This window comes from Haemaphysalis longicornis, unplaced genomic scaffold, assembly GCF_048455015.1.
Source record: "Haemaphysalis longicornis isolate Haplotype H1 unplaced genomic scaffold, Haemaphysalis longicornis Haplotype H1 scaffold_13, whole genome shotgun sequence".
In the NCBI taxonomy this organism is placed as follows: domain Eukaryota; kingdom Metazoa; phylum Arthropoda; class Arachnida; order Ixodida; family Ixodidae; genus Haemaphysalis; species Haemaphysalis longicornis.
Window position 1 is genome coordinate 29,586,624 of NW_027526233.1, and position 72,089 is coordinate 29,658,712.

Here is a 72,089-nt window from a genome sequence, read left to right on the forward strand (position 1 = left end):
AAGCCAGATCCGTCTCTAGGCATATTGAGGCCCAATATCCGAAAGTGGGCGACACTAGTGACAGGGTAGGTATTTATAAATAATTCTGGCTCTGGTATTGTTTGTGCCGTCTTGCGTGTAGATCTCTTGCTGAGCGTAAGTAAATCAGACTTTTGGGGGGCGCACTCCGGTCCGCTGCATTGAAGATATTGTTGGGTGGTGTCATTTGCCATTTGATGTGCCTCTTCCTCATGTCCGATTCATCCAGTGGGTGTCCATAGCGTGAGGTCGTCCGCATAGGAAGCCTTTCGGAGATGCGTAATATCTTGGAGCAGGTGTGGGAGGCCCTTAATGGCAAGGTTGAAGATTAGGGGCGAAAACCCAGCCTTCAGGAGTTACTTTGGGAATTGCTGAACAATTGTCACATCACGGATGGCCGATGAAGAAGGTGGGGGTTCGGTTCGTAAGAAATGCCACGACGTAGTTGTAAAGTCTGGGCCCGTAGTTGGTAGTAGATAGCCCTTGTAGGATGGCTTGGTGTGTGACATTGTAGAATACCCCTTTTATATCAAGTTCGACAATGAAATATTTGTGATTGTTTGAGAGTTTCAATAGTATGTCTTCTTTAAGCTGTAGCAGGATGTCTTGGGTAGAGAGATGGGGCCGAAATCCATACATGGTGGTTGGAAAGCAGGTATTGTCCTCTATGTAATGGGCGAGACGATTGTGAACCAAATGCTCGAGAAGTTACACGCATGTTTCTCGAAGTACGCTCATCATGCATACTGCGTGAAACTGATTCGCTTAGACCCGTTGGTACAGCCAGAAGCTATCGTGCGCCCCAAGAGTTGTACTTTTTCTTATAAAGAAGCCCGTCGTAAAAGAAGTAGCAGCGAAGAGCCGCTCCAGAGAATGAGCAGCAGCGAAAAGGGCTGAATTCTCGGATCGTTTTGCAGCTCCGTTTGGAATGTCTTAGGGTCGGGAACGTCGGGTCTACAGCTGCTAAACATTCGTCAAAATTGTCTGCCTCACAGTCACTTTGCGCGTCAGGAAGACTGGAAAGGGAATCAGTATCCGCGTGCCGACGGCTACTTTTGTAAGTTATGACAAAATCTTTCTCTTGAAGTCTAATCGCCCATTTTACGACTCCACGGTTCGGGTCAGGGAGGCCATGCAGCCGGCAGAGCGAGTAGTCGTCGGTGCCTATTTGAAAATGGTAGACATATATGGAGGAGCAAAATTTTTGCTGCAGAAAGGACAGCCAAGCATTCTTGCTCGGTTACTGTGTAATTACGGCCCCTCTTGCTTAAAGAGCGGCTGGCGTAAGCGATGACGGGCTTTGCATCGTCGTGCCTCTGTATTAGTACGGCACCAATTCCAATGTGGCTAGCGTATGCATGTATTTCGATGGAACCTCAGGGATCATAGTGGCGAAAAATGGGTCCCGACGTCAAAAGACGTTTCAACTGAAAGAACGCGGCCTCGCTTTGGAGCGTCCATGTAGAGGGGACGTTGTTGTGCAATACGCCAGTCACAGGAAACGCCAGTTCAGACAAATTAGGAACAAATCGGTGGATGAAAGTCCCACGAAAATACGTAGGTATCGCACAGATTGGATTTGCGTAAAGCTCCTGATACCTTCAATTTTGAGAGGGTCCGGTCTGACGCCATCCTTGTCGACAAGGAGTCCCGGAACTAGCGTCTGACGTCCTCCGAAATTGCATTGCTTTGATATAGGCCCAATGCCAGCGCTTTGTAGTCCTTGGAGAGCGTCCGGTATGCGTGTATTATGCTCATCAAATGTTCGCCCAAATATCTCAACGTCATCCAGATAAAAAGGACAAATTTCCCACTTTACGCCTCGCAGAATCGTGTGCATGAATCGTAAAAATGTCGCTGGAGCGTTGCAGAGGCCGAAAGGCATGACGTTCAATACGAACAAACCATCCGAAATAACAAATTCGGTTTTTTCTGGATGCTTTGGGTCCACCGGTATCCGCCAAAAACCGTTTTGAGGAGGCGTGTTTAAGAGCCAAGGTCCGGAGTAAGAAGTGAAGACACCGAAGCGCTCGTGCTGGGGCGGAAAGAAAAAAAAAGCACGCCGGGAAGGAGGAGAAAGAAGAGGAAGAGCAGGTGGAACGGAGGTAGCAAGTTGAAGACAGGAGGAACGCGGCTCTCGGCGAGTTCTCTGCTGGACTCGAACGCCCAGGAGGCTCAGAGCCGAGCCACATTTCCCTCCTGGCCTTGTGGACTGACAACGCCGTCTCTGTGGTGGCCTCACACCAGCCTTCTTCCGGTAACTGCGAGCGCACGGGCAACAGCGCCGTGTCATCATTTGAAAGTGAAGAAGAAGACGGTGGTGGCACGAACGAGCAGGAAGAACGAGGTTCGGGGAGCGACCTGCCGGGCGCTAACGTTCGGGGGAACTCCGCTTCGAGCCGCACCTTCCCCGTTGACTACCAGGCAACTTTCAACCGAAGCCGACGTGTCTTCCACAGGCCGGAGCACCGACCTCAACAAGACCACCGTAGCAGCGCACCGAGTCCTGCGCACCGGGCCAGCTCACCGACAAAGACGAACACCTGAGCGCGAACAATTTGAAGTGGGACTTCTCACAGGGGACTTTGTTATCATAGGGCTTTTGTCATTGGATTAGCTGGATGTTCATTTGTGCACGTTATTTTGTAATTTGTCCGTCAATATAATTTGGTCCTTGTCCGTAGTCAAACCGTATCTACTCGTGTCCGCCCGGTAAATTTTATCCTCCTCATTTACAAACACAACCTGCGTCACAACCGTAATTTATGTTCACGGTCGAGAATTATGATCCTAACTGGAGGCATTCACCACATCGTCGATTCTAGATAGCGGATGGACGTATTTTTTGTAATTTCGTTCAAACGCCGGTTGTCGATTGAAGTTGTTCAAATATCTCGTAACACAATCTACAATACATATTATACGTCATACACAGCGGTAGAAATATTCGGCGATAGAAATATTCGGGGAAGTTCAGAGTGCGAATGGGTAAAAAAAAGGTTATGTGTTAAACTACGAATAGGAGGGCGAAAAAAAAAGGGGGTGTGTTACGTTTACATTGTATAGCCTTTACATTGTATAGCCTTGTGTTTTATTAGGAATCACAAGATGCATTTCTGTACTAGTTTACAATTGAGTCTCCTAAAACGCGCTTGTTGAGTTTTAAATTAGTTGGCATAATGACAAATTGGCTGTAAATAAGTTGTTCCGCAATTTCTAAGTACTTTATTTGGTCTCTTTTACAGAAAATATGACTTAAATAAAACTGAAACTACAAATAGCGATTGGTCAAGTTGCTTCGCTAGAGTTAAGTGTGTAACAAATTATTTGTGCTAAATTAATTTTCTCTACAACGGCAGCGCGTTGGTGCAGCTGGTGCAGACAAGCCGCACAGTGTTTGGAACACCGCCAAGGCCAGGGTAGTGCGAACCTAGGCATTTCGAAGTGGGCCTCAGAGCGGGAAACCTTCTAGTGTGAATATTTTACAGCGCTAAAATTGCTGCATACGCCAAACCAATTTACTACAAATACGCATCAAAGTTATGAAGTCGAAGTCAGTTTTTTACATGCTGTGTTACCTTCGTGATGACCGCATGATGATACCCGCGGACACTGACCTGTTTGTTCTTTTTACAGTGCGTCGCGCTTCAAACACCTTGCCTTTAAAGGAAATGTTACTCTTTCTTGGCAGCTTGGCAACCATGGCAGCTAAGCGTCACGGAATGCCTTCTCGCTGGTCTTTCTCCAGCCACGAATTCTCGTTAACATCAATTTATTTATTTATTTATAATGTTTTGTTTAGTGTTTATTTATTTATTTATTTATTTATTTATTTATTTATTTATTTATTTATTTATTTTACACATACTGCAGACAATGATTAGGTTTAAGCAGGAGAAGGGGGCACAACAGGTCGATCGATTCAGTCGACTGTTTGGGGAGGAGTGGAGGGCTCCGGAGTAATTTTTCCCACTTGACGATCTACAACGCGTTCTTGCACTTAGCACCACAATGGGGGCCCAAAATGTAAGACGGAAGGGAAAATACAAGAGATTGAAACATACAAGGCACTTACACAGTGGGTAATTCATCCCACTCTGCTATCGTACGAGGGAAAAGGAATAAATCAAGAGGTCAGTAGCATGAAAATATGGGGCGGAAGCATTTTGTTTGTGGTGTCTAGTATTTCTTCTTTACAACGGGTAGAAAAGTGAAGATGGGTCTGTCGACAGTTCACCTTTTCTGAGCGAATAAAGAAGTTCAAGGCGAAAGCACTTTCTCCTTGATTTTAGGCCTTGAGATATTGGGAGTCAGCATTACGATGAGGAAGTGCGGGTGCGTGAGCGTTTAGAATAAATAAATGTACACCTTTCCTTTGAATGCTTTCAAGTTGACGGATGCCGTGATGAGTAGAGGGTCGCAAATTACACAAGGCCCCAAACAATTGCAGCTTTGGCAGAACATACGTAAAGTAGCCGAGAAGTTGCACGCTTTCGGGGGAACTTCCCCGTTTGTGTCTCCAGAAGCATAGTTTACCGAATGCGGAGAAGCAGATATTGTAAATGTGTAAATGCCACGAGAGATTACTGGTTTATATCACGCCGAGGTATTCACCACCGCGCACGTGATTCTACGGTCATGTTCCTACTGGCTGTTTACATTTCTACGGAAATTTCGTGTTATGTGAAGATACAGTGTTTCTCGGGGTTTAATACTATTTCCCACGTGTTGCACTATTCAAGTATCAGAGTAATATTGGTATTTATTTTAGACTGAACAGCGTAGTATCAAATACCTCGAAACAACACTGCTTCATTCGCGAATCACCTAAATTATATCCCAGGTGTAATTACTCTTACAATATCTTTAATGTACAAAATAAATACCAATGGTTGCAGCACAAAACCAAGATAGTCGGATCCTACCTTATCCTTTCTGACCAGTTTACTGTTTGCTAAATATTTCGACACACATGTGATCCAAATGTCGAGGAGGCCAAAATAGTGCATCTGTACAGTTTGTTTGTCATGTCGTATTTTCGCGAAGGCTTTACTAAAGGCCCGGAATATTGCATCGATTTTGACCGGTATGGTGCAGAGCGTGTGAAACAAATGAAATACTGCAACTAACTTTGGGACGGCAGGAATCCCTGTCCGAAAGCCGGTTAGAAACTTGCAGGAATGCTACGGCTGCAAAAGTATTCAAGACTGCGAGTAGGAAAATTGTGTTCATCAAACTTGCAGCAATAATATGTCAGTGATATCAGAGGGTACTTTTGAAAAGACAAGCGGTAAAGCTTTTTTACAATGAGTACAACCAGAGCTATCTTCCACAGGGACGGAAGTTTCCCATAAAATGAAAAGGTACGAAATAATACGACAACAAATCTTGCCAAAATTTTGGCAACAAGGAAATCAGTTTGGAACGCTACCGGGGCCACAGGATTATTCATAGTACGGTGTACAGTCATAGTCAACACACCCCAGTAAGAATAATTGTTAACGTCAGTAGGGCGATACACTGCGGAAGTGAGCGCATATTAGCAAGAAGCAGAGAAGACACTTTGGAAATACCGTTTCAAATGCGGACCTAAAACTTCACAACCATCTGCTTCTATTTTCGTCAACGGATTCGTTTTGTTAGTAGCGTATATACAAAATTTCTTAGGATAGTTTTAGCAAAACCATGCAAAAATGTTTTAAAATGTCTTGGAACAGTGAACTTAACGAAGCAAGCTGCGTTTGGTTTTTTCGATAACATGTTATTCCGCATGCCTTTTATTCAAGGGCTGAATTCTTCGCTTACTGTGGAATATCTTACGTGTTATTCGGGGCGTGTTCTTATAGATTCTCTTTCGCTTGGTTGGAACAGAATTTTGTATGCAGTATTGGTACATTTTTTTAAACCGCTCCCGCAAACTGTTGTGTCCAACTCAGCGAGGCATGATTCCAATCAATCAATCAATCAATCAATCAATCAATCAATCAATCAATCAATCAATCAATCAATCAATCAATCAATCAATCAATCAATCAATCAATCAATCAATCAATCAATCAATTAATCAATCAATCACATTATTCCAGTTTTTTACAGGCAAAAAAACTGAGCATGGCAAGACAAAAGCAGTCATTAACGACTGCTCGACGAGCCTCACCACCCCTACATGTCAGCATACGCAACAACACTGTGCAATTTCAAGAAAAAAATTGTCATTCTTTACAGGATACAAAAACAGCATGATTAATTGCAGACACTCGAAACATCTGAATCATTGTGCACATCTGAATCATCTGTTCGTACAAGCATACCACGAAATACAAGAAGTAAAAACGGATACACTGGCTAAAAGAAGCAGTTAAAGAGTTTGTAAACTTTAAAAGCAAGAAACAAGACGCTTCAGTTTCGCTACCGACGCTTTGTTCACCGACCAGCTTCCGACTTCACAAAATGTAGGGCACTTTCTAAGGAAGCAATGCCAGTCAATTTTATACAAAAATGTATTCGCACCTTATGCTGCAAAGGTATTGCGAAGTGCAGTAAATGACATGCGGGTCACGTCTTCATACATTGGAGTGTTGAGATAGGTTGGAAGAATGTGCGCTAGCATACTGTAGCCATAATTTGTTCTACACCCTGGTAAGACAAATTTACTTTTTTTTGCGAGTCGTGTACGGATTGTGATAATGTGCGAGCGTTACGAAACTCGAAAAGAAGGGGTCATTCCGGCTGACGGCTTTCTTATAGAAGAAATCCAATTTATATTCGAACATGCGGTCAATTTTTTACCGTGGTTTTCCCCTATACTAAGAAACAGTAACTCACATGGGCATAACAAAAGGCATAATAGAGATCCAATTTAGTTTTTGGAGGTAGAAGACCTTTGTTGCGCCAAATTATCCCATTAAACCTTGAAAGTACGACACAGATTTTGGTTACGTGGGCGTTCCACGCCATAGTATTAGTAAAAACTACGCCAAGTGACGTAAAATTGTCAACATATTCAATGCCAGTATTCTCTTAAAAAAGACAAGGCGGGTTCAGAACATGTTTTGCGTTTGGCTGAAATATTACAGCCTTAGTTTTTCCCGTATTTATTTTTAAAAAATTAAGGAAAGACCATTCTGTTAATGATGTCAATACCCTATTGGCCGCACTTGTTCAACAATATCACGGGAAGAGAGGAATATGCTGGTGTCGTCCGCATAAATTACATACTTCACGGCCAAACTAGCGTTGCAAATATTGTCACGAAGACAAGCATGATGCAGTTATCTTGAATGAAAAACACGTTTATTGGAGCGAACTTGTGCTCCCCTAACAACTCAAAAGAATACAGAGGCAGCGAAGCAGCGGTCAACAAAGTGACTTGCACAGGCGAGTGTAGTCGAATCGAATGCCGAGACGTCTGCTGTGCAGGCTTTTTATCTTTCGGCGCGAGTGTTGCTGGAACCGTCGATTGACATCCAGAACATTGTAGATCACAGACGATTATTCTGGGCTAGCGACGTTAAGGCGAAACAGTTTGCTTATCTAAATGTGATAGCCCGTGCGGCTTAAAAGTAAAGAATGGAAGACGCGCTTTGCTTGGAACGCGATAACACAGCCGGGCGTGGCCCGGCAGTAAAACCAAAAAATAAATAAGCAAACACATACATGGTTCGCAGCATTACCCCCCTCTAAGAGTGCATCGACCCGATGCTAAAATAAAAGACAGACCAAACAAACAACAACAACAACAAAAGAAGTCCCTCATCTTGCATAGTAAGGTTTCAAGCGAACCACGTGGACGACTTCGGGCCGCGTGCCTCGTCGTGATATTCCAGAATCACCATCGGGGATCACCTCCTAGGTAAGTGTGCCGACACGTCGTAGAATTTGGTAGGGTCCGAAATATCGTCGCAGAAGCTTCTCACTGAGTCCCCGTCGTCGGATGGGAGTGCAAACCCAAACACGGTCTCCTGGGTGGTACTCGGCGTCTCGGCATCGGAGGTTATAGCGCCCGGGATCCACGAGCTGCTGGCGCGTTGTACGAACTCTAGCCAGCTGGCGGGCCTCCTCCGCACGCTGAAGGTATCCTTGGACGTTGGTGTTGAGGTCGTCGTCTTCTATGTGCGGAAGCATGGCGTCGAGCATCGTAGTTGGCCTTCTACCGTAGACAAGCTCGAACGGCGTCAGCTGCGTCGTCTCCTGGATAGCCGTGTTGTACGCAAACGAGACATACGGGAGCACTTCGTCCCAAGTCTTATGTTCAACATCAACGTACATTGACAGCATATCTGCGATTGTCTTGTTCAGGCGTTCTGTTAGTCCGTTCGTTTGGGGGTGGTACGCCGTCGTTCTTCTGTGATCCGTGTTGCTGTAGCGTAATACTCCTTGCATCAGCTCCGCAGTAAAGGCCGTTCCGCGGTCCCTGATTACGACTTCCGGGGCTCCATGTCGCACCCCAACTTGGCTTATAAAGAACTTCGCCACTTCTTGTGCAGTACCCCTCGGAAGAGCGGCGGTCTCTGCGTAGCGCGTCATGTAGTCTGTCGCTACGACAATCCAATTGTTATTTGATTGTGATGTAGGGAACGGGCCTAGACGGTCCATTCCAATCTGCTGAAAGGGCCTCGACGGGACGGCGATCAGTTGAAGAAAACCGGCGGGTCTTGTCGGCGGCGTTTTTCGTCGCTGGCAGTCACGGCAACTCCGAACGTACTGGGTGACGTCGAATTTAAGGCGGGGCCAGGAGTACTTCGCCTTGATTTTTGCAATGGTGCGAGCTGTGCCGAGATGTCCGGAAGACGGGTCGTCGTGGCACGCTTCCAAAATTTCTTCACGGAGCTCTGCACGGATGACAAGTAGGTAATGCGTTCTCGATCCGGGGCTTAAATTCTTCTTCACGAGGACGGAGTTTTTGAGTCTGAATGCTGGCAAGTTCCCCTTGAACGCCCTAGGCACGGCGACATTTCGTCTTCCGAGGTAGTCGATCATGACGCGCATGTCGGGGTCGGCACGCCGCTGGGCGGCTAGGTCGCTCTCCGTAACTATTCCGAAGAACGCGCTGTCTTCATCGGAGTCTAGGGGTGGTGGGTCGACGGGGGCGCGGGACAGGTAGTCGGCGTCGGAATGTTTCCTGCCGGATTTGTAGACGATTGTAACGTCGAACTCTTGCAGGCGCAAGCTCCACCGCCCAAGACGGCCAGAGGGGTCCTTCAAATTGGCGAGCGAACACAGCGCATGGTGGTCTGTGACAACCTTGAATGGTCTACCATATACGTATGGGCCAAATTTTGAAATGGCCCATATAATTGCGAGGCACTCTTTTTCAGAGGCTGAGAAATTTTTCTCCTCCTTCGACAGACCACGGCTGGCAAAGGCGATTACTTTTTCGCTACCGCTTCGCTGGCGAGAACGGCACCCAAGCCTATATCGCTGGCGTCGGTGTGCATTTCTGTTTCGGCGTTTTCGTCGAAATGAGCGAGCACGGGAGGGCTTTGCAGGCGTTTTTGAAGCTCGCAGAATGCCTTTTCTTGGTCGTTTTCCCAAAAAAGGCGTGCTATCTTTCGTCAACCATGTGAGCGGATCTGCAATGCGGGCGATGTTTGCGACGAAGCGCCGGTAGTATGCGCACAGTCCGAGAAATCTTCGCACGCCTTTCTTGTCTTTCGGTCTTGGGAAGTTCGCAATGGCCGAAGTTTTTGCCGGGTCAGGTAGGACTCCCGCGGCGTTGACGACGTGACCCAAGAACTTCAGCTCCTCATACGCGAAACGACACTTTTCAGGCTTCAGCGTTAACCCCGTTGTACGAATGGCCTCGAGTACAGACTCCAACCTTGCAAGGTGTTTGTCGAAATTCCGGGCCAATGTCACAACGTCGTCGAGGTATACGAGACAAGTGTGCCATTTCAGGCCAGCTAGAACAGTGTCCATGACTCTTTGAAACGTTGCTGGCGCCGTGCACAGCCCAAAAGGCATCACATTGAACTCGTATAGGCCATCCGGGGTTATAAACGCAGTCTTCTCTCGATCTATCTAGTCCACTTCAATTTGCCTGTAGCCGGTCTCCAAATCCATCGATGAGAAGTACTTGGCATGGCAGAGGTGGTCAAGGGCGTCACCGATTCGTGGCAGGGGATACACGTCCTTTTTGGTGATTTTGTTTAGTCGCCGGTAGTCAACGCAGAACCTTAATGTGCCGTCTTTTTTTTTTACGAGTACGACCGGCGCAACCCAGGGGCTTTTCGATGGCTGTATAATGTCGTCGCTGAGCATGTCGTCGACTTGAGTCCGGATGGCTTCCCGTTCGTGGGAAGAGACGCGGTATGGTGATTGTCGGATAGGTCGGGCTCCATCTTCAGTTATGATACGGTGCTTCGCTAGGGGTGTCTGACGTAATTTTGAACTCGACGAAAAACACTCGCTGTAGCGACACAGCAAAGCCAATAATTTGTTCCGTTGTTCTTGCAGTAACACCGGATTCACGTCGAAGGGCTGCGGAAGCTCTTGAAGGTGTCATCGGGTGTGCGTTCAAAGTCGGCAACCGCGATCACGTCACTTGCTTCTTGCATTTCTTCTAGGAACGCAATTGCAGCTCCCTGGTTTAAATGCTGGTACTCTTCGGTGAAATTAGTGATCAAAACGTGAGATTGGCGTTGCTTAACGTGCGCAATACCTCTTGCGACGGAGACACCGCGGTCGAGAAGCAACCTTCGATCACTCTCTACGATAGCGTCGATGTCAGAAGCAGCATCCTCACAGTAGACGGCGATCATCAAGCTTGCGTGGGGTGGAAGGGTGATGTGATCGTCGGCGATCCTGACAGCAGGACGGTGATCGGGGTTCGCTTGCGGCGTCGTGGAGTGATCGTAGGAAAAAGTTATCGACTTGGTCTGCATATCAATTATTGCGCCGTTGTCCGTCAAAAAGTCCATTCCGAGAATCACGTCGCGGGAGCAGTTAGGCAAAATAACGAATTCAGCAGGGTACGTGGTGCTGCCTATGGTGACGCGTGATGTGCACGTTCCACTTGGCGTTAGGAGATGGCATCCTGCTGTGCGTATATGCGGACCGTCCCATGTTGTCGTAACTTTCTTCAGCTTCGACGCGAATGAGCCGCTCATTATTGAGTAGTCGGCTCCCGTGCCGATGAGGGCTACTACGTCAAAGCCGTCGATGGACAACTGGACGTCGGACGCCGCTTTCCTCGAGTTTCTGGTGCGTCGGGGCGTTGTATCTCGGCTTGTGCGTGTTGACGGTCGGGCACCATGCGTCGTAATTCTCGTCATCTTCTCAGCGGCAGGCTCTCTCGTTTCGGGTACGCGTCGCGTCGTGTCGCCGTCGGGTTCGAGAGTCAAATCCGGGTTAGATCGAGTCGTTGGGCTGCAGGTAGGGTGTTCGGTGCGGCCATGCGTCGTTGGAGGGTTTCCGTTTTTTCGCCGTTCTGCAACTTCACCTCCAGAAGTTGCTGCTTTTAGTTTCTCCCGCGTGGGCTGGGGGACCTTCCACGTGAGTAGTCAGCGTTGTTATGGCGGTTTGGCGACTGGTACCGGTAGGGCGGTGGCGAACGGTTGAAGCGGGCAGGTCCTCGGTTCGTGTTGGACAGGTATTCGTCGATCTCAGTAGGGCGCTGGTCGGGTCGGGGGCGTGGTGCGTCGACGGAGAATCCTCGCAGACCGAGCCTCTTGTAAGGGCAGCGATGGTAGTTGTGGTCGGCCTCTCCGCAGTGGTAGCACAGCGGGCGATTATGGGGCGCTCTCCACACGTCGGTCTTCCTTGGCGTCTGGTATTGCTCTACAGGTCGTCGGGCGGGCGGCATTGGATGGCGGTATGGCTGGGCCTCTTGACGACGGGTTAGAGCAAGGCGGGGTCGACGAACCGCCGTGGAGTAGGTCATCGCCTGTGGCTCGCGGGGTGCCTCGGATGGCATAGAAGTGCCCAAAGCGTGTTGGACCTCTTCGCGGATGACGTCAGTCAGGGAAGCCACTTGAGGTTGCGGCGTCGTCGGAAAAAGCTTCTGAAGCTCCTTCCTGACCACTGCTCGGATGGTCTCACGCAGTGTTTCGGAGCTTGTAGCCAGGGCACAGATCGTCTCTGAAACCAGCACGTTGACCGGGCGATCGTACTGCCTCGTTCGAACTTCCAGCGTCTTCTCCATCGCGGCCGCCTCAGACGAAAATTCGGCCACCGTCTTGGGAGGATTCCGGACAAGGCAAGCAAAAAGCTCCTACTTTACACCTCGCATGAGAAACCTTAGTTTCTTTTCTTCTGTCATCTCCGGATCCGCACGTCGAAACAACCTCTTCATCTCCTCAACAAAGATCACTACCCCTTCGTTGGGGTGCTGCGTTCGAGTTTCAAGTAAAAGCGCAGCGCGTTCTTTTCTGACCACGGTAGTGAAGGTCTTAGTGAACTCGCTTTTGAACTGAGCCCAGTTAGTCAATGAGCTCTCGTGGTTCTCGAACCAAGTGCGAGCCGAATCTTCCAAGTAAAAGAGAACGTGTCGGAACGTTTCTGCGTCGTCCCAGCTGTTGAATTTCCGGACGCGATCCAGTTTCTCCAGCCATTCTTCTGGGTCTTCTGCGGGAGCTCCTCGGAATGATGGCGGTTCCCGTGGCTGCTGCAGAACACAGGAGGATTGGCTTGGTTGAGCATGGTGCTGGTTGCGACGTCTTTCTTCTTCGTTTTCTCCGGTAGTAGACCGAACTCGGGTGGTAAATCTTGCAGGCGGAGGCTGGCTCTTGTTGGACTGGCTTGGCGGCTTCCCGAGGTTGTAGTGGGCATGAAGGGCGCGTACCCAGCACCTCCACCAGATGTCACGAAGACAAGGACGATGCAGTTGTCTTGAATGAGAAACACGTTTATTACCCGCCGCGGTGGCTCAGTGGCTAAGGCGTTGCGCTGCTGAGCACGAGGTCGCGGGTTCGATTCCCGGCAGGGGCGGCCGCTTTTCTGATGGAGGCGAAAAGCAAAAACGCCCGTGTGTACGAGATTTCGGCGCACGATAAAGATCCCCAGGTGGTCAAAATTAATCCGGAGCCCTCCACTACGGCGCGCCTCATCGCCTGCGTTGCGTCGGCGCGTTAAACCCCACAATCAAAACACGTTTATTGGAGCGAACTTGTGCTACCCTAACAACTCAAAAGAATACAGAGGCGCCGAAGCAGCGGTCAACAAAGTCACTTGCACAGGCGAGTGTCGTCGAATCGAATGCCGAGGCGTCTGCTCTGCAGGATTTTTATCTTTCGGTGCGAGTGTTTCTGGAACCGTCGATTGACATCCAGAATATTGTAGATCACAGACAATTATTCTGGGCTAGCGACGTTAGGGCGAAACAGTTTGCTTATCAGAATGTGATAGCCCGTGCGGCATAAAAATAAAGAATGGAAGACGCGCTTTGCTTGGAACGCGATAAAACAGTCGGGCGTGGCACGGCAGTAAAAACAAAGAATAAATAAGCAAACACATACATGGTTCGCGGCAATATCATTAATATACACATTAAAAAGAAGGAGTCCTAGAAGGCTGCCCTGGGGTACACGATTTCTAATCTTCAGGCTTTCATAGGGACAGTGGTTTATTACAACGTATTGGGAGCGAGAACTGAGGTAGGATGTAATAAGTTTGAGGTCGTGCCCATGAACACCATAGTGCTCCGGTTTTAAGAGGATCTCATGATTGAAAGAGTCGAATACTTTACTGAAATCGACGAAAATGTCCAAGGTAAGAAACCGCGATTCAATATTTTCAGATCGTACTCCTTTTGGTCAAGCAATGCGTGCTCAGTAGACCTGTTTCTGTTATCATCATCTGTTCATCGATATTATTTTTTCGTAGATCTGGTGTAGCAAGCTAGGCTCCTTGGCCAGGCAAACCTCATCCGTATCATTAAACACTATTCTCTCTCTCTCTTACCGCCTGATACATATTCAGCTTAAATTCTAGTAAAAATCTGAGCGACATATTTTGAGGTCTCTAACACTTTCACGTATATTCCCTCTAAGCCTTTCCAACAAGGATCAACCGTCAGCGTGCGTTATGAAATGTTTGTTCCGTTTACACAGCCGGGATGTTTTTTCTTCTTTCGTGAGCCATACGGCGCTGTGTGCACTGCTTCCGTTGCTTATATTCTTGAGGGCACCCATGGCGCCCGGGTTCGGTTGCAGCAAATAAATCTTCCAAGTTCCCTCCGACAGCGCCATATTGGCAATAATGCTTTGTTGCGGCTTTTCTCAAAACAGATTGAGAATTTAAATACGGATTTTGAAGGCAAGTTGCACTTGTTGTGAACACAGAAGCGGACAATGGAAAAAGCATAGACTTTCAGGAGAAGGCGGCGCTAACAGTTAGAGCGTCGTCTTCTCATTAAAGTGTACACTTTTCTACGTGTCCGTCTCTGTGCTCACAACAAGCGCAACTTGCCTTCAAAAGCAGGTTACACCAACTAGCCAAACATCAAGCATTGGTGAAATCAGCCATAAACAAGGCTGCAGTCTGCGTACTGTCACTGTAAAAGGTATCCTGTTAAAGCCCATTTCTGCGCCCTTGTTCGTACATAGTGATATTACAAAACAGCGACTGGAAGGGTCCGCAACGACTTTATGTCGCTGTGATGGAGTATCTACCCCGGAAAAAACACTAAAAGAGGAACTGGGAATAGACGTTTAAAAATCACTCATATCTACAAAAAGGGAACTTGGGCCAATATGGCGGGCTTCCAACGAGATATCCATGCTCTTTTTTTAGCAAGCCGAAAACTGGCCTGACGACGGAGGAATCCTCTTGCTTACGTATCCCGCGGGCTTCAAAAATCTGACTTGCGCACATTTCTTTCTACTTTTTATGGACACCTGTCTCCTTAAGTTCGGGCGTGCACTTGCACTTCGCGCAATACAGGGCAAGATTGCTGCCGCCTTCTTTCTTCAACCTGTTTGCCCGTTCACGCAGCCTGTCATTGAAACAACGCCATGTTTGACCTGTATAGCACTTTTTACACGGCATCAGATTTTCATAGAGAACGCATATCTGGCATTAAACGAAAGGCTTTTCGTGTTTCTTTGAACAAGGCCTCATGGTGTTCCCTTCCCCGTACACTCTGCTGTAGAGCCCGCTGAATTTTTGGGGGGCACTGATACAACTGGGCCTCCGGCTCAACCTGCAACTTTTTTTCTCTTGGTGAGCAACACCACCAACAAGGGATGACTGCTCGCTTCCATTTTGCCCTTCCTTTGCGTTCTTACACAGGGTTGCGGAACCGTATTCCCTTCAGCAGTGTCTCACAGAACCTAAAGAGCATAGTTGGGTGGAATCCTCCCTTGTCAGCCTTTGAGCCTGAGCGTTAAAGCTATCAGCCACATTAGGCTGGAAAGACCGACGTATAGCGTTACTGTGAGCCAAAGTTGAAATATCCCCTCAACTGATTTTGCAACGGTTAGGCGTGAATTAATAAAGAATACTCTTGGAGGAGGATAAATGTTTACTGCGTACGTGTTACGGACGTAGCGTTAACTATAGGTTGAAAAACCTTTGGCACTGATCCCATGGCTCTTCAGAAGTCAGCGTGGAGTACACATGACTTGATATAAACACTCTCAGAAAGCACTGGACGCGCCCTGGCTGTCTGCAGCTGTGGAGCAGGCGCAGATTACCAAAACTATTGCCTGTGTACCGAGCGACGCGTACGGCATGACTTTAGGGAAGTTCGCTGCGACTTCCATGTCTTATCGGACCAGCAACAGTTCGCTCTGCACCTGCGCGAGGCAAAAGCCAATGCACAGTTCCCTATTCCGAACCTAGTAATCTCCTTGAAAAATCATTACGACGAGTCGAGGTAAATCTCGATAGTGTGAATACTTGAGGCTCTAAAATTTCTTAAACACCTGTGCTTCAATTACGGGGAAAACGCCATACTTTAAATAAAGCCGTTATTTTTATCTAACGAGTCATTGACGGATGTTCAGTTGTTGCTACGTCCACACTGATACTCAATGCGGATTCAACAACTCAGAAGGATCGGTACCACTAATATGGCAACTGTTGAGTTTGATACTGGAAGCGTTTGGCTGCACATTTTGTTGTAGTACCCAGATGATATGTTCCTATTTGAGATTGCGTTAACGGGTTAAAGAACGCATCACCAGAATACGGCATAATATAACGAATTCGGACCTAGTTTGTTCTTGTACGACGGAAAGAAAAGGAACTTTGCAGTTTTAGATGTTCCGGTGAAATCCCATTACATTCGCTGTTTGCTTAATTTTCAAGGAAAGGGGTATGTTATCATATATTTAGCGGTGTTTTGTTTAACTGCCAATACGGTTGAAAAATGTTTGTTACATTTGCTTATTATGTTGAAGATGACGGTATAATGCAAAGAGTTTGCATTTGATTTAAAAACAACACTATTCCAGCCGTGTTTTTCCATTTCGTTAGTGACATGTTTCAGCGATTCTACGGTAATGTTCCGAAAACCAGCTGGAAGATGAGTTTTGTGTTTAAATACATAAATGAGAGTATAGGAAGGCGATCACCGGTATCTGTCGTGAGACAACCGCTGTTCAAAGTGGGCTTATCAGCAGGCACGACGAACAAATCGATTAAACACACTAAAAAGCGGTGTAATGGGTGTTGGTTTAGGAAAGCGGTCGGCTCTGCGAAGTATAATAGTTCATTCCTTTGTGGGATATAATATTGTGAGACGAGCATTCGCGCTTCATTTTAATTGCATCCCGTGTAATTTGAACTCTCCGCAATTCGATTACCTTCCATTCCTCGGAATAACCAAACCTAGCCTATTTCCACTATTGGAATGCATGGACAGCTAAATTACCTTGAATTGATTTCTGAAATTACGAATTTGTTATGCTGTATCGACGTATGCTCCCGATGCCCCATCGACCTACCGCGGTGCGCAAAGTGAAGCTGACGTTATGATACGTGTTGAGAAGCGTACAAATTTGCAAAACGCGTCACCGGGCACAGACAATGAGGGGGAGCGGGTTGGCAGCTTGTTGACCTATCTCATGTAGAACAACCATCCTCATATACTGCACTTAGGTGCAGTATCCAGGTACTCATTGTAGTATTTACATTCTTAGTAGCCTTTCGTGGCTCACACTCGCGGCACTCGAGAAAAAACAGCAACTGCGTCGCTTCCGGCTTCTACTGTTCTTCAGCACAGCCTGTCGCACTCAATCTTGCTATCTGCCTCGCCTACCACCATATCAACGCAGCTGTAGCTCACAGGCATGTCGCGGGTATACCTTACTCAAATCTACATGTGCTCAAAATTCTGAGCTTGATTCTAGTACATTTAGTGCCCTAAGCAATGATGATATTCTACAAACGTGAGGGACGGCAGGGCATTGCTTGCAAAACCGCGTTAGCAGCATTGATTCACCATGCGAAAGTCAGCACCACTTCCACAAATCTATCCGTTCAATACACGACAGTATTAATTCCCACCCTCCGTTTTCGGCATGAGTATCTCGGTCGATGGTATGCTGCGGAAAAGGTAAACCCGGTGCCCTTAGTGGACACTTTCAGACCTGACTGCAGTGCACGGCTTTTATTACAGATAACAAAAAGATTGTATAACCAAAGTTTGCTCAGATGTTCGAATGGTAACATTGCCGAGGGTATTTCTGATGACCCTGAAGCGCTTAAATCGATCTTAGAAAGATCGAATATGCGTTATAACGTCCAGAGTGACAGAGCCATATCGTGGCGGAAGCCTTGGCTAAATAAGTATGGTTAGGCAATCTATGCACACCCAAAAGCAACCTATGCGGCTTGACCCTATGTAAATATTGAAATTAGGCTTTCCTACTTGAAGAGGGGCGGTGACCCAGAGTTCAATCTGACGTCTGCATGCTTCAGTGATTAAATTCGTCTATCCATAGGTAGGTGAAATGGTGCAATACCCGCGAGCATGAAGATAGAAGTTTATAATGCCTAATAGGCTCGAAATGAGGAGATCTAAGTTTTTATTCTTTGGTGTACAGTGGCCCCAGACTGAAATAACAAAGCAGTTATGATTGTGGTGCTGACGGACCTACTCGCGTTTATTTGAAGTTGGAGCTGCAGTTGAAAGCCCAAAATGCAACGCAGCCACTCCTACACGCATTCGGTGTTTTGTATGCTAAGCGGGTTCCTTGAACGGTCTTCACGCTGCCAAGATAGAATTATTAACACATGGTTTGAATGTTGGCAAGCGTGTTATTTTCTCTTCGAAATTCCAGTTATTTTTTGCTCAGAACTGCGCGCAGAGGCAGGTGCGCTGAATAAACGGCGAAATTACCCGTCCATGATTGGTATGAGCACAGGAGCGTAATTTCCCCACAACTAAAATTTGAAAACAAAATAAACAGGTTCTGAATGCCTTTTGAAACAGAATTCACATTTCCCTAGCTCGTGCTCCTGGATGAAACATGAATTACAAAATTTTGACGGAAAATGAAATCGACGGGCAAAAAAGACAAAATCTGAAGTCGGCGAACGAAGATGGAGCAGCGTTGTAGAAGGATACCAAGAAATAGGAGAAGCCAGAATGGTTGATCAACAATTTAAAAGCCCCTTCTGGTGATCGTGCAAGTCGGCGTGCGATTGCCCGTCGGGAGAACCAGAAGTCGGGAAATTGTATGCGATCGAGATGTGGGAGTGCGCCTCGCCTCACGTTTCTCTTGCTGTTTTGTTGTTGTTGCATAACCACTGTGCTGTATTTTCAACCTTCAGAGAAATGGCGGCGCATGCAGTGACTTTGTTATGAAGTTAAAAAGATAAAACTGTTGAGAACAACACAGAATTTTTTTTGAATGGAGCCTTAAGAGAAACCGTGCCCGTCGCATGCTGCTATGACCCTGTTTCTGTCGTCCTTGCACACTACATGGTCTGTGCTTCCTTTTCCTGCGCTTAGTGCCTTGCGCCCACCCTTGCTTATCCTCTGGCTCAAAATGCAAGTATTGGTTCTGTGTATATGTTGACAGGCAAAGCACAGCTTCTCGATGCTAAACAAATCATTGAGAAAACTTGGGCTTCTGAGCAGCAGTCCATGTTTCTTCTTTTTAAAAGATTGACTGCGTCGCCAGCCTTGTACACACATTGCTATATTTTACTACAACTAACGAAAACAGCCACTCCGTGGATTACTCGTCACGCTGACAAGAGAAGAGAGGAAGCGCTCGACCGCGCAAACACGGACGCATGATTCGAGGTGTCTTGTACTCCCACACAATGCCTGAACATCGATGCAACCGTGAAAGGTCCCTCAATGTCGAAACGAGAAAAAAAGTGCGGCCCAATCCAAGCTGTGGGGATGTTTGGGAAGCGAAGTTTTTTACACCACCTAACACGGGTGAATACGGACCGCTTGCGTTAATCACACGTTACCTGTGCCCGTAACACGTTCTTTATAATTTCACTTCAGAACGACGTTCAGAACTTTCTTAATATCAGTGGGGTACACACTCAGATGTTAATTTTTCCCCGAGTAATATATTTTGTCAACGTCAAATCAATGCACGTTTTACGGCATTGTAGTCGGTGCTTTGGCACCGGTATTGCAAACGGGTCAAAATTCTTCGAGGACGAAATGGACGAAGCACTGGCGCGCACGCAGCCATGAGACGTGTCATTGCTGGAGCGCAAAGTAGCGCGAGATGTCGCGTGACGCCAGAATGTGAAATTCAGCGAGAAGGCAGAGGCTAAATCAGCAGCTGTGCTCGGTGTGTACACCGTGTTTCTCCCCCGTCGTAGCGTGCGCTCCTGGCTAAACTTGTAGGACAACGGGCTCTCGCTCCATTTCGATAATCGGTCCAGGTTCTATTCCTGATGGTGCAGTAATTTATTTTATTTGTCCGCCGGAGTTTGCTGTTCACACCAACAGTTGGTTGCGACAGAACTCTTGACTGGGGAAGGTACAAAGCTTCGCTTTAAAACGACATAACAACCTCTCTGTGCACGAAGAACAAAAGGGAACGCGAAGCACTCCCGGATTTAAAACCAAATTAAAAAATGGGTTAAAGTTTCTGTCGAAAACTCAGTTAAAATGAAAAGTCCATATTCTCAGTCGTAATGTAAGCAGAAATGAAATCAAAACGAAACGACAACTCAACAGAACCACACTGGAATATTCGGAGCTGCCTTTGCTGAACATTGCTTCAGGCGTGACCCGGGTGGCCATCATCTTTGCCCGAGTCCTGCACCACGCATGCAAAGGTGTGTCGGCTATGCGACGCCGGCAAGTGCTCCTGCACGCCGCGCACGCAGTGGTCGCATTTGCTTACTATCTCGCACCGCATCCCTGGCAATTGTTTTGAGCGCTTTTTAAGTGCGGCGAAAAGGCAAACGAGCGAGCAAGCAAAGGGTAATGTATCGCAGTGGGACACGTTCCTTCTCTCCAGATAACTGAACTGCGCACACCTGTGTATCTTTCACGACCACTGATAGATGGCTCCACGAGAAAACTGCGCACATCCTCGCCTTTCCTACGACCACTGCCAGGTGGTAGGACCAGTTGCTGGATGGTGCGTTCTGGGGTTGTGTAAAGCTTGCTTTCGTGCAGTGCGTTTTCGCGCACGGACATAATCACCGACAACTTGAAATCTTCTCTTTATATTCGAATGATATCGCAGGCGGAACGTTTTGTTTAAGGCACTTATCGACAGAAGGCAATGTTGCCGCAAAGCTAGAAACTCACAGGACAGACAATAATACGTCCGCGCTGCGTCCCTCGAACGTTTAGTAACCAATATTTCCCGTCACTCTTTACAGATGGACTATGATACTTGAATTAATTCTGTAGAGGTACCATCGATGGCTTAAGCATTGCAAGAGGAGAGGGGTGTTTGGGATAAATAAAAGAGGGAACAGAGCGGCAAGACATAACACAAAATACGTGTGCTTGTAGAACCAGAAACCAGAAATACAAACACTTATGGTTTTTCCCAAAAATACGCGAGAAAATATTTGTGGTTAAAATGACGTGCTAAAAAACTAGCAGCCTACAAGAAAGAGCAAGAAACATTACACAATAACAAACTGGAAATGTACAAATTATACACTCGGAGTATATTATTCAACGTGAAAAATCAACTACAGCTTCAACAAATATTTCACTACAATAGTTTCACTATGTAAAAAAGGCGAGTAATGGTCGGCGACTGAAATTCGAATATAGTATTGATCCAATATCTGTGGAAGATAGTTTATTTTGGTGCGAGTGAGCGGGAGGATAGAGAAAAACTGCCCGCAAATCTTCCTAGTCCGCTGCAAGGCAGATTAGCGAGGGAGATTCGAAAGGCAGATCTATCCTTGCCCATATCTCTGGACTGCGGAACAATAAATGACTGCGCCTTCCATGATTTCAGCAAAGCCTTTGATAAAGTAGCTCATTCCTTGCTCTTACACAAACGCAGCCTATTAAACAGTGACTCATATGTGCTTGCTTGGATTCGTGGCATTCTTACTCACCGTTCTCAATTTGTATGAGCCAATAGTTTCCATTCTTCTACTTCACCCCTACTTTCCGGTGTCCCACAAGGGTCTGTCCTGGGGCCTATACTGTTCCTAATTTATATTTACGACTTACCTAACAGTATCTCATCAAAAATGTGCGTATTCGCGGATGATTGTGTAATTTAGCTCCAAATACACAATTATGATGATGTCGCTATTCTCGAAGATGATCTAACCAAAGTATATAGCTAATGTAAATTATGGCAAATGGAATTAAATGTCTCTAAGTGTAAGTCTATGCGCATATCTTGTAATACCGCCGCTTGTCCAAGTGATCTCCTTGACGCAACCACCCTCGATTCCGTCCCTTCCGACAAGCACCTTGGTGTCCACATATCTAACAACCTATCTTCGAAACATCACATCACGTCTGTTACATATAAGGCAAACAGAGTCTTGGGATTCCACTGTGGATTTAAAAAAAGCTGCTTTATACTACGTACGTTCGTCCATATCTGAAATATGCGTCATCTATATGGGACTCTGGCAATAGCACCCTATTTTGCGAACTCGAGAGGATCCAAAATCGGGCCGTAAAGTTTATATTAGAGAGTTTTAGCTGACCTTTTTTGACGTGCGCTATGCTCCCGACGTGCCGCTCAGGACAACCGGAGCGTCAGAAGCCGAATGGCTTTTAGCTAAGCGATAACCGTATCTCCCTCGACGGGGAATGATTCCCATGACTGGTCGTTTCTCGCGCGCGTGTAAACCGAAACTTAATCATAAAGGAAACATAAGAATTTGTATTTGGTCGCCCAAACAAAGCAAAATACCGTGTTTCTTGGCCTCAATAACCTTTTTTTGTATATTGTAGTCACTGACATGGTATAATTTTTCTAAATATCAATAAGCGACCAGATAAACTTTGGAATAGACAAGCCAAGGCTGTCTTTCTCGGCGCTGCATAGAAGCAGCCCCGCGCTTCGGTCCACGTTTTTCGCTTCCGTTCTAAAGATATTTGAGGTGTGTGGCACCATTGCCTATTTGGAACCACTTTCGCGGATTCGTCGCTCATGTTACAACTGAAGAAACGAAGTTCGCCGTAGCGCGCTCGCATCGCAGGGGCAGCCATGTTGATACGGTGGCGTAAGCTGCCGCGACGGTCCGCAAAGAGGCCCCGGTTAGCGGAGCGGGGCCCCGCTCTGGTATCGCCGGTAGCGCACTAGCGTGCCACGCATGCGCAATGGCACTCCCGCTTGCTATCGGAGCGGAGCGAACCGTTAGAAACGGTCAGCTAAAACTCTCTCTGATTATCGCGGAGCCGCTAGCCTTACAAACATGAAATCGTTTCTTGTCATTCCACTCCTCGCTACTCGCGGTAAGATGTCGCGCCTGGTACTTTCCCACAAAATTTATCACAAGAACTCCCTTCTGCGTTCACTTTTGATGACCCCACCATATTATGTTTGAAATCGTACTAACCATGCGCAGAAAGCTGCGGTACCTCGCCGCCGGACGTCACCATATTTTTATTCATTCTCGCCCACGAAGCAAAAATATATAAGAGGCGAAATGGCCCATTGCGGCATGCGCGGACGAGGGACCAAATAATGTCACAATCGAAACCAAGGTGGACTGAAAAGCTTCGTAGCTGCGACGGCGAAGGAGAGGGTAGCGGCACCTGTTAGACGAAGTGGTAGCGGCCGCACTTATTCCGCGGCTGAGCAGCGAAATGCCGATTGCGGCAGCCACACAGTTTCTTCACCCGCGGGAGATGCCACTAGCTTAACGTATGACGAGCGCTTGTAAAATTACCTGGCCGCACAAGAAGCCTAGTGTCGCCTCCTATCACATTCTTGCTCCTCTCCTATCACATTCTTGCTCCGTGTTCTTGCGTAACACGTGTCAGGGATGGAATTACCTCCGGCAGTCACTTTTTGCCGATCCTTGCAGTTTTAAAAGAGCGCTTGATAATCTATTTTTAGTGAGAGTGTAACAGGCTGACTTTTGCTACTTGCTTTTTATTGAATTATGATACTGTGAACAGTTTTGTTTTGATGTTAGTTGCCTCTTGTTTGAAAATGTTGCGGTGCCTCATTTGTGTGTTTTTGTATCTTGTACTTTGTTCGTCAGTTCCCGCTGCCCACTGCAATGCTGTAAAGCCCTGAGGCAACAATAAATGAAATAAAATGACAGTGTCGTGGGAAGGCGATGGTGTTGTGGCGACAATTCTACGGAAATGCCTCCCCCCTCTCCCTCAACCACCTCTCACGTTCTTCCGCTCCCGTTCGCTCCTCTCCCGATAAACACGGCGCAGGTGTGCTGAAGTAAATTCAATGTTCCGACATTACATTGTTGGCGAACCATCTATTGTGACCTTCCTATGAATCGACCTGAGGATGTCGCCACAACTAGTAGGCTGAGGCAGGAGCTCATGTTGAATTTTTGAGTTGAAATACCCTGCACAGTGCCATGACCAAAGACGAACCACGGCGGCTGTCGCCCGCTTTTTCGAACGCTCTAAACGCGGCTTTGTATATAATGTAGGTAGATCGCTCAGCATTCTTCAACATGGTTCGTCTCATCTGTTTTGCCGTAATGCAAGATTGTTTTCAAAGCAAACCTTTATTCGATATGGCAAACATCTAGCACATACATCATTTCCACGAAACGAAAGACGGCCCAGTACGGTGTATATATTGATATTACGCCACACATATGCCTTATATTTATTTTTTGCCCACAATGTTGGCAAGTGTGAAAGACGGCACCTTATTCGGTGGTTAAAATATTATTTACCAACGTAAACCTCTCGTCTGAGGATTTTTTTTTACCTTTCGGCTGGGTGGCTGCCTTGAGGGCCACAGAGACGGGCAGATAAAAGTTGGTGTTTAAAATCTCGTAAAGACTACCAAATAACAAAAATTGACTTTGTTGAAAAATATTTCCAACTTTGTAAGCATGGTCGACACGTCAAGAGCGATAATTTCACCGGTTCAACACACCGCAATCAATTGTGACAATTTCATTCCTAATAATAACGTAACACATGGAGAATGTCATCAAAAATAGGAAACCCTATTCAGATATTTCGTATTTACCTCTAAAGTGAATAATTACCGATTTGGCGAACTACTTAAAAGGGATTCCCATAGATAATTTTTCATTGGAAATTATGTAATATAATTTTGTAATTTAAATTAAGTAATGGAAAGTAATTGGAAGTTTCTCCTATTTAAACTTGCTAGGCTGGTGTTTAATGCGCGATCCTGCGTAACGATCCTGCAATACTATGATGAGTGCGTATGTTTCCTACGCTGCACTTATACAGACAATACACCGAACGCTTACTCCTGTAAATTTGTTATTACTGTCCTCAATAATATCAGACCACTTGCCGAATACATATATTCAGACTACCTCATACTGAGTGGTCAAAGTTACGGAAGCAGTTATGACACGATGAAGGAAATACATCCAGTGGCGAATAAAATCTGTAACAATACAGGATATCGAAAAAGAAAAAAACTTCTCTTGTATAAAAATGGCTACAAAATTTTGGATACCCCCGGTGCCTGAGCAGATACTACCTGTTCATTTTATGTTTTGCACTTTTGCGAAAACCACATTTTCTTGACCTACGATGCCAAGCAAATCGAAAAAAACTTTGCCAGGGTAGTGCGGACTTGTTGGTTGATTCAGTATCGGTGTGTGCTCCGCAGGCTTCTCTGTGCGGTAGTGGTTTAGCCTTATTTAAACGTAAATAAATGCTAAAGATGTAAGCGGTTGAAAAAAGCATTAGAAAAGCAGTTGTTCAGGTTCTTTCAACCAGGGTAACGTTGGTAAAAAACATAGCTTCCTCAGGGCAATTTCGTCAGGGTAAATGAGGGAAGGGCTATCGGAAAGCAATGATTTCCCGTAGAATCACTCCTATATTTTGAGAGAGGAAGGTCTGCTGTCACGTTTGTGATGCAGCATGAAATATTTATATTATTTTTACAGTAAACGGAAAAAGAAAACTCCCACCTCCCCTCGCGGGAACCCCTGTGTAGATGCGACGCATAGGCGGAGCGGCGAAGGGAACGCGTTTTATAGCGCGCATAACGTTGAGGGGACTGCGTAAGCTGGTCCCAGTCGATGACGACGTTGGCGTACTTGTAAAGCGGCGTGGACTCTAGGTGTTTGAGCCAAGCGTGGATGTTGCTTCGCCGGAGAACGGCACACCGGTTATAAGCGCAGCGCGCCCGAAGGAGAGGAAACCGCGGAAGAGAGAGTACTGCACATGCGCCGGCCCCAGCGCGTCTGCCGCGGCTATGACGCAACGTGCCGCGGCTATGACGCAACACAATCCAACACAATCCACTTTAATCCAATCCAATCCAAATCCAATCCAACCGAATCCAATCCAAGCCAAGCCAAGCCAAGCCAATCCAAGCCAATCCAATCCAATCAAATCCAATCAAATCAAATCAAATCCAATCCAATGCCCCTCGCGAGAGAGTGTTCGTTATCGGAGAGGAGAGGGGGTGAGCGGCGGAGAGCGGCGGAGAGCGCAGCTCGCGCGGCGAGGAGAATGGCAGAGGGGTGGACAACGCCGACAACAACGACGACGACGCCGGAGGGACAAGGCGAGTGAATCAGATGCTCTGCATCTAAAATTCATCAAGCACTTAGGTCTTTTAAGTGATTTGAAGGCGAATGCCAGCGATCAAAGAACGCATCTTCACTTCTGCATCGTGTTTCCGCTTCCGCCCCCTTACCTGTCATGGGCCACGCATATTTATAATTGTTATTTAATCCCAGCACGGTAGAGGGTTACTGCAGTAGCCACCAAACTTTGCTGCGGCTCTTGGAGACCCGCGATCAAATCCAATTGGCACCCATAGAAGCTTCTATGTATATTTTATTTACTTTTTTTACAGCAGGCGTATTTTATTTCATTCGGGTAGTCGCTAGCAACTAGGGTCACATTTCGTTTTTCGTGAGACATCTAAGGCTTGCGCCTTAACATGTATGGCAACTTTTTTTTACATCTGTGTAGAATTGTCTTTTTTGAATTTTTCACATTTTTATAAAAAAAACACACACAAGAAAATGTAGTTTTTTTACGCGCCTTAAAAGTTTATATAAAACTGCATCTCTCTCTCTCTCTCTCTCTCTCTCTCTCTCTCTCTCTCTCTCTCTCTGCCGCTGCAATTTCTGAAGAACTCATTACTTTTTCTTTCTATTGAGGAAACCACCACGTAAATACTGTTTTAATTTAATATTCACTTCTGGGTATACCGAATTTACGCGGTCGGAATAATCGTATATTTGTTATTGACGTGACTTGCACGAAAACTCTACGCTGAAAGTTGCTCGCTTTGAAAGTTTGAGCTCCCTGTGACACGGATCCTGAATCAACATAGAGAAAAATGCATACCGTTTTAACGTGATTGCGTCTAGCGTGTAAACAGCGCGAATCTACCCTGAGAGTCATCTAAAATATTTGTGGATTTCACATACCGGCTACACAAAGAGAAGTGTAATATTTTGCATTGCCAAGCGAAGTGGATGATAGGCGAAATAGCATCTAATCACACAAATTGAGTGGTCAGGGGTGGACAACGCCGACAACAACGACGACGACGCCGGAGGGACAAGGCGAGTGAATCAGATGCTCTGCATCTAAAATTCATCAAGCACTTAGGTCTTTTAAGTGATTTGAAGGCGAATGCCAGCGATCAAAGAACGCATCTTCACTTCTGCATCGTGTTTCCGCTTCCGCCCCCTTACCTGTCATGGGCCACGCATATTTATAATTGTTATTTAATCCCAGCACGGTAGAGGGTTACTGCAGTAGCCACCAAACTTTGCTGCGGCTCTTGGAGACCCGCGATCAAATCCAATTGGCACCCATAGAAGCTTCTATGTATATTTTATTTACTTTTTTTACAGCAGGCGTATTTTATTTCATTCGGGTAGTCGCTAGCAACTAGGGTCACATTTCGTTTTTCGTGAGACATCTAAGGCTTGCGCCTTAACATGTATGGCAACTTTTTTTTACATCTGTGTAGAATTGTCTTTTTTGAATTTTTCACATTTTTATAAAAAAAACACACACAAGAAAATGTAGTTTTTTTACGCGCCTTAAAAGTTTATATAAAACTGCATCTCTCTCTCTCTCTCTCTCTCTCTCTCTCTCTCTCTCTCTCTCTCTGCCGCTGCAATTTCTGAAGAACTCATTACTTTTTCTTTCTATTGAGGAAACCACCACGTAAATACTGTTTTAATTTAATATTCACTTCTGGGTATACCGAATTTACGCGGTCGGAATAATCGTATATTTGTTATTGACGTGACTTGCACGAAAACTCTACGCTGAAAGTTGCTCGCTTTGAAAGTTTGAGCTCCCTGTGACACGGATCCTGAATCAACATAGAGAAAAATGCATACCGTTTTAACGTGATTGCGTCTAGCGTGTAAACAGCGCGAATCTACCCTGAGAGTCATCTAAAATATTTGTGGATTTCACATACCGGCTACACAAAGAGAAGTGTAATATTTTGCATTGCCAAGCGAAGTGGATGATAGGCGAAATAGCATCTAATCACACAAATTGAGTGGTCATGCAGTAATGTGCAATGATTGGTTCTTCAATGCCCGAAATGGACCAGATACATAATGAAAGGGGGTGCTAATTTATATGACGACCACCCGGTTCAAGAGTCCGCCAATTCTGACAGAAGCCTATGGCTGTCATTCTACGGGACAGGATTTGGGCTCGATTGCCATGAGACTAAGCCCCAGTGTTCCCTGCCGAGCGATGAAAAAAAGGAAGAAAAAAAAACTTAAAGCACTACTTACCTCGTAAAGAAAAAGCGCCGAATGTCTTAAATAAAACTTGTATACGCAGGGGTGCGATCGATATTATCTTTGTGGGCTATTTCTGTAACGGCGCTCGGAAATTCGGAGCTGAGTTTTGCCCTCTCAAACAAAAATGTGTCGTTTTTGTTTGGTGCTGAGCAATTTGCTAGAGCAAAAAGAGCAATAAATGTTGCTTTCTTTCATTAAAGAAATTAGTTTTTAGGCTTTAGCAAGCAATTAAAATGCCGTTGTAAAAAGCTGCTTTTCAAAATAGGGAGAGAGGATGAAAAATACACGCGCGGATGAAATATCAATGAGACGGTTTTAGCCCACAGGCAAAGAATTAATAGAAGCCTCGAAATCATTGGGCGCCGTCTCAAACGACCAATGCCGCTTGTTAAATTTCGGTTTTCTCGCAACTACATCGACAAACAACGAGTAAGTCCAAGGCACGACACCGTTTCGCTTGACGCTGAAGCATCCATGCCTTGAGACGTACACGATTCCAGGCGGGACAACGCAGCTCAATTTACTGAGTGTCGAAGCTACTACAGCAAGAAACGGAAGCGTTTAGGCGGTCACGTCCTTCGATTGTCAATAGAATTGCGGACACTGGGATTTTTGTTTTTGCCTTTTCTGTTTGTGCTTGTCTGCAGGAGTCGCGCCTAACACAGAAAGCCAGCGTCATATATTGTAGTGTGCGACCGAGAAGATTGGACAATTTTCCGTGGCAGCCGTGCAAGAAATATAGCTCGCGGACAATAAGCTGCGGATGTCGTTCGCCACACTCCGAGTGACCTTTGGACGATGCTTCGGGTGCTGTGACTGGACAGCTGGTTGCTCTCCATTCTGGCGAAGTCTCTTATCCCGAGTGTTTATTTGGCCAGCTTGAATGAATGCCTCCTGTTTTCTCTCTTAATGCGCATTCTATTCATAACAACCTCTGTTGCCCCCTTCACTATTTTATATTTACCCCTAGGCAACCCTATGTACTTTATTTAGGCGGGTGGAAATACATTCACCACATTGTAATACTGCGATGTACAAAACGATATTTTTAAGGGCAGTGATCTTGGAATACCAACTACGCAAGTTTTGTCGTTTAATTTCGATGGTTAAGATAATAGGTAACAAAGGGGGTGTAGAAAATCCGAAACAGTTTTGGCAATCTGCTTTAACTACGCAACAAATATATAGATTCTTACTACTGGCATGCGAAAAGTTCTTTTGGCTTCGGTATAATCGAGTACAGTACAAAGTTTACGCTAAAAACATGCCAAGTTGGTTTTTGTTGACAGGCTCATGGACTGCTTGAATTTACCTGCGCCTCTGTGTATTTGCCATTGTGGCCACCAGTATCTAAGCAAACAATTGTTAGTCCCTACAGGGGGCTTCAAACGGAAACCCTAAGGTGGTTATTTCCACACTTTGGCTATTTGCCGCTGACACGACGATGCCACTGTTGAAGTGCAGTAGTTAACTTTAACCTTGATTCTCGTGGACTTTTATTCTCAAAACGAACAAACCACTCTTTTTATTTGTTTTATTGCACACTACTGAAGCAAGAAATTTGTAATTCACACACTTAGTGAATACAGTGAAGCTGCGTGTGTGCTTAGAACATATATTATGCAATTAAGAACAGAAATGAATAACGGCATAAGGTAAAACGCGTCGAAACTCCAGGAAGATCGTTTCGTGTCCTAAGTGTTACACCGATAATTCTTCGTTCTATTGCCCTCTAAGCCGACATAAGTTGGCTGTCAAATTGATCATTGAGACGCCCGTTTCGGCAACATATGTCGTTACCACACATTAATTTCCGAACTCGCAGCTGAAAGTTATTTATGACTGCCATGCCCGGATTGTTTTGCCCGCAAGGTTCCACACCTCTCCGAAAACGGACCGTGCGCTAAAACCCACGGCCATGTCCAAAGCCAATGCCAGCCCTACGATCCCAAATCAAATATTGTACAGCCTGCATACGATTGTCGCTAAGCCGAGGTATCTTGATGTTGTCTGTTTGTTTGGAGTTCTGTTCCCGCCGCCGGGGCTCTTCCTCCGAAGTGTTTTGTGCGAAAGCGGTTCGGACGCGGCGGTGCTTTGGCCCCCCTTTTTTTTTTTAAGAAGCGCATGCGAAGTTTGCCTCTGCGTGCTGACCGACCGAGAGACACAGAGAGAAACCGAGAGTCGCGGCTGTTGGGTTAAGCGAACCATCGCCTCGGCTTCTGTTACCGCGCGCCCTGGCGTCTCCGACCCCCCGTTGCGCGCCTACGCGGGCCGCTATGTTCTCCGACCCTCGGTCTCGTTCAAACGGCCGCCTGTCTTTTCTCCTTTTCGAGTTTGTATACCTTTACTTTATTCTTACCAGTAATTCTTTTGCCAGAAACGGGCGCCTTCGAGCTTGAACTTTGTGTCTTCTGTGTGTGATTTTTTACTTTTCACTTTGGCGGGGACATGTCTGTTTGGAGCTAAGAAGCGTCTCCCTGATTGGCTGCGGGTGTGCCTTAGACTTGCTCCCAGGCGTCCGCACACGCCAGGATGCGCTTTTTCCCCCAATACGTCCCCCACCGGACCACTTGAAGTAAATATAGCGCGGCGCCTCCGGCGATTGAGGGCGAGCACACCAGGAGAGCCACTTGCTGCCGATCGTCGGGGCCAGACGCCGGGAGCCCTTCGCCCGCCAGCCATGTCCCGCTAAGTACCCTCGACCTATTGACTGTCTTTCTCATCTATGTAATAAGTGTAATTGTTTCAAGTTCGTAAGTGCTAAATGTCACCAATGTTATCAGTAAAGTAAACAAGTTAACCTTAAAAAAATAATTTCCCCGAGGGGAAGAATGTGAAAGTGCGAATGCACGAGTTGAATTTTCGCGGTTCGGTAATGTTCGCGAAAGAGAGATCACACACACACACACAACTACAAAGAAAGAAAGATGCATTTATTCACAGACACCTATTTGTGTTGTCGTTGTACTTGATTGCCAGAGCGGATCTCAGCTTTGAAATTTCGTGTCAGTACTCCTTTAAGCAGGTGCATTAGCCCTTCTCACGCCCGATTCTTGGCCAATCCCCCACGTGGGTATGTGCCATGTCAGCGGCCAGGCAGCGCGCGCCCATCTCCCCCCGTTGCCAAGGAAGACGAGGAGATTCCTGGCCAATCCCCCACGTGGGTATGTGCTATGTCAGCGGCCAGGCTGCGCGCGCCCATCTCCACGTGCGCGGACATCGCCGGTGGACGCAGGTTCAGGGTCGCTTAAGAAACGCATTGCACTTAAAACTTCTTCGACGCCTCGACTTCTTCATTCCCATCGGCATGCTACCGTAGCGGCAGTATGTGACCAAAATAAGTCGTTAGACGATGATAGCTAAACGCATTAGACGCTATTTTAATAACGCGAGGCCTCCACGTTAGACTGACTAAGGGAAGCATTTTTTCAGGGCGAAGCCTTTTGGCTCCCGTGGAGTGTGTCGCCGCCATTATCATCGGCGAACAATTGCAAGTCCGAAGAGTGCAAGATAGCAGAATATGAGGCTGTCGAGAAAAAATTCCCGCGCCTTCCCGCGAGGGGAACACGAGTAAATGCAGAGCATTGGGGGTCGTTAACGCCGCGTAAAGTCGCGTTAGGGTGGGTTGTAGTTGCGTTGGTGTTGGTTTGGGGTAGAGAGAGGAGAGTATAGTCGCGTTAGGGTGGAGCGAGCGTCAACCAAGGAAGGAAGGAGCAACGCAGTGACTGAAGCACGAGCGACCGCTAGCCGGTTAATATTTGCAGCGTGCGCAGTAGAGGTAGAGCGCGCATGCGCAAGCAGCGCGCGCCCTTCCACGCCCCACTGCGCTGCTATCACGCACCTGTCACGCCGAGACCGCGACGGAGCGAACGGGCTGACTACGACGTATGCGCGCGCCAGCTGCTGTTAAGAGAGAGGAGGGAAGGAGGAGAGGCGCACCTGCTGCGGACGCGGAGCTGTGGACGCCGTCCGACGCACGAAGAGGCGATGCTAACAAATGCTCTGCATTTAAAACGCAAGGGAGGGCGGTTCGTCGTGGCGGCGCGAGACGGTTGTCCGAAATTGCGGGGGTGGGGTGGTGCGGGGGGGCAGTATGCTGTGCCCGCTCGCGGCGCTCGACTGCACGAAGCTTGGTGAAAACGTCAGTGAGGCGTGCGCGTGACGATGACGTGCGTTCGCTTCGTAAGACGCAGTTCGCAGTCCCTTCCAGTGACGCAATTCGCACCGCGGACGCAGAGGCTCACCATAGCTACCTTCGAGAGAACACGAGTGAGTGCTGCCTCAGCGCACTGCAGACATCAGGACGGACTGCTAAATTGCAAGTTACGCACCCGCTCTTGCGGTTCGTCAGCCGCTGCAGCTGAACAAGCTGCCACGGTGGAGTCTCAGCACCACCGATGCCAGAATACCGAGTGAGTGCTGAACAATGATCGAGGGAACTTATGTGGGTCCTTCTTCGGCCACCGCAAATTCAGGTTTTGGGAAACGATACAAATATGTCTGTCTGAAATTTCTTGCCTCGACCTATATTGCACAGTAAAACCAGCTGAAAAGCTGCGCCCAAATATCGCATTAGGAAATGTCGTAACCGCCAGCATTTTTTTTTTCTTCTTCATGAGGCGTATGGAGTTTTGAGGGAGGAGTTTTCTGCGTACACGTGAACGCCGGTTGTTTTTTCGCTTAGCCATAACGCGTTTCGCTTTTAAAAAAGCGTTGGGACACCACGTTGTGATAATAACGTACATACTCGTTTGACGAGCGATTCACCCGCATCGAACTGCTCCGTTCGTTGTTAATACAACGTTGTTAATACAAGGTCAAGTATGTTGGCCGAATTTCCAGAGCATCGGGTTGGCTCTGTTGCCATCTGGGAGAAGTGGAATGTTGAACTAAAGTCAAGAAACGATTTTGCTTCGGAATTTAGAGGTACTATGCCAGGGCCATCCTTGGTCCACTTTATGCTGGGATAATTAAAGTCGCCAAAAAGAGTAACCGGCGTATGGGGGTATCGAACAAAAATTAAGATAACTACGTCATGAAGATTATCAATGAAAGATTTGCCGGCTGACGGGGACCGGTAGCATGCTCCTATTATAACCTTCTTGCCTTTAAGTGTTAAGAACGCCCATGAAATTGCCAGGTTGCTGGAAACATTGACGTGAGCAAATGTAATGGTGGAGTTTATTTCAATTATTACACCACCACCTGACCTACAATTTCTATCGTTCCGATAGAATGTGTATTTGTTTTTGCATTGTAGTATTTCCGAGTGACTGATTTTGCTAGAAAGCCAAGTTTCCGTGAGCACAATTTAATCAGCGGATGCTGAGTCGCTCAATGCACTTAGTTTCTCACGTTTTTTGAGAACGCTGCGGGTGTTTGTGTAAACAACCGAAAGCTTCATAATAGATCCACTTCCCCCCGGTGACCGCTAGCTGGAGTGAACGTCCGTGCTCATGGAAATATTGGGAGAAATTCCGGGTGACTTAGGGTACACGGTGTGTTTACTGGGTGTGCTGTCGACTACTCACCCGGTAACTGGATTGTACGTGTAAGTCTTACCACCCAAAAGTAATATTTGTATTTCATTTGATATTGGCCTCCATGGGTTTTCGCGAAATAAATGAGCTGTTTGTGAGCAAGGCTAGTTGCTGGACAATTATCTTCGCTTATCGTTATATTCTTTTCCTTAAGGTGGGCGCGATTTGACAGCACTGCGCGTTTAACCTTGAAAGACGCAAATTTAACGATCAAGGGTCTACAGCGGTTTCCCGTGGCATGCCCAAGGCGGTGCGTGCGAACAACAGCGTCTGAAGTGATTGGACAATTCGTTAAATCAGAGGGCAGCGAGGTAACTTTCTGCTCTGCGTCCGCGTAAGATTCTGGCGGAGGTTCTTGGATTCCATAGAATAATAAATTGGCGCCACGTCGTCTATCCTCGTTGTCATTAAGACGGGCTTGCAGATGGTGGCATTCTTTACGGAGCTCGTTGATGCTTTCCTGGTTAGAATGTACATCATCCTGTATTCATCAATGGCTGACGACTCTCCCTATGACGTAGATTTTAGTGCCACTACACGTGCCTCAAGCGTCTCAAAACGAGAATTGAACTGCATCTTGATGTCGGCTATGTCGCGAGCGATTGCTTTTAAATGCACAGCATTTCTTAGCCTCGCCTGTTCCTGCGTCGGATGGTGTCAAAAGTTTCGCGTCCGCAGCAGGTGCGCCTCTCCTTCCCTCCTCTCTCTCAACAGCTGCTGGCGCGCGCATGCGTCGTAGTCAGTCCGTTCACTCCGTCGCGGTCTCGGCGTAACAGGTGCGTGATAGCAGCGTGGTGGAACGTGGAAGGGCGGGGGCTGCTTGCGCATGCGCGCTCTCCCCCCCCCCCCCCCCCCCCCGTACTGCTCTCCCTCTACTGCGCGCACTGCAAATATAGCGGCTAGCGGTCGCTCGTGTTTCAGTCACTGCATTGCTCCTTCCTTCCTTGGTTGACGCTCGTGCCCACGTTTACTCGTGTCTGCTACTCCAGCATCACGGAAGAAGCGATGGAAGCAACACTGCCTTCAATCAGTACTAAGGCCCCAATGCTCTGCATTTACTCGTGTTCCCCTCGCGGGAAGGCGCGGGAATTTTTGACTATCAAGCAGTTGCCGAAACATCTAGGTCACGGAGGGGCTATCAGAGGTATCTTGCGCATTCGGTTCTGACGGAAAGGTCTGCAAAGTTGGAGTAGCGCCCGTTTTTGACCGGGTAAGAGGGGCTTCCTTCGGGCGACCTGGGTTTTGTTCGATATCGCCGCACAAATTTGACCGTTAAAACGACGCAGTGCATTAGAGAACGACACAGCAAGATTTGGTGGGCAAAGGAAGAACAGCAAAACACGATCGTCAGATCTGACGCAGTACGCATTGTTCAAATAACATACCTGCGTGAAAGATAAGAAGAACCTGAGCATGCTGCTGTTGCTGCTGCCGCAATGCCCACTGGAGGAGAGCGCCGTGGTCGGGACCTTTATACTGTCGCTTGTTGAAGTCACGTGTCCGCGAGGGGCGATGATTGGACAATCCAAGATGATGTCAGGCAGACAGGGAGCTTGCAGGCCATCAGTGCACACGCTGGCGTACGCAGCAGTGCCATCGTCCACGAGGGCTACTGGATCGTAGTCAAGCATGCTCCAGATAAGCTGTTCACGTTCCCCGAGAAGGTCGAGAGCAGCTGTTGTCCAAGATGCTGTAGTATTGTGTCGAATTCAACAGTGCCGGAGTAAGGAATAGAACAATGAAGTGCGTAGTAATTCTCATTTAAGATTACGATTTGAAAAAAAAAAATTATTTGAAGACACTTCGCTAAAGTAAAATGCGTGGTCTCGTCGCTCCTAATTATATATTTTAGCTGCGCCCATATTTCCATGTCTTGGATTTATGAACCCAAGGGGCCTCATAAACCGTCACATCCGGCTTGCATTCATCTAAGTTCTTTAATTCGTACAGGAGTCCTTCATTTCTTTTTTGTTTGTTTGCTTGTTTGTTTGTGTTTTTTCTTTGTTGTTTGTTTGTTATACGCAAGAAGCTCCCCCTTGGGCATTGTTGTAGACAGTTACGTAAAAACAAAATAAAGACATCGTGTTACAACCAGAACAAAAATCATACTTAACAGCTTACTAAAGAAATCTAAACACTTACAGAAAGCAATGCAAAGAACGTACAAAATTCACCAGTACAACTAACGTAGCAATAATACGAAACACCAAACACCAACAAAAAAATACCGAATGAAACGGCAATAGAACATCATACTGACGTTGGTATTTCATCAACTCAAAATGCTGTTTTTATGGTTGTTAGGAAATTAGAATCCGAAAACATAGGAATTTCAACCACGTTCCTGTCGTTAACACACTGGGAAAGAAAAAGAAATAATTACATTAAATCGATGGTTTAACTTCGAAATTTTATATATGTGACCTCGTCGAGAGGATATAAGAGAGATAGAGAGCCTTTATTACATCAAGAAGACACTACGTCAAGGGGGGAAGCGGAATATAAAGGCGTCTTTAAGTACCGCTGTTTAGGTATTGCAGTCTTACATGGTATATGTTATAAATGAATATATAACTTTGAGCTTTACGTCGTGCACAAATGGGTTTCCATTCGATTGGTGGTGTATTTTATACCGCGTCATTCTAATGCCATCATGGCCTCTTACAGACCTGACAGCCCTTGTTTGCACCCTCTCCAACTTTTTCTAGACTACATCAGTAAAATGGTCTCTAGGTACACAATCATACGCGAAAAATGGGCGCACGTTTGTAATATACAAAGTTTCCTTGAGTGGTTGCGGCAGGTCGCTGAAATTTATTTGAAAGCAACTAATAAAACGCGAAGACTTGGTTGTAATAAAGTCTACGCGACTGTTTAATCTAATGTTGCTTGGCATGTTACCGCAACATACTTAACTGGCCTACCTTTCATACTGGGTGGAAATTAAAGCAGTAGGCCTAGACACCACCTTTTGTGTTAGTAAACTGTAAATGAAAGCGTTTAGTCAGGGTTAAACTCATCTAACACTGAACACACCAAGATACAGTCTTATCGCGGTGAAACTGAAATAATGTGGTGTCATCAACGCACTTCATTTGGCAATTCAAAACACAATCATTTGCGAAGAGTATCACTGCAAAGTTATTGACGAAAATCTGGAAAAGTAGCGGCCCCAAAACAGACCACTAGGGCACCACGGATGGCACATGAATTGGCTAATACGGGAGGACATAGATCGGGATCATAATGTACCAGTCACGTGACCTTGGACTAAAATGCTTTGGTGTTGTCTACTCCAAAGGCAGAGCCAATAGAAGACTGTGACAACTGAACTCTTCGCGTTATGTTAAATATGTTCCTGCATTTATCGTGCGGCCGGGAGGTTGTTAAAAATATTGGTTGTCATTTATTACAACACAGTGCGATGTTTAGGGCGCATCGGTAATCCTTTATCCAATTTATGTGTAGAATAATGAGAAATGACATCTTATGTAGCAGAACATTGATGAAGAGCGTCGGTGGTGGCCCTGAAGAAGTGCATTGGTGTTTGTCCGTGCTCCCAGGCTGGGGTGACATTCAATTTCGACTCTGCTGCCCTTCCCTTCACTGAAATCTGGTGTCTCACTAGTGATACTTAAAGCGCAAATATAGGGGCATGGTTCAGAATAACCGGTAGCTGAGGGTATTTATTCACCCCAGAATTTCTTTAGTTTTTATTTATCAAAAACTGGGTCCGTATCCGACAGCTTTGCTGAAACTGTCCCAAGAGACAGCAGTATTTTGGGGCGGCTAGACGAATTAAAATAGTGTCCGAAATATGTTGGGGTGATGAAACGCGTCACAACACCAAAAAAAAATACTGTATATGCTGCCACGTAAAAGCTTCCCGTATCTGCACTCCCATCCCTTCACGTCCCTCAATTCCCTTCAATCACCTGCCATGCAGGTTGCGCACCACAATTCAATGTTCCTGCGGTTGCAGCCGCAGCGCACCATTGTGGCCCCTTTTGTTTCTTTGGCCTCGCAGCAGCCCTAGTTGCATATGAGCTCTTTTGTTTTATTCTGCTTTTATGTCGGGTGTCTTCGACATTGTTTTATCACGTACTTTATATTTGTGGTCAATAACATCAATTAAGACTATATTCTTAATTAGAAGAAGGCTGGGGCTCCACAATGTTCTTGCATTTTACCTAAAATATGCCCCACGTATCATTTGCGCCCAATAATGTTAACATATCCTAGACAACCCAGAAGTCTTAGCAGTTTGGAATGATCTGCCACTGCATAAATCGTGTTTAAGCTTTCCTTAGACCTTTTTTTGCTTGAAATATTTATTCAAGAAAACGCCATACTGACACACACACCAGAACATTTTCCGTAGGCATATGATCACATTAATTTCCTTTTTATTTTCGCTTTATGCGTTCTCTCTTTGTGTTAGTATGTATATCAATCTGGAGATTCTGTTTTCATAGAATATTCCTACTTTAATGCTCCTTCATTATGCAGTTATCGTTATTATAGGAAGATGTTCTCTTGTGATCGCAGTATTAAAAAGACAAATTTGCTATCGTAGAGGTAGTCGCCCCGGTATCCGCCAGTTTAACGCAAGGGGAGAACGGGAGGAATATGCCAGCACGGCGGCAAGTAGAAATTATGCACGCAATTAGAAGAAAGGAAACACAACTGGGCGAGCTCGTCATCCTTGGAACGCGGGGCGCTGTGAAGCGATCTCGGATGCAAATGTGTGCGCTAATGGAGATGAGCAGGAAGATACCGAAAGGACGACAAGAAAAACAATTACCTGGAAAGCTTGCGAGGAACCCGCCACCAATGTGGTACTATTAATGTCGGTATTCTATTCATAATTCACCCGTCCTGCGTGCACCTAGAGGCGCGAAGGAAAGTGAAGGAAAAGTGTCACTAACATCTCGTGTAAAGATGGACGTATATGGAAAAAAAGCGCATGTTCCCAATTAAAATTTCCTAGCTTCCTCGTGCATACTAAATTGAACAAAACAATCCGCATTAAGGGATGTGATCCGTATAAGAGGCGGCCTATTGGGCTTGTCCGTATCGCTTCATTCCAGCCATTTTATTCCTTTAGGACGGACAAAACAGCCATTATGGCCCTCACAGGGCGGTCAATAAAAACATCCCGGGACACAGAATAAGATCGAAAGAGGGCCTTAATGATTCTTAATTGGGCGGTTTGCGTAGATATGAAATGGTCAGGGAAATGACCGTGTTTTATAGATGGAATCACTTCGAAATGCTTCGCTTTCAGTGTATTCTCTGATGAAAGGGGCAGTACGCTGTAAGGAGTTTTCTTAGAGCGTATTCACCACAATCCTCCGGAATGACCAATCGGAGGGGCCTATTGCGGGAATTGGACGAATGACAAGGCGCAGCATTTTTCGGGGGGGAAAGGAGGCACCTGGGTAGCGACATTGCGAAATGGCAAACGCCGTTCACGATTGCCTGTTGTCTTTGGGAGAGCGCACTTTTTGTAGCCCAGTCATGGGTTACACTTCTACATACATTCGTACACGCGGTCAATCAATTGGTCATATTGCTGCGCTGTTAGAAATGCTACTGACGGGATCCTCTTAGAGTGTAGCCCACAAATACATTACAATACCGAACTAGTTATAGCAGGTAGAGAACTGCATGGGCCATAATATCGCTACAGAAGGACGGAGAACAACCTGACGCTCTGATTGTAAGGTGATTACTTTCACTGTTCAAGAAGAAATTCGTAAGTCCCAATTTGCGGATATACTTCTTTTTTACAAGACTGTAAAGGGCGCTGCCGCAAGCAGATACCTTCGATGTTCCGGCTCTTCAAATTGTCAACTGTTGTTAACAATCTCGTTGAGGTACGTTTTGAAGGTGTAACGGTTCTCCACGTCCACTTTGCTTGTGACCTTTCGGTTGATTGACAGCTTGTTCAGAATAGAATTTCCATACAGCCCCTCCAATATTACTGATGCATCTCATTCATTTGCAACTTCTGGATACCCCGAACTCTTAACGCAATGGCTGAAGACAGAAGCGTAGAAGGGGCCATCTGAGCAGCTACCTGCTCTCTCCGCATCAAAATTCACGTTTGTTTCAGACGTTAAATCGAGTTGAGAAATGTTGATAACTGGTAAGGGCAGTGTGACGTGCAGTGGTTTATCTTCAAGTACTTCACAGCCGGGTCACGTTTACGACTTTTGCACACTAAAACTTTCTATGTTCCCATTCCCTCTCGAGAGCTACTAAACAGCTATCGACTTCAGAAAGCAGTGGTCGCGTGTTCACACATTCTGCACTATTTTGAACGGCAGGACACGAAACCCTGACATGATGCAGCTGACAAGAGACAGCCCCGAGCGCAAACCACAGAGTTTCCGAACCTGCAGCCGAGCCAAGAACAAGAAGTCGGTCAACAGAGGAAATCGCGAAAAGCTTTCACACGTCTCGTTGTCGGTAGGAGCGCAAGATGTGTTGCAGTTGAACATCCTCTACGAAGCGACCTGTATGTTTGAGAAAAAAGGGTTGGATGTGTACTTTTGTTCAATTCGACATGGAGATGTAGAGTCTATCCACCACCTCACCCACAATTAAGTAAAAAACAAGGCTCGACACTTCGCTTACTTCAAACAAACACGTACCCTCACCCAGTCCGGCTCCATATGCAATTCCCCAATCAGCATCCACCTGAATGCAAGTTCTGTGGAAAATCAGGCTCCCTATATCACGTAGTCTGGGAATGTAGCCAAAACCCGGACTTGTCACCCCCTTTCCCTAGCCCCAACCTCGAGCAGTGGGAGACAGCGCTGTCCAGCGCACACCTCGACGACCAGGTCATGCTGACTGAGATGGCGGAACGTGCGAAGACGACGCTTGGACTTCTGGACTAAGAAGTCATCCCCACGCATATAACTGCTCAATAAAGTTTTCCTCTCTCCTCTCTCTCTCTGAGTACCTTGCAGGATCCGTCAGTTTGTATGCTTTCTTGGGCTGTTCTGCTTGCGAGACTTGCAGCCTCGAGGGGACGGAGATTCGAGAAAGAAAACAGTGCCACTAGTTTTTTTGGCACTAAGGGTCGATACAAATGAGGAATTGTTAAGTGCGACACCAGACTGGGGGCGGAAGCAGATATTCTACCCTATATTTCACTCAATTGAAGTACAATCGGAGAGATACAAGCAGAGCGAGGAAACCCAGGGCGTCGAGTGCACAGGGTATACTTCCCTTTTTCTTATACTATACAGTTTCACGAAACTTTGTATGTCTGTGTGCGTCCCTATATTTAGGTGCCGTAGCAGAAGTCCAAATAATTTTTTAATCTTTCCAAACATCTAAATCTGCTAGCATACTTCGTGTAAGTGAAAATTGTTCAGGAAAAGAAAACAGGTAGCATGTTAAAAAAGAACTCATAACTGATGCTTGAATAGTGGGCGTAATTTTCACATTAGCAAGCAATAAAATAAACGGTTACGGATAGAACCGCAATTCGTGGCCAACTAGTCAATTTTGTACAATGCTTGTGTGGCCGCTCTTACTTGTACGTTGCTAGCAAAGTCACAGCCAATGTATCATTTCAAGGCACGGGTTCTCTAGTTTCAGATGAAACAAAACAACAACTTACGGGTACTGTGCAATGGAAGCAAAACCTGAAGTGTCCTTTGCGAAATGCTACACTTTCGCTTCACTTGTCTCTACTTCCTGAAGTGTCACAGAAAAATATTTTATATAAATAGATGCGGTTTGAAATAGGCATATAATTGAGAATATTGCAGATGTCTTTGTTTTATTTTTGTTGTCTCAGACTAACAGGTTTTATCATACTAAAGTTCTAAATCCAGGGAATCATCATAAATGATCGTTTTCCGAACAAGACCTGCCTCGCTTAGTCTTTTGACTTAACGTTTGTTTTTGGCTTCCAAATAGCTAAATCACCACTAACGTTGCTCTATACAGCTCCGTAAGGAAACCACGATTGTTTCGGTACCACCCACAGTGACGTGCGGTCTACCATTTGCAAAAATCGCCACAGAAGCCTCAGCCACACTAACGTTCATGGCTAGGCCTTCCACCACCTAGCCGGGCTGCCATCACCTCCGCGCCGAGGTAGCGTTCTCCGACTCGCCAAGCACTCTCCACCATGCAAGCAGAACAGAATTCAGCCGCCCAACTAACCACCACAAGTGCAGCGCCCGAAGACGCAACGCATTTTGACCAGCTAAGTGGCAGAACACTGCCGCGAGACGACCCGTTGCAGCAAATACTACGAAAACGGCACGACTTGAAACTTCCCAAGCCGTCCTGGACGAGTAAGCATCCATTTACGTCGCGCACGGTGCCAGCTCCCCGACTCCACGAGACGGACTATTAAGTCATATTTCGCCCACGCTCGGGACTACGAATCTCTGATTGGCACAATCCGCAAATGACCAGAACCATACAACGCGCAAGTCGCCTTCCTGAGCATCTCATCTTCGCGCAAGTGACGGTCCAACCTCAAGCTTCCCAAAATCATATCGTTGCCAGCACGCCAGTCGACGCTTACGTCGAAGTTCTGCGACACATCATTACACTACAGCTTGGCGCCGCAACGTGCGAAGTAGTGGAGTATCCCGGGAACCGCTAGCGGCGTATTTCACGGCATCGATAAAGGCACTATGCAAGATGAACTGCACACTATTATCGCTACCACGGAGCCACGCATCATCAGCGCCCGCATGATGGGAGCCTCACGCTCCGTAGTCGTCACCTTTGAAGGTATGCAGTCATCTGCTACGTTGAGGCGCACGTAATCCTCTCGCGATGCCGCCCTTACCGGCAAACCATCCAATGTTGCTCCGTGTGTGGGGAACTCGGACACCGTCAAAATGTGTGTCCTAATCCAGATACACCAGTCTGCGCACAGTGTCATGTCAGAGACCTGCCGCCGACCATGAGTGCGTGCCGGCATGTGAACTCAGCGGTCTTGACCACCCGACAGCGAGTCGACACTGCCGCAAGACGCTGCGGCCACCACCGCCTCCTATCCGAGTCCGGGAATGAGACCTTACATCACATGCAAGAACGGGCCACTCTTTCACACACCAGCAGCGGCAAGCCCCAAGTACGGCACAGCCACTGCGCCCTGTTTCCTCGCAGGTGAGGTAATCGGCAGTCGCCGCTGTAACACCCACTGCTTCAGATCACTTCCCACCCCTCCCTGCATGCACCAAGCCCCATTCACACCTTCACTGACACCCAATATGCTAATCTTGAACAGAAAAACGCCCAGCTCCGCGACAAACTCGCCGAATACATCAAGAAATTCGCGCTTCTCGAAGAGCACATAGCTGCGCTCCGTGCACAAATTGAACCATCAGCACAACCGCCCCAAAAAAATGATACCAACCACACCAATAGCTCAAAGCGCCCCATCCCAGCTGTTGCTACACTCCAAAAAACTATACCAACCAATCCAACTACTGAAATTGTCCCTATACCAGCTGCCGTTTGCCCCGTGATTGAGGACCTCAAACACTACAGCGATGAACTTGTTTCCGACCTGAACACGAAAATTCAAGTGGTTGACACCCCTGTGGCCGCACTAGAAATAACCCAGCTGAAAAAGCGCGTTGCCGCACTAGAAATTACAAAAACGAAAAAAACGCAAGAAACCCAAACAATGCTCTCGCACACACCCCATCGGGAGAATAGTACAGCTCAAAGAGGATGGGGACACCGCCTTTCTCTCCACTTAAAGCCGCTACCCCACCTACCACCCTCGTATGGAAATGGAATTGTCGCTCATTCCGCCAGCAAGAGATGATCACTCCTTCATTTCACTCAACAACACCGACCCGATATCATCGCTTTACAAGAAACAGACACCCCCAAAGTCACCCTCAGAGATTATATGACATACACTACAGACACCCTTACCCGCACCACCACCCTCGTTCGCACCGATCAAACGGCCCAACAACACACACTCCCCTCCAGCATCGATTACACCTTCATTGAAGTCATCCCAGGAAAAAAAGACGCACTCGAGTTTATTTGCACTAAACACCTACAGCCCGACCGCTGCTCTCCTGTCAGAAATTGACAAGCTCTTCCAAAAAGTGAAACTCCGCAATATGGGACATAAATTATAATTACTAGGGCATTTTAATACCCATCACTCGATGTGGGGATACCATTGCAACGATCGAAAAGGCATTCAACTTCATTACGCAATTGAACAGCATCGTCTTCATCTATGCAACAACACAGACACACCCACGCGCGGTGGAAACAGCGTCTCCGGAGATGCTTCACCTCACCTAACCCTAACTTATAATGCCAAGAATGACGAATGGACCTGCCTAGACGAAACACTGGAAGCGACCATCACATTATACAATTCCGAATCACTCATAACAAAAACACCAGGCAACGAATTGGGGCAGCCAGATTTACTGATTGGAAGGCCTTCAGAAAAGACTCGCCTACTGAGTCAATCTAAATTATTGAGGATTGGGGAGCTGACATTATCACGGTATTCGCAAAGCACACAAAAGAGCTTCCTCGTACCGAATACAATCCAGCCATAGACAATCGCTTCGAATACTCACGGGACGCCAGAAACGGCCTTCTGAAGAGGTGGAAAAGGCGCACGACCAACCGTAAACTACGCACTCGTATTTCCTTGCTCACACAGGAAGCAAAAGAATGTGCTCGACAACAGAGCCAGCAAAATTAAAACCAATTCTGCAATACGCTCCAGGGAACCCTCGGAACCCGGAAAACTTGGCGTCTCCTCCGTTCTTTTAGGGGCTCCAAAACATCAAAAGCCACGTCTGCGAACACGCTTGAAAGATTAATCCATAACCACCCCGGATCAGATGAAGAACTGCTGAAAGAGCTGCAGAAATCATTCGAAGCTCCGCCCACGACGCAAGCACAGCCGCCTCTGCAGTACACTGTTCAACCGAACCCAGAAATGGATACGCCTTTCACCATTCAGGAAATTGAATCAGCGACACATGGCCTAACATGGAACACCACTACTAGAAAGGATGAGATCCTCAAGCAACTTCTGCCCAATATGGACCTAATCACCCTAGAAAATCTGCTCATATAGATGAATGAACACTGGATGAAAATAACTCTCCCGCCATAGTGAAAACATGCAGGTATCACGCTAATCCCCAAGACCGGAAAACCACTCACACTCAAAAACCTCTCTCCCATTTCTCTCACACCGTGCCTGGGAAAACTTCTCGAGCATAAGTTGCAATCGTCTCGCCCATTACATAGAGGACAATCACTACTTTCCAAGCACCATGTATGGATTTCGGCCCCATCTCTCCACCCAGGACATCCTACCACTGCTTAAAGAAAACGTACTTATGAAACTCTCAAACAACCACAAATATTCCATTGTCGCACTTGATATAAAAGGGGCATCGAAAATGTCACACACCAAGCCATCCTACAAGGGCTAGCTATTACCAATATTGGGCCCAGACTTTACAACTATGTCGCGGCATTTCTTGCCAACCGAACCGCCACTGTGCGCTACGGCCATCTGCGAGCTGACCTTTTTTCAGCAATTCCCAACGGAACACCTGAAGGATCGATTATTTCACCCCTACTCATCAACCTTGGCAGGAAGGACCTCCCAACCCTGCTACGAGATATTCCGGATCTCCGACGCGCTTTCTACGTGGACTACCTCCCGCTACTCACACCCACTGGATCAATCGGTAATCAGTAAGAGGCACTTCAAATGGATATTGAAACCGCCCAGCGATATCTCCAATCCAGAGGACTGGAGTACGCCCCCGAAAAGTAAGGTTAACTAACGGCAGGCAAGAGAACTACCCGCAAGACGGCACACAGAATACGAGAACCACAATTATATATGAACAATCACCCTGTCCCTAATGTCTCCCACCGGATATTGGGCCTCATAGTACCTATAGACGCATCTGACGTGCAAGCCTTACCACACTTACGGCTTACACTCAACCAGCTCATGCACATCATCCGCCACGTGTCCAATCGTCGCTTAGGACTTGACGAAAACGACACTCTACGCCTGGTCGAAGCCATTTTCATCAGCATGATAGCGTATGGCACGCCTTACTTGGCCTTCAGACCACAAGAAATATGAAACGCCTTCTTTATTACGGCAGCGCCTATTTTATAGCCACTGTAGCAAGAAAGTTGCGCTTGACGCCACCCTAGGCAGAATAGGGAAGCTGTTCTTAGCACTTTTGGCTTTTCCACGAAGGTGGCGTGGCCCCGCACGCCACGTGATAAAGGGATCGGGCGGCCGTTGTATGGCACCACCGTCGCTACCGTGAACATATTTACCTGTCACTCTCTAAATTGGGTCAGTTATAGTTGTGATGATGTTTTTGTTCTCTTCTTTTAATGGTTAACATTACCGTTATAACGAAAAATGTACTGACAAAACATTGCACGAAGTGCATTGAAGTATTTGGCAAGGAATGCGCACGCATTAAAATTACAGGTAGACGGAAACATTCCGCACATTTTTATCGGTAGCAGCCTTTATCGATGGCCCCCTTTATTTCACACTGGCAGTAAAATGCCCAGGTGAGCGGGGAGGGTTCGTATCTAGGGCTTTGGGTGATTGAAAAATTTGACCCGCCGCGGTGGCTCAGTGGCTAAGGCGTTGCGCTGCTGAGCACGAGGTCGCGGGTTCGATTCCCGGCCGCGGCGGCCGCTTTTCTGATGGAGGCGAAAAGCAAAAACGCCCGTGTGTACGATATTTCGGCGCACGTTAAAGATCCCCAGGTGGTCAAAATTAATCCGGAGCCCTCCACTACGGCGCGCCTCATCGCCTGCGTTGCGTCGGCGCGTTAAACCCTACAATCAATCGATTGAAAAATTTGATTCTCGTAAAATGACCCCTACAAACGCCGCAGCTCCGCTGCCGCTCTCAGGTTCCCATGATGTTGCATATAGATAAACTGCGGCACGGTACGCATTCTTGCAAAACAGAAGCACCTGACGTCACGACTTTATCTGGAATCATTGATTATCCAGACAACGGAGCGAACCTGGAATCGAACGCAGGCAATCTGCCTATAGTTTACTCCCAGTGCCTGCGTCACATTCTTAAACGTCCATAAAACGTGCTCTGATGTATTGACGAAATTATTGTGACCAAGGCTCCCGTGTGGGAGCCGAAACGTCTTTTATTTTACCAAATAAACGTTTTGCTCGGTTTTTTTATTCCCCGTTGTATCATGATCCACCCCGACCAGAAGGGATTCCATCCAACGATAGATTTCATGGAAAGAGAAGGCACAAAATTTACGGGGACATTAGGAAGTGTAAAATGCAGCGACGCTTCTATGACCACGCGGTAATCTAACTCGTACATAAGTGCCCTTCTCTTCAACGCACACGTTTTGGGGCATTGCATCATTAATGCTTGTGCAAAAACCATAGTAATTGAAAACAGTGTAAAACAGTTGACGTGATAGAAATGAATACTAATACGAATATTTTTCCTAATCAAATCGGGTGGGGCTAGGCCTCTAGCGCCAAAAGAATCCCCCACATTACTGGGGCCTGTATCATACCTTAGTAGGGTCCGCCGAGTTTACGTTCCTGTTAGTGGATCTAGTGACCCAACGCATCTGCCTGGACTCCCTACTACTGCACATATCCGCTTACAATGCCACCTTAACATTAAAAGCACGAAAGAGAACCCGACCAGCACAACGAAAGGGTGCATAGTTCAATGTGCAGGCCCATTCCAGTAACGAAGTGACCGCCGAGTGGCGGCACCACCAGTTAAGCTGTCCCGTCGCCTCTTGAGCAGATGGCTCACAACATATGGTACTCGAAGCATTCTGCTTGCCGTCGTCATCAAGACGCGCCTACGAACGGCGACTCTAGACACATAGTTAAGTTTCCGTATTGTTTATTTCCATAATTGTGGTGCTAGCAATCGCCATCATATTCATCGAAGGGGTCGGCACCTTCTTCGTGGTGATTGGTAGACGCAAAGCCATCCTCCGCATTCTAGTCTTCCATCGGCGCTTTGTCATCGACCACGCGCAGCGGTTGCAAGTCATCTCAGGGAGGATTGGCACATCGTACCCAGGTCTCCAATTATACACAATGGCTTATAGAGAATGCGACTGCCGCGGTGGCCTCTCCGAAGCGGGGTTTTTTCATCTCAGGATTAGTGGTGAAGATCTTTTGATATGCGCGGTAGCGCTTGACGACAGTGCTAGCTTTTTTTACTAAAGCCACTGTGCGAGACGGGATCAGGGCGGTCGCCGTTATACACGCCCATACGAGCGCTCGGCCTTTTCTGGGAATTTTTTTCTGCACCATCGAGCTGAAGGATTATGAATAGCTGTGCTGTTAAAACTGAATACAAACTTTCGCAACGATAGAATATTTTCACAATTTACACCTGAAGATTTTCAATACTGTTTCTGATAACACTTATACCAAAATAAAGTTCTGTACGCCAGATAGCACATAAACGTCAGGTTACAACAAATATTTTCCAACTTACAGCATTTTAAACCACAGCATAAATAGTTTGTTAAACTTATTCTATAAGGTCGAAAGAGATCCCACAGCAGGTATCACCCTGAGGCGGGTGTCGCTGATAAAAACACTTTAAGGTGTTTGTAGGATAGCGCAAAATGCTGACTTGATACTGCTATCACACCTATACACCATTATAATTTGGGTGATCACCCATCAGTCGCGAAACCTGTGAGTGCTCAGTCCGTAGTCTCGATTTAACCGCAAGTCTATTACCCGGTCGATCACCCATAATGGCGGAGAGGAACACGTATCGGTGGTTAGTTACCAAAGCGAGGGCATAGTTCCCAGGCAGGACAACATGAGGCAATTCTTCCTTTATTAGAGTGTGTCAGCGATGTAGGGCAGGATATTAGTAAAGCGTGAAGTCGGGCTAGCTGGTGTAACAAGCTCTCGAACATACATTTCGCTGGTTACGGCAAAAAAGATGGACACACGAAAAATGTACACTTTCCCGTAAAAGTGTAGGTTTTTTTATATTTGTCCATTTCCTTTGTAACAAACCCAACTTACCTCAAGGGCAGGATACCAAAACGAACACGCTCTATTCGCAAAAGGACGCGAAAATATTTACACGGACAATATTTACACGAAGCAAGATGCATTTACGAATCCATCATCCTTCGTAAAACGTCACCGTAACAAATGGTCTCCACTTTGCGGTGTCATACATCTTCACTTTAGTGCCCTCCTTATCAGCAAGCAGATACACAAGCTGCAAGGCGACATTATTGTGCACCGTGCGGCACAGTATAAAGGCAAATATTTTTATTGGTTGCCGTTTCATTGGTGCTGCAGGCAGTTATCTGCTGCCGTTAACCCAGTAATGTACCAGGCTCGCGTTAGAATCCCGTTCGCCTAACTGAAAAGAGGAACACACTATCCTAAACTACGAGCAGGATAAATATAAAAGAAATGGAAGTCGAGAATACAAACAAACATATTAAAATGAAATGCCGTAAAACAGCAACTATTAAAATACACAAGAATATGGTAAGAATGTATTCAAAATAATATGCATTATCTTACAAAATCTTAGAGTTTACAAAACGGTCTAGGTAAAGAGGTTAAATATTCGGTATGACCACAAATGTCCTCATTCCGGTGCCACTAATTCGAATGCGGCTGTTTATATCTTTCCTCAATAAGACTCGCATTTCTGTTTCGTTACGCGCCACAGTTACACCTGGTTGCGATGGCCTTACGCGCGCCTTTCCCCATTGTTTTGATCGCGTTTTGACTATCTCAACTGCGCGCTAGTTAACCGTCCGGTTCTTGTACAGGCTTAATAAACCATTCCTTCTTTCGCAATCTATTTGAGCTATGCCAGGACTTCAGGAGGCTCCACTTCTGTTTAATTGTAATTAACAAATTCTTCCGCAAAAAAAGAACAGGAAATGGACTTGAAAAAGTAATGACGGTTCAAGAAATTTGAAATTGACTTCACCTGTATGATAATTCGGGAGATTTGCAGGACGTAGCAGTGCTAGGCCAGATTCGGGGCAGTGATCGTAGGATGGGTAGATGCAAAGTAAAGCTGAATCTCAAAAACACACACGTGAACTCGTAAAAAGTAACAAAACCAGCATCAAGTTCATCAGAGACAGGACGCATGAATGTAAACTAACCCTCCAAAATAAATTGCCGCTTATAAAGGAGAAGAAAAAATGGCAGCATGTCCACTCCATTTATGATAGCAAGGGCGCCGAGTACGGGGAGTCGAAATGACATGCCAGTTGCACCCCGAGTGACATCCAATTTGTGTCCCGACCGTCATTCGATTTTAGTCGCTTTGACTCCGCCTGCCACGTTTTCATATTCGGTGAAGCTCGTTGTCTTCGTACACGCTGAGCAGCAGCTTCACGCTTCTTACGTTCACTTGCAACCATGGCGGGAAGAGGGCTTGTGATTTCCGGAGCCCGCTCATATTCGCCGTGCACAGCTGTGCCATCTGGTGTTTACGCGTAGCGCTATCTAGCGTAGTTTGATGCAGTCACTGTGGATTACAACTTGATCACAACCTGACTACACCGGTGTTTTGCGCGTTTTCTTGTTGCTAGGTTATGTTTTTTTTCTGGTTTTGAGTGTTTTGGATTGTTCTTGTACCCTTTTAGGTTGTTTCCTCACAGAGTTTCACTTGATGGTTGTGTGCGCACAGATGGACGTGGACAGACATTAGTAGGTACTAATGCACTTCCGCACCATTACAGGCGAGGGAATAAGCCATATGTCTCTCGGTTGCTAACTCATGGACATAGCCCAGGGGATAAGATGACTGACAATACGTCCGGTCTACCAGACACAGGCTCGAATCCTGGCGGGGTCGGTGTGATTTGTTTCCGATTGTAAATGCTAATCGCATGGGCGTGGACTGATATTGTATGGTCGTAAGCTGCTCTTCATCTAAAAGGATTGTGTCGAGACGGTTAATTTCAACCTATCAACAGTAATAACAGAATCAGCTTCTGCAAAAAAAAGCAACATACAAGGGAAAAACTGCAAAACTATCTCAAAAACCACAAGAAACAATTGTGAAACCTGAGAACATAAAAGGGGACAGTAATGCGGATGGGACTGAATCAGTAAAGCTCTCGTAATTGAATAACAGTTGTAAAATGAACGACATTCTTCTCTACTACATGGGGGTGATCGAAGGAACACTGGAAACAGGAGGGTGTCTGAAAGCGACTAAGAGAAGGCAGGATATTGACAAAGAACGATTGTAGCTAGAATTAGAAAGCAAGTTTGGCAGACTAATGATAAATATGAACAGATCAACAGTAATTATGAGTGAGCTTTTCAAAAGCGCCCTCTGAAGGTTGTTCACCGACACGCCAGAATAAGTAAAATGGCATAGCTGTCTCGGATATGTTATCAGAGCTGAATCTAACCGCGAGAGAAAAATGTGTCGCAGAATAAGCGTCGGCTAAGCGCTTTCCGCAACTCCCAAATATCGCTAAGTGCGATTTTTCTATCACTCGGAAGAAGCGTATACAACCAATTCATCCTGCCTGTGATGACATATAGAGCGGAAACATGACACATTTCTAAACAACAAGAAAACAAACTTAGGTAGACGCAACGGGCCATGAAACGAATAATTATGAGTTACAGTTAGGGCCAGACAACGAGTTTCCTGGATATGAGAGCGAACTCGAGCATATGCTATCGTAGTTCAAATAAGAAAAAACAAATGGACTTGGGCGGGACTTGTAGTGAGACGGAATGACAACAGGTGGAGCCACACAGCAACAGAACGAATTCAGGGAGACGGGTCTGTTATAAGGCGAAGGCGAAAAGCTCAATAAAGGGACGAAGCATTGAGATTCGGCGGCAAAGAATGAACTGGAGCCGCGCAGGACAGGCATGGTTGGAGGACAATGGGGGATGCCTTCGTCCAGCAGTGGACGTAACTAGGCTGACGGTGCTGATTCTGAGCCCTGTTTGTAGTCAGCTGTGCGCAAAACTCAGTGTTTCCATAGCGACATGGTTGGTTGGAAACAGCGCGTTAAAACGGGATCACGAAGAACAGAACCGCACCGGGCGAGCGCTACGTCCTGTCCGGTTATTTTCTCTTCTTTCGTGTAATTTCCGGTTTCGACAAAACGAACGTCGGGCGGCGACCATAACAGGAGTTACCTCCTGACATCACCATTCTGGGCGTACCGCTGCCGGTCAGGACGCGCGCCCGGGCAGTATACGTCCGTCACAAAACCATGACGGGCGCACACGGTGTAGCAGTGCGCACCAACCGCAGCCAGCGATCGGCTACGTCACGGGAACGACTAGGTAGGCAGTTTAGGGCAAGTATCAGATGATATGCTGGCTCGCTCTGGGCTTTCTCGTGCGGGCAGAGAATAAAATGGGTTCAAAATGCGTTGTACACAGCGCCTACTGTTGAACCTTGCTGGAAGATATATCGTCATCAAAATGAAGTGTTGAAGAACGTCCAGGGAGGCAAGGTAGTAGGCCGTCGTCTGGGAAATGCAGATATATTTACATTATTTACTCATAACCGTACTGTGAGCCGCCATGTTTTCGCCTCTCCTATAGGGATCCTGCGCTGGAGCTTTGGCTGACAGGTAGCGCCACCCTAGTGGGAGCGCCATTTTATTTTTGGTAGTACCTGCAGCAGACGCTCAAAACTAAAGTGGCTGCGAACACTAGCGGCGGCGGCGGTTGTCGCGACGTTCCCCGCAGAAGGCCATGTAAAGAAAGGTATTCCTGTGTCTACCAGTGCCACAATCAAGAAGGATTCGATGCGGATATTACGTTCTTCTCCTCTCCGTCGAAACAGCACGAGGTCGAGCGGCGATAGCGCTGAATTCAGGTGGTCTGACGGGCAAGGCAAGCAATCGGACTTCTCGTTGCAGCGAGTCTTGACATTGCGAACTTTTGCGCGGTTAAGCGCGGAGAACAAGGAGCTTACGAATATTTATTAAATCCACACAACCACGCCAGCCCACATTGAACACCGGGATATGCAGTGCGCTTTCGTAGGACAACGCGAGGGGTAACGGGGTGACCACATGCGGCGGCGAGTGATGTAAAAACCCTAACTCATCGGGTACAGCTAGCAGATTGTGTGCACGACAGCGACAGGCTAAAAAAAATATACACAGGCCCCCGGGGTTGACGACAGCGGCAAGCGACGGCCCGTCGATGTCACTCGTTTTTTCCCGGTCAGCAGCGGCCCACATGCGAGCGGCAGTGACGAGCGATGAGGACGGAGAGCATTGGCAGCACTGTATTACCTTTTTTCGATTGTCACTTTCGCTCACGCTATCTGTTTGTTGTACACATTGAGTTACGTACGTTTTTCACGTCGCTTGTCACCGTAGCTGCATGTGGTTACCCGTCAAAAACATGCACCGTCCGGCATACGTAATTCCATTGTTTTCCTCATCCGCGTAACATTGTGGAAAGCCCTGTGATGCTTGATCTTCGGCGGAGCGATTCCAGAGGTCAGTCCTTAGTGCGCTAGACGAAGTCGTTGTGTTAGTAATCTGCTCGTCCTTTTTAGTGTACCTACTGCTGTGCGAAACCCCCTCCTCTTTTTTTTCCGGATCGCCCCGTCCTGACTACAAAGTGCGGTGAGTGGCCGAACGATGGCGCTACCTGCGCGGAAGAATTAAAACAGGCCATGGCAGCTGCCTTAGTCACCGATCGCCTCAAATGGCAGTTATTGCGAAAATAAAGCTCTACATGCGGGAAAGTGGATGATAGAGTGGTAAAAAGTTGTGGTAGGGCTTGTCATTCGCAATTGTACAGATAGCGGCGATCAAATTTCCGCCACGATGCTAAGCCTAAAGTTCCCACACCCCAGCCGACCCGAGCAACACAGGCTGGTTGCGGGTTGTTGGGAAGCCCCTCTAAAACTCGCCGCGCGCAGCTCCTGTTGCGTTTGGGGCCGGATTGCCTTATTCTAAAACTACCTATTAACGCATTTAGCCAGTCATTTCGCCCTCTCTGTAGTTGTTTATTGCGCTTGATACCATATGTGTTTTTTTTTCGCCTTTCTGTCTACTGGCAGCGGTGGGCAACACGAACTCGGAGCTGAGAAAGCCCAGCGGAGCTCCACGTCGTACACGTAGTTTGCTGTACACTGCTTCCGCCCTTCATCCGTCAAGCGTTCTCGTAAAAAGTCTGAGGGTAATGGTAACAATCCGCAGATCCATACCGCGAAACGAACGGTGGCATTCTCTCCTGGCAAACACGACACAAAATATGTTAAAACAGGACATGCGCAACCCGCGCGCAGGCCGATACACACGCGGATCTTCTGCTTTCGTACTACTGAATGTTTCTATGCCGCTCCCCTAGGTGGCGCTGAGTGTACGTTATTTGGAGCGCCTACCTACCCAGCGCAGGTTCCCTATTCGCCTTCTTCTCTATCGCCTAAGCATCTGTTGAGCTAGGTGTCTGCGTCGTCTTCGTCGCCATCGAAAGTTCTACCATTCTGCCACCCTACAAGAGTGCGTGCGAGCGAGATAAACGAAGTTGATGCAGGTCCCATCAGCAGACGTTAATATTGAGTAACCGATTCCTGGGCCAAGATCTAGCTTAGTGTGCGGTTGGTATCCAGGCGGTGTCAGAATTTATCCTTTTTTGTGATCTTCAGCATTCCTTTTGCACCTGGACTTCGCCATTCTACTGATTTTTTGGTCTGCTTTTCTCCATGAAGACAACGCCATGTGATGAACCAGAGGCATATTCTCCTGCATAGTTTCTTGTGCTCGCTAATCTCAGATATTGCTTCATTGATATCTTGCACTTGCACCTCACACGCCCATTGGAACCTGAATGTCTGCATCTTGTGTAGTGTCAATTGTCGGGGTACCACAATGTTCCCCAGGTTGCTTCGATATAAGAGCATATCTTGTAGCCTTCTTAGTCGTAGTTGATCTCGGCAGCATTCTCATCTGGCCTGTTTCCTGGACAACCTGGTATGCGATCTCTGGCTGCGTCCTCTCAAGCCGACGTGGATGTGAACTGTCGTCTTGGAGTCCGGGATTTTACGAATGCCACAATCGGGCAATTTCTCTTTTGTGGCTTTTCCTTCGTGTAGTTGTAGCTGCTGTAATTTTGGTGCCCTGGTCGCCGGTCTGATGCCGTGCGCACCCCTGTCGCCGTCATACATCTCGGAACCATGGACAGGCATGCATCGTAGTGAAAGTTTTGTTCAGGCTGGTGCAGTTTTTCTCGCGTATTCGCGGAGTTCATCATCTCGATTTCCATTTCCTGTTTTGTTGAAGTTCTGCAAACAGCATGTAGAAACCTCATGGCCCCGTAGCGGCACGCGGTGGAGCTTTCAAGCTCTTTAGTCGCGTATACTTCGCCGATGACCCCTTCCGAAGCTACCCCGTCGTACAGGGTGTTTTTTTTGGTGATGATTCAGCCGACATGGATTGCGCTGACTATTGCTTGTCTTCTTTCCGCTACTAGTGTGCAGTTCCCAGTAGCATGTCGTCTTCCGTTCCGATCGAGGGAGGCACATTCGTCGGCCGTATGCCAAGCGCCGTCTCAGCCGAGTGGTTATGCATAGAGGCACATGTCAGCGTTGGGGCGGGTGATGGAGCCATGCTTATTTGTTCTTGGGGCTGATGATCCATTACCAAGATGCCCTTCCATGTCTTGGAAGCATTTTGCTCGCGAAGTCTTATTTCCAGTAAGGTGATAATCCTAGTTGCTTCTATCACTGACTTTAAAGCGTCGTCGTGTTGCCCGTCAAGTTTTGCCCCACTAAGCAGTGCTTCCAGCTCCTTATTGATTTTCTCAATTTGGTCGGCGCTGTGCTGGAGCCTGGTTATTGAAACAGCGGCCTCGACGTCTTTCGTTTGCTCCAGAGTTGGCGTAACGTCTGCGATAAGCTTCTCATTGAATTCAAGAAGGCTTTTGTGGACAATCTTCAGCCGGCTCATCTGTATCGACGCGTCCTCCTCGCTTCAGGGTGGGCAGTGCGATCGAAGCAATAAATTCTGCTCCATTGCTCACCTCGTTGTGTCGTTTGCGTCCCGGGTTTCGGTACCATGTTGAAGAACGTCCAGGGAGCAAAGGGAGGAAGCTGTTGTCTGGAAAATGCAGATATATTTACATTATTTACATAGAACCGTACAGTGAGCCGCCATCTTGTCGCCTCTCCTAATTGTCTTCTTCTTCATCGCATATGCGTTTGTTGAGCTAGGTGCCTGCTTGGTCTTCGTCGCCATCGAAAGTTTAACAGGAAGCATTTTAGATAGTCACCTAAGCATTGAAATTTCGTGTCACTACTCCTTTAAGGTGAGCTTCATGCCCATGCGCGTAGTCAGAACCGTGCCCAGTCGCATCGTCATCTGCCATATGATGCGCTAGTTCGGGCCATCAACTAAACGTTGGAGATAGCTCAGTTGGCGCTTCAGTATATCTTTCTGGTTTTGTTTGGACCGTTTTTTTTTCGAAATCACCCATTTCTATCGGCTGGAGATTCTTCAACTGAAGGGGTTCATTTTAAGGACTACGAAATAAACACAATATAAAGCGTAAGAGTGGGCCCCATAAGTTTACGTATTTCACAAACGTATTCTTCGCGCGCAGTAAAGTTCTTCCATAAATTCATTGTTCGAGACATTTGATTGCCTTGGTAATATTGCAGAAGAAACGACCCTTAACTTCATTTTGGTTCTCCAATCTGAAGAAAATAGTGCCCTTATTGTTTGGTTTTGCTGTAAAGCTTCCTGTTTGGATATAGGTAATACATTTTTTCTTTTCCCAGTTTGCATACCCACAGCCCTAGTGTCAGCGCATTTATATTATATATTGTATAACCCATCAACCTAATGTTCTTAACAACGATTTCAGTTGTTTGATAGTACTTCTGAGAAGAGGAGAAGTTCGAACCGTTCTGGCTATTCAAGATAATAAAATGGACGGCCGAAATATTCAAGCGAATAAACTACATAGTGCCACGCTGCACCGCGTTTCTTTAGTTTGTTCAGAAAGCACTAATTCTTAGTAAGTGTTATATTATTACGCTGCCACTACAATCCACTTCGGTCAGTGCCAGTGGTGATGAATGTGACGCCACCCAGATCAGGATAGGAATCTAAAAGATTGCGTTGTACCCACAAGCCCTCTTCTGGGCTTAAGCGTGTCTTACGCATGTCAGGCAGTAAGCTGCGCATGACGCCCGCATGGCTGCATTTTAAAGATGTGCCGCCAGATTAGACTGAACCGGGGGTCCGCTCTGGAGAGACTTCGTAGCGTGAACGCACGGTGTGCACTTTTATAGGTTACCCGACTCGCAATTTTGAACCTTTTGCGCTTTATAATATTACGTAGACTACTTTACGCACAACAAACCAAGTCTACCTGATTTACTCGATCTGCGCAAAATAATTTCAAATACTGCAAAACTGTACGTAAAGTTTGTGATTACAGTAAAGTTTGTGATAAATGTATGATTACAATGCTTTTTTGTAATCGAAATTGGAGAAGTCGTTCGGGGAACATTTTTAGCCCTTAGTGCAAAATATATTTCGGGAGAGAGGACATTGCGTGTACTGACGCGTCCATTTTACAGACAACATAAAAGAAGTCATTTGCCCTACCTCGTTTACCCAATCGATTCGTTGGACTTCAAAGCTTTAAAATTTTTTGAAGATTGGATGACACGACATCCACTAACAGACGAGAGCTTTTTCCAGAAAGAATTTCCGTAATGTTGACTGCGGTTGTTAAATTCAAATTTACTGCAGACACGAAATGTTGGATAAGGTGGATGAGAGTGACAATAAAGTAACAACCAGGAAGGGACCTACGTCTTCAAAATAGGTCTTTGAGTGAAACCCAACCGAAAACATGCTGCTTGTGGGAAAGCTGTGCTGATATTTTAATACACATCAGCGTGAGTCGCGTTATTTTTTCTCTTTTTTAATGGCCACACACCCATGATGGTCATTTGGCCTTTCACAAAATTGCTGTGTTAAAAATAAAAGGAACTCGCTCTCTACCTATTTGAACTGCGTAGAAAAAAATGTTTTTGCAAAACAGTGTAATTGTGTTCTTTTGACTGTGCTGTTTGCCATGCATTGGGGTGCAGGCCCTGTCAAGCCTTATAGGGCTTTTGTCTCTGCTCCAAACGTCCTTCTGACGTTGAAAATAACATATTTGGTACAACAATTCCCCCGCATTTCCCCGAGGGGGAGAATGTGAAAGTGCGAATGCACGGTTGTCGGCCCGCTTGCGGCGCTTGCGCTCGGCCCCCGCAGCCCACCGCCTCGCCGCCTTCTCTTCCATCTCTTCCATCGGGTTTGTAGTATCACGTGTACACCACGCAGTTATCAAGCCGCTATAACGCCGCTGAGTCGCCAACGCACGCCGCTGACGACGTAGTTTGAATGCGTTAAAGATATAAGGCGCGTCAACACTGATATCACCGTCGCGTCCGTGGCTTGATCGGTAGAGCGTCGCGCTGCGGCCGCAAAGTCCGCGGATCGAAACCTGGCGCCGGGTGCTGTTTCTTTATAGAGGAGCACTGCGGACGCCGACGCCGCCGCCGGCGGTGGATGGTTTGGGGTCGCTTATAAAGTGTATTCACACTTAAAAAAGTTCCGCCTATCTTCACACCTCGCAGCAAATATTTCCGAAAGACGAGAGCCTTTCACTGAGCCCGCCGCGTGAATGCCTCTCTTCAATCCTCCGCTCAGCACTCACCGTCGTTCACCTTTTTTTTCGGTCCCCCCATGATAAACAAAACGGAGGGTTTCTAAAATCAATTAAATTTTCGCGCTTTCCACGGCTCGCGCACCATTTATTTGAATCTTTTTTAACTGTAGAACTTAGAACGCCATCACAATTTTTTTACTCGTCCACCCTCTGTTCGGTGTTTAAGGGAAAATGTATTTTGTCCAACAGGTATCTTTTTGTTTTCTATCACAAAAATCAATCACCCAGCTATTTGTTATTAAACCGAAGGCGGAAATACACATATGTATTATTCATTTGCCTCGAATCTGGCAAATGTTTGCTTCTTCCTCAACAATGTTCACAGGGATTCAATCAGTTTCCAGACTACGGGGTCCGGGAAAGATTAGCCTCTGTTAAGTTCTCCTCAAGATTTCACTCTAACTTTTACCTGAGCGGTTGAATACAGAGGGATAGAGAGAGAGAGATGTGCAGAAGTACAGACGTACAGATAGACACACAATTTTTTTTTGTTTAAAGAGACCAAGAAACTATTTTGTCTAAAAGTTTCCAGTGGCGGCAAAGGAGAAAACAGCAAGTATGTCCATGTTCATCCGGGGCCAATAGCAACCTGAAGTCCAGTTTTGTGGCACAATACCGCATGTCTTCATTACACTAAGCGGTAACGTGGTTCAATCTGCCGCATTGCCATTTTCGGCTTTTTCATGCGTGTCGTACAATGAGTTTTATGTTCGCAGCAGTCCAAACTGCAGCCTCCTGACTTGTATATTTTTTCCCGCCTTAAATTTTTAACATACTTTCTGGTGTTGCGGAAATTAGTTTAAAGCAGGTATCATGCAAATTAACATTACACGAAAAAATTCAGAGGTTCCATAATAAGCCTTCAGCCACATGTCGCACACTCACTTCTGAAAAATGTTATTGAGCATGTTTGCTCCTCGTAAAACCTTAATCACTGCAGAGAAAACCGCATTTTGGAATGCAATCCCTAACGTAGTGAAGGGTGTAGAGTAACTGGGTAAAGTGGCCGCTTGCAACAAGCTACGACATCTCCGGTCTCCATTTGGGCAAACAAGCACAGGCGCCGGCAAAATATAACGAAGCGTGTGAGCGATGCGCGAAACCCATTAGCGCGACACCATTGGGAGGGGCGGCACCTTCTGTCGAGATACCCGAATGCGCTGGCGTGTGTTTCGCTACTCAATCGATGTTAATTTCGATTGGTTCTTGCATCATGCAGCACTTTGTTTCTCTCAAACGTGGCGTTTTTCTCTGCATCGCGCGGCGCAGCGTACATGTGGCATGCTCGGAAGCCGTGTTGTGCCACCTTTGAGCTTCGTTTAATTATGTTCTTTAGAGGAACGCATTTTTTATAGCCATTCAGATTGTCTAAAGGAAAACTGGCGGTGGCCCAAGTCGAGGATAATTCTTCACTCATGACTGAAATCCTTATGGTAGTTTTGCGACGAATGCAGCTGGTATGCAGCTGTGAATGAAACTACGATGAGTTATTAGCTTCACAATTAAAACCCAAGTGTGACATATGCCGCTGAGGCAAGCTACCTGTTGATAATAATTAGGTGCTTCTGTCAATTTTGCTCATAGCCTCGAAGAGAAAAAAAACGTCATGCACCCCTCCTTCTAGCAATGACAATGGTTGATCGCCAAGCTTTTCTATGAGAGAGTCGTTGGTTGTCGTCTAAGTTTGCACTTTTACTCGTAGACTATTTGAGTTTTCACTCGCTAAGCTTGTCGTTTGATGCACATGGAGTTCCCACGTTTACTTAAGCGCATCGAATTCGACCTATCGCCATTTGGTTGGGCGCACAGAAAGATTCAATTTCCACCTTCACCCAGGTTAGACGGAGGGAAGCATAATTTTTCTGTCTGATTTTGCACGCCGATGCATCCCTCTCCAAATCCAAACTGATTCGACCCTGCTGATGGGCGCAGTCGGATAGGCGTCGGATTCATAATGCGAGGGACCCAGTTTCGATTGAGACCACGGGTAGCGTTTTTTTTCTCTTTCACTTCACTTACTATCATCATCTTTGACGGCAAAAGTTAGCTTTCCTGCAGGGCGCTGTCGACAACGTACTCCAGCAGTGAGAAATAGAAAGCTTCGCTTTAAATCTAGTAACCCCTCCTGCGTGGCCCCATTCGTTAAAATTGCCATCGCCAGCCCCTGTCGAGGAAACGAGGCTAATGACCCATTGGTCCTGTTCTCTGTCACGCGGCGTCTGTGTGCGTGCGCGTGAACGTGTGTTTGTGTCTGCGCACTGCTACGGCCAGGTCTTCACACGGTCGGTTAAATTTCTAACATTTCCATTTCACCCGTTTTGGTAGCGCGTTTTGTGTTTTATATCAGTATATTCTTAGAGGAAATCAGCAGTAACATGACATTTCTTTAGCACCTAGGTGCACAAATTGTAGCTTTAAGTATCCTATAATATCTGTGCGTTCCAATAACTCGTAGTTTTACTGCACAACGAGTGTGCTTGTATCACTATCACGAGCGGAATACAAACGGCTCTGATGAGTCTACTGAAACAGCGACAGATAATTTATTTGGTCGGATGGTAGTGCCCGGTGGCTGCTTTAAGGTGTTACATGGGCCTCCAAACTAACACGCAGGCAGATATCTCTCCAGAACACCCTCCTTGAACCCGAATAATAATTACTGACTGCAAGCCTATGGGTCGGTCAAGCTGTGTTACGCCGCAACTGTCATCCAGTGCTGGCCAAGATATGCTTTACGTCGACGCTGGTATTTCAGGAAGCCTTATTACCACAGCCGTCGTAAACCCAGCCTCGCAAGTTTGTCAAACCTGTCATTAATACGCCCCTCAGAGGCACCCGTCAACACTTGCTGAGCTTAAAGCTATTTCCCACGCCTTGACTATAGAGCGGCTGAGGCCAGGCCAATCACAACCTGTAAACATCTTTACTGATTCAATGCAAGCAGTCCGAGATCTCCTGAAGGTACTCCATCAAGTGCCCATGTCCCAAATAATCCAAGCGAAGGCTGCGACTCTTAGCTTCAGAGTGAAGATTACTTCTGCCCAGAGGACGCCACCCCTGGACAGCAACAGGCGGATGCGGCGACTCGTATACCTCCAAAGACGCATCCACTGCCCTTATTTCCAGTCGACGCAATGTCAAAGTTGGTCACCGACAAAGCCCTTCGGCACTCCACACGCGCACTTATTCCACCCGGTGGATCAAACCCCCCTGGTGGGCTCACCCGCCGTGAGGAGGTGGCGCTACGAAGGATTCACGTCGGGGCTGCTCTTACACCAGCTGTTACCCACACCTGGACTCCGGATCGACGGGCCCCGTTTGGCCAGACATGTCCATTTTGCACCACGTCGGCATCTACCGCAGATATTCGCCATTTTCTGTGGAATTGCCGTGGCCTCCAATGTTCCCGACAGCAAGTACTAAATAGTGTGGGACTCCACCCAGGCCGGCCGGCCGACTGCAGACGCTCGCTCTTTGGGCCGTATCACCGGAGCCTTTTAGACTTTCTGAGTGAAAACTTCATGTTTACGTACATATAGACACACTCCCACCCACCTTTTTATGCTGCAGAGCAAACTTTCGCAATTAAAAAAAATTGAGAAGAGTGGCGTAATTAAGTTTTATAGTGCCCGTCATCACCCTAAATAGCCCGTTGTACTCCTTTCTGCAGGAGTACTGGTAGCAATGGTGGTAGGCTGGCAGATCGCTATAATTCTGGTGCTCCTCTGTTACAAACTGAGCTAAATCTCTTCTACAATTTGTCAAAGAAATTGCGGCTTAGCGCTCCCGCTAAATATTATATTCGACCAATACTCCGATGAGTAGTGGGGCATCTTTCAAGCATGTACAGATGAATGGGCCGGCTCTCCTGCATATTCAGAGGTTCCAGTACGTACAGCAAATAGTCACTCTGTACAGTGAGAAGCAACGCATGACTGTTACTTCGCAATGTCATAAACACAGGTATTATTAACAAAATATTTTACCAGGAATATCCAAGTTTGTTTTCGCACGTATGTTAGTCTGCATAAAGGTTAGAAAATACTCCTTTCCTGAGAGCAAAATATTGTGTTGTTACACGTTGCGTCATTGCGATTTGAATTTCCTCTTCAGCTATAACGTTGTATAATTGGCAACATTACAATTTTTATTTCTCTCCCTCCATTTTCTATACTTTCAAGCAACTGCTTTTTCACGGGAAAACCAACGTGGTTATGAACTCTAAGTTTCTAAAAATACTTTTAGTCTTTTTTAGTTTAATCAGCTAATCAGTCTTTAGTTTAATCAGCAATAGGAAAATCAAACCGGTACTTTTCTCTGCTGCTGCATACAAAGAAAGATATCATACAACTGGAGTGTATGACCAAAAATTTAACCATCTTCCCGTGGGGGAACCCTGAGTAGTATACAAAGCAGCCATGGCGTCGACTCAAGTTCCCATCAGTATTCAGTTCGATCGCGGCTTTGCGGGAGGAGAATGAGGGGATCGGAGCGCGCTCGCGCGTCATTTATACCGCGGAGCTACAGTGGCGCCCCCAGTGAAATTTGCTGCGGCTACCGTCGCATCTCTAACCCTAAGCTGCTTCGTATTATCGCGCACGGAGCCGCAGTTGTTGCCATTCATTGCGCAATCCCGGAGAGGAAAGGTGTTTCGGAGAGGAGGGCAGGAACGCCTCGCATACTACTCAGGGTTCCCCTAAGGGAAGATGACAACGGTGGTTGGACGCGAAGCTATGTCGTGATGGATTCTTTGATTGGCCAATCCCTAGGGGCATCCTGCCACAATCATCATCAGCGGTGCCTGGCCAGCCATGCGCAGTGGGGGTGAAGTACTCATGGTTCCCATACGGGAAGATGACAACAATGATTGAACGCGAACCTATGTCGTGATAGATTCTTTGGTTGGCCAATTCCTAGGGGCATCCTGCCACAATCATCATCAGCGGTGCCTGGCCAGGCATGCGTAGTTGGGGTGTGGACGCCGCACAACGGCGCCCACACAACGGCGGAGGGAACAGCCTCGACCATAAGCTGTTTCGCATCTACAAAAAAGCAGTTAGGTTTACCCTTTGCTAATAACGCAGGCTTCATTCCCATACAAACACAGTGAAATTAAAAGAGAATTGGATTTTAGAAGTTCGCAGAAATTTTTTTCGCCATTCCTTTCTTTACAGCTGCATGCCTGGTAATATAATAATCGACCTCCCTGACACAATTACCACTAGGAGCACGACGCACACGTCCTTGTAATAAATATTTTCTCTCTCAAATTTTTGCCCGATCTATGCATTACATTTTTCTTTTTTCCCTGGAAGTCGCTGCCCCATGACGTTTTTTATTTTAATAATTTTCTTGGGGAGTCAACGTGTCACCTCCTTAACTTTTATATGACTGCTTTATTGTTTTTCCTTGTTTTGCAGAATTATGTTTTGATGCACCCACTCCTGCTTGGGCCAGCCCATTGGTATGCAGTATTATAAAACAAATAATAAGAGACGTTATACCTTGGAATGCTTTGGACAATGACGCCGACAAATACCCGCTCCGATACAGTGGAACACCTGCCCAGCCGAATCAGCATACCGCGGAGACTGTGCAGTCACTCCTCGCAAAAGAACTCACAAAGAAACCCCCTCGCATTCTTCACCGTGTTCCCCTCCCTACACCGGCGCCTAAGAGCGTTAGTCGTGCTGCGACCTTCTCCTCCTTCCAGCTTCCTTCCTTCTTCAAAGGTTGCCATTTCGGCCTACTTCCGTGTTCTGGGGTAACAGCGCCAGGCTGTGCTGAGGACTACTTCCTATGCCCCTCTTGCGTTAGCGATAGCGAGGCCTCGTCTTTTTTTTTCCTACTCGTGGCCAAGCCTGTCGTCCTACCTAAATATCATGGAACGGCCTATTCTCGCGCTTCTGCATCATAGAGTAGCTCGCCATTATTCCAGGCAAAGGCGGATGATGTGCTCCCTGCTTCACTCCTAACCATAGGTCGTGGTACTTACGAACAGAACAGAAACCAGTCACTTGTCACAATACCACTGAGTACTTAGTGGGTTTACGTACAGGCTATGCGTGCCCTAGTAAAAGGCTACGCGTGGAAATGTGGATCGCCAGAGCGCGCAGCACGACATAGACACATTAATCACGCACATACCACACTTATAACACGCATAATAGAGCAACAAAACCAACGCGATGAACAAGGAGAGCGAGTAGAGAGTAGTTAGCTTAGAAGTACATCTGCTCTTCTTGCTTTTATAGCAAACAACGGTAAGTCCTCTGATAGCGCCATTGGGCTTGTGGTAAGAACCAAATATTTTAGCGATTTATTTTAATGTCATGAGCTTATACAAGTGGGCATGTGGATTTGCGAAACCTTTTTACTCCTGATTTTGAATATTAAAATTGCTGTAGTTATTGTGTTCAACAATTCATAGAATTTGTTACTATCAGTGAATATTAGTATCAAACAAGCAGCAGGTACTAAGTGCATGGTCTACGCTAGTAACGATAGCATTTAGGTTTCATACGTAATGGCAGGACCTACGTACCGTTTCGGGGCTAGTAAAGTTCGTAAGGAATTAGTAAATACAAACCGTTACTACCTTTTTAAGCATTTTTTGTTAATAGCGTTCTTAAGTGTTCCCGTGCTTACGTGCTTGTGGCGCCAATGCCGGAAGTGGGCATGCGCACTCCAGCGGCTCCTCGCAGTGAGGCCTGAAATGGGCAATGATGACAACATACATGTTTTCTTCATCAAAACGCTGCAATTGCCCCAAAAACAATCATGAAAATTTTATTGCGATCATCGAGCAAATTATTCGAATTTGAGGGAGTGCGCATCCAGCCTTGGCGGCTCCCTCGCCCTTTTCCGGCCATTTTTCTGTAACAGCCGAGAATCTAGTTTTAGGAATAAGCGACCGCCTGCTTAAAGGCGACATGCACACAAAACAAAAATTTGTTTCATTCGAAAGATTGCCTTGTGAGAATCATAGTGACACCACTTTTAATCTAAGTTTTCTCAAATAGGCTACGCAATTAGGAAAAAAGGGAATGGCCACGCGACCCCCTACACCATTTCTCGCCACAGAACCTGTGATGTCATAGGTAACAGCTCTGCCATTGGTGGGGCGCGAGAAAAGCAAACGCAGATTTGGAACGAGCTATTTGTGTTTGCATTTAGGGCACGTCCTTGTTATATCAGTAAGAATGGTAGGGTAATCAGTGAATGTTGCGAAAGTAAACGAAAACATAGAAGTAGCGATGCGTGCTGCTGTTAGTACTGCGCGCTCTGTGCTTGTTTTAGCTACACACCACTGCGGCGCTTTGGGGTTCTTTCAGACGGCAGTCGCCGATTGGCGCAATAAAGGGTGTCTTACGTGACCATACCATATTTCTCGAGCGAACACCATGTTTCATGAAGCGATTGTTTTCACTCTTAGCAAAAACAAACCAGGTACAAATACGGTCAAAAACAAAGCAAAGGCAACAAACGGCCGGGACGATACGGTTCCCCTATCTAGGTTGACTAACGGTAAACAAGGCTCCCGCCAGCACCCTAGGTTTAGATAGAAGACGTGCTCTTGTGAGTGTTATTGCAGGCATCATAAAACACGATTTGGCAAGAGAATAAAAATTTTAAGCTAAATTGTTTATGCTCTCACTGAATAAAGCTTTTTTTGCTTTCGGACAAGCACTGGGCCCACTACAAAACGCAAAATCTTTCCAATGAAACCAACGCATTTTGCCTGCAAGGCCCCTCCAAGCAACCAACAACAAATACGGCAGGAAGACTGAAGTGTGACCTCTAGTTACGTTTGATTGCAGTTACGTTTGATTGCAATCTGCTGTTACTAAACTGGTAAGTACAGGGTGCTTCGACAATAATTGGAAACATTAAATTTTTTTCCTGAACGAACCGCCCCTCTGTTTGTGCTCAAACTTTACACAAATGTCGCAATTTGTGGTCCATTTTGTTCTGCACCGGGAACAACGACGGTACTCATCTGGTTATTCTGAAAATAAATAAAAAAACGATTTTCGCACATTGGAAAATGGCGGCTGATTTGGACGTGCGAGCCAGCGTGAGTTGATCTTAGAACGACGGCGCAACCTCGGGTATGCAGAGCGAAACACACATTTGCGATTCACGGTAGCAAGGGGCGAAAACGTGCAGCAGACGATAAGAAAACGTAACATGGGGTTTTCTGATCGTCTGCTAGCTCATTTGGCACCTTCCTAGGTGCATTTTCTGATCGTCTGCTGGACCATTTGGCTCCCTCCTACCGTGAATCTCAAACCTGCGTTTTGCTCTGCATACCCAAGGTGGCGCCGTTGTTCCAAGATCAACTTTCGCTGGCTGGCATGTACAAATCAGCGGCCATTTTCCCATAGGCAAAAATCATTTTTATTTTTTATTTCAGAATAACCAGGCGAGTACCTCCGTTGTTCCTGGTGTCTAACAAAATATACCACAAATGCCACCTTTGTGTGAAGCGTCAGCATAAAAAGGGCGGCGGTTCGCTCAGGAAGTACATTTTGAAGTGTTCCAATTATCTTTGCACAACCCTGTATGTTTAAGTGCTGGCCCCATTCCAACACTTCAAATACACCAGTTTAGCGAAATATGTTAGCTTTTTCGCTGTTTCATGCATTCTCTCAGTAACCGGATTTTTCGTCACTTGAATGAATGCGAGATACCGAAGGCTACCACTGTCCAACTGAACATGGCCCTCTAAGGAAGGGCGGTAGTAAATGGCGCGGACATAACCTGGCATATTTCCGGTGATCCGGTTTCCGCAACTACACCGTCATCCAGCCCTAAACACTTGTAGCGGCGTGCCTTTCCCGCGTTTATGGCTGTTTTTTACGTAATCTTTCAATGACATAGACGAACCCGTACAGGACATGCATGGTTCATCTTGGCAACTTCAATGGTTTTCAAATTGGGCTTCTGTTGCATATTTTGGACCTCCACATTCCTTTACGAAAGCGCACTTTCAGAACGTTAATGTATGATGTCTTGAATGGCCGAGCCGTCTTCAGGCCGCCGCTGGAACTTGACATAATCAGACGGTGTGCAAAAGAAGCCTCGCTGCACTCTTTATCCGCGCCGCGACTTCTTCGGCATCTAAATTTTAGGATTACGCAAGAACAACTTCCCAGATTGGGAAACGTTACCCGGCCGGAATGATGGTGGATGGAAGGTGGAACAATAGGACCGAGGGTGCAGGCAGGTGATCTTTTACGATTTCACTTTTTTCAGCACTGTATTCTTACCTCTTCCTCATCTAAAAGTACAGGACGGGGACCAATTTGGAGGGCTGTAAAGCTACTCAAGAAAACCTAGTTTTGTCTCAACGTAAGCGAAGTGGAAGAGTAATAACTCTGCCACTAGTACGGTGTTATTGTGCTATATGTTTTGCGCTGTGATCTTGTATTTTGTTAGATTGCCACTATCGGTTTCGAATGACTTTCGCTTTCCATTCATGCATATGAGTCAGTTCATTTTTCTCAGGCCTAAACTTCGGTTGCTGCGATGAAGTGCGCTTCCACAAGGTATGTTAGGCGGCCCGTCGCACAGCGTGTAGCTTGAAATTTGTTCAGTAGTAGTCAGAAATACACACAGAAAGCCGAGCGCTAAGGTGACAGTATTGAATAGTAGCAGTAAAATACGTCTAGTTCTGTTTATTTTAAAAATCTTGCTTGTAGTACTTGGATCCCCTTGCGCGTTTTCATTGCAAAGGCTATAGATCATTCCCTGGCGATATTTCCCATTTACCTCTTTAGTGTACCACCATGTGGCGGTAATCCTGATTTTAGCAAACATAAGGCAGATTTGTAGCTTCTCCATACAAATTTCATTATGGTCTACGCGGCGGTAAGCAACGAAGAGGAATATATAAAAATCAAAAGACGAGAACACAATGTAACCTTTTTCTGAAAACAGCCTCAGACAGGCACCAGAGGGGAGGGGTATCTTTTTGTGTTTCCGTAGGGGTTTTTCAGCGAGGCTTCTTACATTTGGCCCTTGCATGCAAGTCCCGTCTGTGCTCCCAAGTCGGGAAATATTCACGAGCAAAAATTGTATAGGTGGAGAAGGCGCGACCAGAATGGTTCATTGCAAGGGTCGTCCTGCAGCCGGAGCTTAAACTCGGTAGTTGCGAAATGTGTCCGCCTTCGCCAGTGCATGGCCGATGAAATCGGTGGAGGAACCCAGCTAAGCAGGCAAACAGACAGCCACCGTAATTAGCCATTTTTGGCAACTCTAAAATTCACCGGTGGCCGTAACGAGCAGAGCCGAAATCCGTAGAAGACAAAACTAACCCAATTCTGTTTTGTTTACGCAGAGTTTAAATTTGAATGGCCTCGAACGACAAATAATAAAGTTCCTTTAGATCACGAGGTGGAAATAAGGTGCCTCATTCATGGAAATTGAACATTCACATTTAAGAATTTACAACCTGTAGAAAGCTCCTATGTGCCTTGGCCCTTTATGTTTCGTAATTGGGTTGTACCCCATTCATCCAAAACAGGATTTCCGATATATCTGCGACCATTTCAATGATTCGGTGATTCATGTTTTCCCAAAGAAGGTGCTATCATCACGTCGTGCGGGTAGCTATAGCGAAGTCATTCAACCTCTTTTCACGGAGATAGAAGTATAATGCGTGCTCCGTGACCTCTTCTATTTGTAAGTTGTTTGTGTCTCGCTATAGTGCGAATTCAGGACTTCGTTGCTGCCTCTGCAGGAATGGGCCTTAAAGATTCGCGGGTCACATCCGAGGCACGTGGGAACAGCCAGGTGCTACATAGTGGAATACCACTGGCTTGCAATGTCTCCGATCCCTTGAAAATGTAAAAACAAAACACTTTACGAATAGAAAAACACCACACGGGACGATGAGTATCCAGGAGAGCATATAAAACAAAAATATGAAGGACATTAAGCACGCGAGCGTCATTGGAGTGGAGGAAACGGGCTTCTCCGACCATCAAAGCTTTAGCATTAAGGATGATGAATAAACCTTTATAACCGAGAGAAGAGGGAGAGTAAGGGTTCTGGCAAGCTTCATATGTCCAGTACACGACGAGTGGATGCGGCATAACTTGATATTCACGGATCCGCTCAGGAGCCTCTCCCACAGCCGACAGTAAGGCGTGGAGAGGTAGGGTTCCAGGCTCCTGGTTTTGACTGACAAGGCGGAAATTATCTAGTGTATATATAACGGTTGACCAGTGCGACGGCAGAGTGAAGGTGCGATGGGGTGAAGTCGCGTACAGTTTTATTAGATGTATGTTTGTAGGCGTGGCTTCCAAAATATTCAGGAAATGTGGGTGAGCTAGCGGGTGTTAATTCGTGTAAGATATTGTCGTCGTGCGCTTTCGCAGTTGTTGTTCGAGTGCATCAATCCGTGTGAGGAGGTTGCATTGCGTGAAAGGGAGAGGTGCGTTATCTCCGCGGAATTTTAGCCCGTCAGTGATTCTAGGCTATTTTAATCGTAGTGGTATACTTTGGCAAGTTAGTTTGATGGAGAGTATGGCATAGGCACTACCTAAGCGGTTAGTTTGCACCCCCAATGTACTAATGGGGAGTTCTTATGGGGGGAGGCGGGGACGAGGTCCGGATTAGTGTCGCGCGCAACGCTATTCCCGATACGGGGGAGGGGGGATGGGTAAGGTTGGAGACAATGTTTGTGATCGCGGATGCGTCTTCGTAGGCGCGTGCCTTTCTTGGAATTTTATTGACATCATGATACCACATCGGGGGTGCTGAAGTGTAATATTTCTAATAAGGAGGTGTATCTTGCTACTGTAAGTGCTTTTTGGATAAGTTTGTTTCCATCGTTTAGTTGCTGGGCAGGTGACCCATAGATTTTACGAATGAAGAGTGATGTTGCAATACTTCTAGGCTGTATTTACAAAAGCGTGGGAGTACGGGGAGTATCAGTGTCAAGAATTTGAGTTAACACCTGGGGTTTTGATCCTTCAAAAAAAGCTCTGGTGTAATGGGTTGGTTGTGATAATTTGGTATCCAATCAGGTTAGGTTCGGGCATGTTTGCTTCTTGAAGGGCAATGACCTTTGCCGGTTGAGACGTGATGCGGAGATCGAGCTTATATTTTTTGTTTGTACCAAACAAAAAACAAATTGATTGATGCACAGCCTGATCCTCACAGACAGTCAGAATCCTTTTCTGGCGCACCAGCTATCAAAACAGCAAACTTACTTTTTCTCGGGGGCACTACCCAGGACACTAGGACAAGATCTTCATGTCCATGAAAAGAGAACGGACCTCCTGCTGCACATCTTGGAATGGAATTGGCAATCTGAGGCAAGTGGCTGAGGACTCGTGAGAAATTATTTACATAAGATTAGCTCAGCGCGCTGAAAACATTTTCCGTGCCAGTATCATTCATTAAAAATAACAGAGACAAAGCTGTACACATACAGTATATGCACAAATCGAACGCGCACCGATGCAGTCGTGATGGCTCAGAAGAAGAAGCGCTATAATTCGTTGATCAAGCGCAAAAGAAGTTTACTTGCTGACAAGTAGGAGAACCGGGCACCGTCATGTCCATCGGGCGTTCCGGAGACATGAGCTCTCGATTGACGTAAACCCAGCAGAGCCATATTTACGGGCAAGGCTTCAGCAGTCGGCCCCATCGATGTTTTCGTGAACTTGAAGACCCCACTTTGTAGTTCATGAATTGGCAGCAAATGAACCAAAGGCCCGCCACGTTAAAACTCTAAAGGTCAAGGCTCATGAAATCGCAAACATTTTAGATGCAGAGCGTCTGATTCACTCGCGTTGTCCCTCCGGCGTAGTCGTCGTCGGCGTTGTCCGCCCCCATTCTACTCGCCGCGCAAGCTGCGCTCTCCACCGCTCACTCGCTCACCTCTCCGATAGCGAACACTCTCTCGCGAGGGGCATTGGATTAGATTCGATTGGATTAGATTGAATTGGATTGGATTGGCTTGGCTTGGCTTGGATTGGATTAAAGTTGTGTTGCGTCATAGCCGCGGCACGTTGCGTCATAGCCGCGGCAGGGGGTTCACGGGACGTTTCACGCGATGGGAGAATCAACCTTTGGATTGGATTGGATTGGCTTGGATTGGATTGGATTGGATTGGCTTGGCTTGGCCTGGATTGAATTGGATTGGATTGGATTTGGATTCGATTGGATTAAAGTGGATTGTGTTGGATTGTGTTGCGTCATAGCCGCGGCACATTGCGTCATAGCCGCGGCAGGGGGTTCACGGCACGTTTCACGCGATGGGAGAATCAACCAAACGGAAACAACAACGGAACCTCCTATGCGTCGCATCTACAAAGGGGTTCCCGCCTGGGGAGGTGGGAGTTTTTAAATTTTTCGATGCTACCCACTCCAGTTTTAATTTCCAGCAGTAGCTGGATCAGGAAGATTGTGAAGCAACAGGGATTTTATTTTAGGCGCAAC